We start from the raw sequence: 59,502 nt of genomic DNA on the forward strand, positions 1-59,502 counted from the left end.
GATGTCTCTTTAAACTAAGTCTGTTATAATTTTACCAATAATTTTCATTTCGAACATTACTAGATATAATAATATAATGCTTTCTAATCCTACCCTTTTATGTTTCCCTGCAATGTTATCGAACAATGCATTTACCACTTTTATGGTCCAGTATTAAATACATCCTTTCATACTAAACATCCTTTGTCCTCACCACTTTGCTCCTATTGGTTCATAGCCACCATTTGTATCTGAAATAAAAACTTTGATTGGCTGTAATTTTCCCGCTTCTTTCTGGATTTTTTCCTTCATCCTTTTCCCCTCTCTTTTTCTATAAAGGATATGTATTTGTTTGTTGAATTATGCCGCTGAAGAAGGTCCGGTTTGGATCGAAAACTAAGGTTATCTACCCTACTCATGATAATGAATAATAATATATAGAGGAGTATAGTATCTAACCTTGTCAGTCTCAACGAAGGATTTACCATGTCGTTCGGCACTTTTTAAGGAAGCAATGGCCATAATTTAGTTTTCAAGGGATTTATTAATTTCATTAGTCACATGTTTACGCCGGCGTAATGGGTTGGTTTTAAGAGCTGTGGCTGGAAGGGGTTGGAATTCTGTCGACGCGCGTGTGGTGTTGATGAACGTGATTCGTGCTCAACATGACATGTATAAATTGTGATCAGTACTGTACGATGTATAGGTATTCGTGATCGGAATATTAATGGCGCTACGGCTTGTAACTTTCTTCAAGAAGACGAGGAAGACAAATTGAAGAAAAATAGAATATGTGTATGATGCGTGGAAAAATTCCAAGTGTAAATAATATGGAGATGTTGATTGAGTGTGTTATGTTGACATAGTAAACTAATGCATTTGGAGCTCTGAGTTATAATGTAGTCATGACGAAGGTGTATGTTTAAAGACGTGATTGGCAATTAAAACGATAACGCTATTATATACATAGCAAGATTAGTTTAAATCTTAAGACTCAAGTACACACAAGAACATGAGATTCACATAAACAGTCTGGATTACACAGGCATGGCAATAACTTTCGAAATAGCCCACACTTTACAACATTGCTTTATAGTTGCCAAAATCGAAAGACTAAGCCTTTGTGTAAAAGTGGAAAGAAAACAACAAATCACTGACACCCAACCCCCTTGATTTGTTGTTGTTGTTTGCAACAGGCTCACCTATTTATTTCTTCTTTTTATTATTATTATTATTATTATTATTATTATTTTCCGTGTTTTCATTAACATTCGAGCTTGTTGCCAGAGGCAAAAATGCATCGAATTGTATATACAAAATTACATGTTCTTAAAATGGCGACCATGGCAAATCAAGGGAAACACAATAACAAATGTTTTACATACTTTATACAGGCTTGAATGCTTAGCAAAATGACTACCAAAGAGAAAACTTATTTCAGTTTTTCAGAAACTATGACGCTATAACTTCAAAAAGTAGTTTGTGGTAACACCGCAATAATGAAAATCTCTTTTCATGTGTAATTATGGTTGTAAAAATTCGAAGTTTACGGTCACAATTAATTTATGATCGTCATAAGGAGACTATAGTTCAAGGAACACGTTGCCTTGGATCGGTTGAGTTGGTCTTTGAAAAGCGTTTGTAACCGTTTGTTAAAATGCATACGGTTTGAAAGATGTTTTTAAAGTAGAATACAATGATCCATACACATTTGCCTCGAAGTTGCCTGGTTTTCCGTTTACTTTGGAACTAACAACCGTGTTTGTCGACGAGGTAAAAGGAAAACCACCCAATTTCGAGTGATACTTGTGTGGATCATTATATTCTACTTTTAAAATATATTTCAACCATATGCATTTTATATCAAACGGTTACAAACGCTTTTCAAAGACCAACTTGACCGATCCAAGGCAAAATGTTCCTTAAACCCGCGGTTGTGCATTCTGTTCACAGTAACCCAATCAAGACACACTCGTTTTGGGAGTCTTAGAAACATAGACATGGCCCAATTCCAAAGAGCTTGAACAGAAAAAAAGTAGCCAAACAAAAATGCGCTTGCAAGAACAAGCTTACCAGCCAAAATAGGATTCCAAAATGTACAATATTTGTAACTGGTTATATCCTGCTTATCTTTGCTTAGAAAATAAAATTGTAATCAATCTTTGCTGTAAATAAGTAGCTCAATGAAATTGTGCCCATGTTTTCACTTCGTATCAAGTCTCATAATAGATGCAGTAATGTCTTTAGCACTGTGTGTTGCGTTGAGCCTGAGCCTGGTGCCCGCTTAAGTCAACGTATATGCATTGCGCCTGGAGCCAATGACGGCTATCGTGTCGTGATTACGCGCTAGTTTATTTTCTGGGTCAAACTTGCTCGCCATTTAAAGGGAGATGGGGACAGGTGGAGAAAATGTCACAAAATTTATTTATTTAAATGAGGTTTCATTTAATTTAATTATGGTATATAAAGTAGTTTAATATAGATGTTAACTTTGCAACAGGGGGGTAAAGAATATTGATGTTGGTTTTCACCTTACACCGGTGTGTGTGTTTGCACTGTAACACTCGGTACTTTCACGAGTTCTGTGAACAAAATCACAAACATATTTATCGGGTGGGATTCAACCCCAAGACCTCTTGCAATTCTAGAGCAGTGTCTCGCCAACTAGACCACTGAGATTTCCCGGTAGCTATATAGAGGCAGTTTGAATCTGTATTGTAGCAGCGGGTTCCGCAGTTTTAGTCTACATTTGTCTTTAGTAAAAGCTTGTTCAACGTCCGATCTAAGTAATAAAACACCAACAACCAAACAAATGAAACACCACAACAAACAACCCAACTAACATACAAACAAACAAACCAACAAACGGGACGAGTTTGTCTAATTTGGGCTGTGTTGGGGGCCTTTCCGTGGCAAACTAGCCTAAATCGAAAAAAAAATGACATGTTGAGAAGAGCAAGTACAGAATTAAAATGAGCTGTTAATAAGCCTTACAAAATGCTTTCTCCAGAAGACGATCAGAGCATACTGAAAAGTCGAGTTTAAACCAATGGTTCTTTTCAGAACCGCCACAAATAATAATAGTCACTGCACAGTGTTACCGCAAACCGTATAACCACACACCATTGTAACAACAGTATAAAAAGAGGTTGAGATAGGAGATGCTATAATTCACATCCATTACAAGTATACTTGGTAAACAAACCCTTTGGAGACATCCGCAGCATACACAATTATCGAAAGTAAACAGACCACGAGATCCCTATGATTAGCGTTGGTTAGCTTCATATAGTTGGTTAAATCCCCGGCCAGTTGTGATTAAAAATGGAGAATCATCAATACTGGATTTAAGTTTGTCATTTGTATTAACCTAGAATGATTCCTATTGATTCCTTTTGATTGCTTGTTGGGCGGGTGCAATATTTTGCTATTTAGTAATTATAGTTATAATTGCCACCCTCAAAACAAAACAAATTTAATTTTTTTTTTAAGGACGGCCTTTCGTGAATCAAATTACAGGAAAAACACCCCCCCCCCTTGAAAAGCACTACGACAGTGACAATGTTGATATACAGAAGAACATCACTGCGGCTGCGGTGGGGGGGGGGGTCACCCAAACTCCTCGGAGTCACACACAGGACCCAATTTCATAGAGCTGCTTAAACACACAAAAGATGCTTAGAACAGAAACATTATTCTTACCAGAATAAGGTTACCAGCCAGTTCAAACTACCATGTTGTACGTGATTGGTATCCTGCTTATTTCTGCTTAGAAGAGAGTTGTTAGACAATATTTTCTGGTGAAGCAGCTTTAAGAAGTTAGGGCTCATGTATCAGCTATTAAAATCTCAGAGGATACGGTTTCTAATGGAGAAATATTACCAAGGTAATCAATGAATCAAATTGTTACTTCTTTTTTTACGTGGTCTGCATAACTGATGAGGGGACTTAATGAGTCAGTGAAAGTCAATAACTACGATCGATGCAAGCACTGGTTATTATGTAACCAAGTTCGATCAGTTTTTAATTAACATACTGAACCACATTTGCAGGAGTGACCAACAGTGCCCAATGTCATAAAGCCTGTAAGCACAAGTACTTGCTAAGCGCAGAATAGTATTGCTTAGCAGGGACAGGGCACCAGCCAATAATACATTGAGTTTGCACTGTTGTGGCTGGTGCCCCACTAAATGTTTTGCTTAGCAAAGGACTTTGTCCATTAGTAGTTTCTGCTTAACTGTTCTATGCGTGAAATTTGCCACATAGAGCAATGCCTATTTCATACTAAACTGTTGTTTTTATTGAGTACCAGCCAATAGGAGCCCATGAAAATACAGAGAGCGTTTTGACAATTTGCTCAAGAACCTGTGAAGTTTCTGGACTTGCCATTCACATGCTGTTCTGTAAACACTACAATTTTTTCTTTAAGTCTCTTTTAAAACTTCCCTTCATAAAAATCGTCTTTGAGGCGGTGGTTGACTGTGCAAGTCTCACGGGTATTTGAACATGGTCGGGACCACTTTTGTCCATACACATATAAGATAGTATAATATTGTTTCCCGATAAGCCTAAATTATTATGAGAGCTTGCATATTGATCGCATTTTCTAGTTAATTACAAAATCATGTAGGCCTACTCCGTCGTAAACATCACTTGTTCATGGATCACCAAACCATGTATTTAATTGAGGTGGTTTGTTTACGTTCACACGAGCATATATTCTCCACTATGTGAGGGAAACCATCACCTACATCCCTATTATGGCTATTGTTCATAAATCACCAAACCATGTCTTTAATTGGGGTTGTTTATTTACGTTCACACGGGCTTACGTTCTCCACTGTGTGAGTGAAATCATCGCCCACGTCACGTTTACGGTTATGAGTTGTTCATGAATCACCAAACCATGTTCTTAATTGAGGTGGGTTTGTTTACGTTCACACGGGCAGACATGTATCACTATGTGAGTGAAATTATCACCTACATCGCTATTATGGCTATGAGTTGCGTCGATAAAACATCCCCCAAGTGACACTATCTGTGACATCCCACTGTCATCTAAAACATGGGTCCCACTACAAAATCCAAATATTATTCTTTTTCTTGCAAACCCACCATCCCCGTCGAACACACTGTTTGTTTTTGAGTCCACCGCTAATACGCTGCATTAACAGCGACGTAGGTCAACATTGCGTGTTTTAATTCTGATTCAGTGATTATTTTGTAACAACAGAAGGCGCCGGGGTTCGAACGACGTTGGTTTAGCTTTACACTAACAAGTACTTGAAGGGATTGGGTTCCGAGCGCCGTGCTCGCATCCAGTGACATGGGGCGAGAGGAGCGCCGGGCCCCACTGTGCTTTGGACCTGTGCCATGGTCATGTCAAGTACTCTTCGGCGTTTCCGATGCATCATATGATTAGCATGCATATGTTGCAAATGAGGTTCACCTGTCATCAATACGAACTTTTACTGTACTGTGCATATCATTTGAAGAGATATGTTGATTGGGCTTGAGTTAAAGAGAAAAACCATTGGGGCTGTATTTTAAGAAGAGAAGACTTAATTGCAGCAAGTAAATTCCAATAAATACACAGTAAAACAAAACAAACATTTCCATCAAACTTGGTCAAACTCAGTTTTTTCTTTAATTGTGAGCCCGCTCATTTTGGGTTTATTTCGATAATAACGACAATCAAAATAAGAAACGGTATAGTCTGCCGCTGCTGTCCCATCGTCTTTGACAAACTTTCAGACGGAAGGAGGTTGGCTATACATACAAACAATTTTTTGGTAATGTTTTTGAAATAAATTCTTCCAACAGACCCCGTTTGTCAATCATAAAGTGATTTTTGTTCTTAACATTGATATTAGACTTATGCGTAAAGGTATCATAAATAAGGTCCACGGTGGACACTGTTGACTAGCGCCACCAACGGCCAAGTTGAGATGAATTTTGTTTTACAGAAAAGAATTGGCGAAAACTTCTACCAGAGGTGTTCGCGCCCATTCCTAAAACAAAAAATGGTGACCAGGGGTCGATTTTACAAAAAGCTAAGATTGATCTTAACTGCATATCAGTCGTGGTTGCATATTAAAGGTAATGTCATAATACAAATCACCGTGGTAATACTGACATTGTCTTGCGATGAATTTTATTGCTTTGTGAAATCGGCCCCTGATCTGTTGAAACAAAAAGTAGGCAACATTTTCGATTTATAAGAGTGTCATGAACTTCTAAAGTTATGGTGTTTCTCCCGGAACATCCCATGGAGAACATTCGCGCCCATTCCTAAAATGGGTGAACAGAACTGTGTCAAAAGTATGAAGGCCACATCCTCTAGTAAAAGTGTCATGAACTGCTGTTTATGGATTAAGCAATGATGTAATGGAGGTTAAATTCATCACCGTTAAGCTGACTAGCCTGAGGAACCATAGTCAACACAGCTGCCTGCATTTTGAACGTGAATTACTGGATAAGAAATCAATAGTTCGGTTCATGATGTAGATCAGTGTCAGACTAGTCTTCGTTTCAAAGACCTTTTTGTGTTTCTGTTAGACATTTGCGTGGGACTGGCAGAGGATCAATACACCACTGCACAACTAACGTCTGCGACTTAAGACTAGTATTGGTAATTTTGAAGGATGGAAAGATGAACAGTCTGTAATTTTATTTTGTTTTCGTTCGTCTTCTTTTTTTTTCGCAGGGGAGCATAATTCTGTGGACCCCGAAGGCACGGATGGGAGTACGAGCTTAGCAGGTGATTCGCCGCCGGTCACCGACGTCGAGAGCACGGCTGGATTCTCAGCCAGCGAGGTGTCGAGTGAGACAGACCCGAGCCAGGGGTCCGAACCGCCGTCTGACCAGCCCAGCTTCGGGCCTCCGGAGGGGGATAGGGTCGCCGAGGAGCCTTTAGGTGACGAGCCCCGTGAGGATCAGAGATTTCCGGTCATGGTCTTCATTCACGGCGACGGGTACCAGGATGGATCAGGGAACATGTATGATGGTAGTGTGCTGGCTAGTTATGGTGACGTCATCGTCGTCACATTCAACTACCGTTTAGGAATTCTAGGTAACGAACATTTCAATAAACACAATCTTATGAATGACTTTTTTTAAGTGCTTTGGGGTTAAACAACAACACAAATGACTAGAGTGGGATTTGAACCAACAGCATCCGGATTAACGGGCCGGTGGCTCCACCAACTTAGCTAGCTAGCACTATCTAGGTGATATTTAAGCGACAACTTTTACAGGCAAAATGCATTACTTTAAACCATATACCTCATTGGGAATATGCAGCACCTTTATGTTCAACATAGGCCTAATGGAAATGGATACCTGAGTTTATGATTTGCAGAAGATCAGAATACTGGAATTATTATATAGCCAATTAATTACGTCATCTGTAGTGTTATCAATACAAACAAATCTTAATCCACAATAATATTGTGAGGCTATTTCAAATTGTCACAGCGGATGCAATACACAGTTGGTAACAACATGCTCCAAATGTTAAAAGGTGCGCCAAAAGTTGCGCGACCAATATCTACCTGCAAAAATATTAACTCCACAAATACAACTTTCAAAGAGGTAAAAGGAATAAATCGCAGGTTTGCTGTTTGAGGAACACATACCAAGACATGAAACAAGTTTAGCCACTCTTAATTGCGAATGTCATTTTCTTGATCTCTCTAAGCTCCAATGAAATCAACGCTATATTGCGAAGACTTGTCACCCGAGTGGAAAGAAAAACGGATCAAAACAATAATTATGCGTATCTCCACATATTACTTGCTTGAAAAAAAAACAAGATATGTCTCAAGTTCACTTTTCATCCATCTACAAGTAATAATCTCTAATTTTGGTCGCCCCCTTTTTCGGGGTCCTAATGGGAAACAGATCCAGCCTTTTGCCGACGGACGGGAGGAGGGTGGGGAGCTAGCTTGTAAAACTAGACGAAATAAATACATATATTATTTGGCATTATGGAGCCGACACTGGCTGTAAATTATAGATAAGACATTTCTCCCAAGGGAATTGTCATATTACATCCTCTTTAAAATGTCATGCGAGTAACGTCAGGTGGAATTCCAGCTCGCTAGACTGACCTGTGCCTTACCAACAAGTGCTTATAGTTCGTTCAATCCAATAAGAGTCCCTCTGTATTGTTCATTAAAGGCAAAGTATAGTTTCTGGAACTGTTTGATTGTTTTAATCCTAATCTAAAATGTAGATGTAAACAAAACACGATCTTGTGGATTTTCGGCGTTATCTCAAAAATGCACCTTGCACCTTTTGAAATGAAATTCTCAGATGTCCGTTTTATTATTATACATCTACATTTAAATCAGATTAAACCATTTGAACGGTTCAAATAAACAATAGTTTAACGTTGCCTGCCTTTGAATGGAATGAAAACAATTGCTACAGGATAATTTCACGACTCGTAAGTGTGGTCATAACGCTTGGTGTAAGAAGACTAATACTGGAACCTATGAAACTAATAATTTTGAAGTTAATTTAAAAATAACGTAAAGAGACATAACAAATAATTATGCACATGATGTCATAAGTAGGGCGCCCTCACCTAGGTCTACAGCCTTATCCCGAGGTCCACACACGATTGATACATACTAACCACATGTCCACCACGGACATGTCTGAAAACCAGGAACTTCTGTAATAACAGAACTTCTCCCACAGACAAAATGTAAACCTTACGTGTTTCTTTGCCTCTAACTCAAGAATGTTGTGTCTTTATTTTACCAGGGTTTCTAAGTACAGATGACGGAGCAGCACGGGGAAACTACGGCCTCTTGGACCAGATCCTGGTCTTGAAATGGATTAATCAGAACATTGAGGTAAATTGCCAGGAAAGAGAAATATGAATTAAATTTGAGTGGGTGTGAATTAACGTGGATCAATGAACCTAATGGATGAGCAGTTCATCTGCCTGGGGCAGTCAGCAGCATTTACTGGTTTATACATGATCCAATTAAGTTCACTGTTTGGAAAAGAAATTACATAGACATAACAGGTGTGAGTTGACAGGAAAAAAATAATGTTCAATTCTGACCTCTTTATTGTGGAGCTTTCCCGTTATGCTTATTATTGTTATCTGTTTTGGTTTTTTTCGTCTTTAGAACTTTGGAGGCGACCCGGGCCGGGTAACAATATTCGGAGTTGGGTCAGGAGCTGCCAGTGCCGGATTGTTGATGCTATCAAACATGACTACAGGTAAAATCCAAGGCCCAATTCGTAATGGGGTTGGCTGGTTACACAAAATTGATTTCTTTATCTATAAGAAAATGAGGATTTGACAACCAAGCTCAAGGACCGTATCTCTTCCATGCTCCCTACAAAACATAGAGACATAATTAGGGTTTTTAACTTTACATGGTGGAAATACGATGTGGAAAGGTTTGCGGTAACACCATGTAATGACTATCTCTAAATTTGTTGGGGTGGTTCTGAAAAGAACCGTTGGTTTCAACTCGACGTTTCGATCAGTATGCTCTGATCGTCTTCTGGAGAAAGCTGTCTCCAGAGCATACTGATCGAAACGTCGAGTTGAAACCAACGGTTCTTTTCAGAACAACCCCAACTCATTAGAGATAGTCATTACATGGTGTTACCGCAAACCTTTCCATATAGAGAAATAATAACCAGAACACGAACGTGCTGCAGTCCTAGCTCTAATCCAAAGTGGTGAAAAAGAGATTCAGCCTATTAGGATCACGACTCTAAACCTAATGTTATATTGCAATAACACGCTTATTACAAAAGCTTACATTGCACAGTTGAACACTGAGGGCGCACCCTACATTTTGGGTGTCGACTTTTTTACTGAGCATGCAAAAGTTTCAATTAATATTCTCTGTATACTTTCCGTAATACAGGCTTAATGTCCGGCGTGATTGCCCACAGTGGCTCTGCAATTGCACCGTGGGCTATCAGCAGGGAACCAAGGAAGTTTGCCAAGATGGCGGCCACCGAGATCGGGTGTGAAGCGTCTACAACTTATAAGATGGTTGACTGTCTCAGAGAGGTACGTTTTAACTTAGTATCTTCCTTCTATGCTTGACAAGTGAGGTCGCTGTTCAAGACGATCGTAGAAGTTATCAAAACAGCATGCCGTCTGAACCTATACTCCAACACTACAATATTCTTGTCATCAAAATTTGATTGAGCACTCTTAAAAGTTACATCAGTCGTGAAAATCCAAAATCTCAGATAGGTGATTTTTTTAAGACAAACAGATAAAGAACCCCACCCACCATCAAAAGTGCTATAACACTAGTATGTCACATGTTGTTTCATGATGTTGGATATTTTAGATTAAACATAAAGTGGCCTTGTTATATTATTTAAATCATACACATTAAACAATTCTCACTGTACGGCTGTTTCATGTAAACGTGGTGTTGCTTTTGTCTGTCAGGTAAGAGCCGAAGAGTTCCAACTGTACGACATCGAAGCGCCTCTCTACTACAATGCCTTCGCCCCCGTCGTAGATGGCGCCCTAATTGAAGACGAGCCCAGCGTCCTGTTGGAGAAACTCGCAAACGGTGAGAGGAAACCCGGATGTGACGGATGTTCCTACATGAGCGGAGTCACCCGGAGCGAAGGGTTTCACTACGTAGGCGAAGATGCTGACGGAGTGGGAAGACTTGCACCGGAGGACTTCAATCACATACTGGATGGATTCGTGCAGAATAACTATGGCAGCAACATGCACGCCGGGTAACTAGACTTGAGTGTTCGTTTAATATGCCACTCTAAACATTTTCCGGGTCGGAAGTGATTCCGGATTTATCTTAATATTTCTTTTTCATTTATTCCGGTTGTGAAGCTTAAGAATTGAAAATTAATTACTTTACTAGCCAAGGACCCAAATGGCGAGAAGACAAGTAATGAAGTTTTAATTTTTAGAGGTGGGTAAAAAAAAACCAGATATTTGTTAAATGTAAAACCAACGCCATAGGGACTGAAAACCCAGTCAACAAACTGGGGGGCTAGAAATATATCACTGCACAACTAAAACCCGAAAACTGACCCAACTGTGTGGTCAGATTGGCCTGCAAACTTGTACAAAAAATAACAGGAAATTAACTTAGGTATCATTTTCAGGTTAAAACTTATTACTGGTCAAAATGACCCAGAAAAGGACCACCCCCCTGGGACATGGACCAGGAGACCTTTAAGTGCATCGGTGTCTTCGTAAATGTCAAAACCAATTACATACAAATATTTGGAACTGATGTAATACCAGTTTCCAAGGAGGCAATGGGCAAAACAGAAAGGGAAAACTGATGTTGAGGATATTAATAAAACACAAGATCAACTTGTTTCGCATTTTCATTAAAAATGGAACATCAAACAAGGATATACAAATGTTTTTGTTATTTGCTATTGTTTGCAGTAACGTCATCAAGAAGGCCATTTATTACGAGTACATTGACTGGGGAGGTGGTGAGGGCAACCCATACACGTTGATAGAGAGCGCCATTGAGATAATCAGCGATGACCTCTGGGCCACTCCGGCCATTAAGTCACTCAAACTGGCAGACAAGTCCGGCATTAATGCCTACTTCTTTACATTTGGTCATCGGTCAAAGATGGACGTACACCCAAGATGGGCCGGTATGTTTTTGTTAAAGACACTGGATACTAATGGTAATTGTCAAAGACCAGTCTTCTCACTTGGTGTATCTCAACATATATGCACAAAATAGCAAACCTGTGCAAATTTGAGCTCAATCGGTCGTCGAAGTTGCGAGATATTAATGAAAGAAAAAAACACCCTTGGCACACGGAGTTGTGTGCTTTCAGACGCTTGATTTCGAGACATCAAATTCTAAATCTGAGGTATCGAAATCGAATTCGTGGAAAATAACTTCTTTTCCGAAAAGTACTCCATCTCAGCGGGAGCCGTTTATCACATTGTTTTATACTATCAACCTATCCCCATTACTCGTTACTAGGTAAGGTTTTATGCTAAAAATTATTTTGGGTAATTACCAAGAGTGTCCACTGCCTTTGAATTAATATACTTTGTTTTATGAAAGACCGCCTAACATCACAAGGTCGGTGTTATTATGAACATCGGAGATTCTGTCCCCCGCATGAGAAATTCATATGTGCTGGAGGAGTTTGACTCAAAAGAGGGCGCTGTTTGCCGTAGAGGGGGACAGAATCTCCAGGGGACAAAATATTCTGCCATATGTGAGGGTTTTGGCTATTAACCTAAACCAACAGCCAACATAGTACGTTGTTTTGGGGCTGAGACAGGGTTACCCCTGCTATACAATCCATACGGATGTAGGCATGGGGATCAAGCACTTGAGCCTTGCTGGTAGATTGTACTCCCATCCCAACTTTGTACGAATCAATAGGTGCGTTCGATTAGCTTCCCCGGGTCGACCCCGGTGTGTGGCGTTTTCTTTTTCCAGGACGAACGTGTGCAGATAATTACCCACGTTCGTCCTGGGGAAAAAAACCGCCACACACCGGGGTCGACCCAGGGAAGCTAAACGAACGCACTCAGTGTGAAGTGCCTTGCTCAAAGGCCAATGTCAAAGGCACACGCGTCACGTCCGGGTATCAAACCCACGTACTGCTGCTGATAACACGATTTTAAAATAATGTTCAATGATCTTCGTGTTGTTATCCTTTCGCATAGGTGCCGTCCATCTCTCTGATATGCCTTTTGTATTCGGAGCGCCACTGGTACCTGGTCCTCTAGGGATCTTCAAGGAGAATTACACCAAGGGAGATGCTACGGTTAGCCTTGCGATCATGACGTACTGGAGTAACTTCGCCAAGACAGGGTAAAGTATTCACCTCTCCAATCAACTCCATCAACAACCTCTGGAACACAAACACTCTGCGACAAGTTACTACAATGACAAACTCAATGTGCATCCTTTTGAATCCCTCACATGTTTTCGTTTTGTGGCGTCCTGATAAGCCCTTTTCACACTACTCCATTTCATAGGGTTGGCCCCGGGGAATATAATAATAACGGCTAGTCTTTTCACATTATGACTGCTTTACTCCCAGTCTGTCCAAGCAAATGGGCATACCCCGGGGAATGCTCTAGAGTAGGATTATGCGGTAAAGGACCTTTTTTTTTTCTAAACGTGCAGCCAAAACCTCGTAAAATAGGTAAGTAGGTGGGGACCGTGTGGAAGTGCACCGGGATTACGTTGGGGTAAAACAAGTCACAGGCCTCCCCCCAAGGCCACATTCCACGGGATTAGTGGGTCCACTGTGATCTGCTTTTTGCGTGTAGATGTTTGGCAAGATAGTTCTTGATTGACAACGTGTTTTGAACTGAAACCTAATGATTTGACTTTTCATCTTCAAGTAAACCTTTGATAAATGCTTGTGTTGTCACAGGAACCCCAACATTCCCGAGCCGCAGACAGCCAGCAAGATCCACCGTCAATATCAGATCAACTTCCCGTACCAGGCTCTGGACGAGTGGCCAAAGTACGACGACGATACACAGCAGTTTCTTCACATCGGTGTCTCGCCCAGAATACGCGACTTCTACCGGCTACACAAGGTCTCCTTCTGGGAGGAGCTAGTACCGGAGATCAGCCGGGCCTTCCCCGCGGATCTCATTCCGGTACCCAGTGGGGATACGACCCGCGAGGACACACCGACTGCCGCCACAAGCTTCGAGATGCTTATAACATCAATCACACCGGCCGTGACGTCAGAGATGACGGAAGACAACGTCATCCGTGACGTCATACCGACCACACCAATTGGAACCCCGGCACCGATGGGTAATGAAATCCCAGTGGGTCCGGTCACGCAGAACGAACCCAACTTCAAAGTGGAACTGAGTGTTGTAATAGCCGTCGGGGGATTTCTCCTGCTGCTGAACATCCTTGTACTGGGTACGATCTACTACATGAGGGACAGACGCAAGCTGGAGAGTAAACTCGCTGCTAAATATCTAGCGCAGCAGGAAGAACGGAAGCGGCAGCAGAAGATGTCTGGCGGGGCCGGGAGTCGTCTTGCCTCGGCCAACAATCACGACACGGCCTCGCCTGCACATCATGGCATCAATCATAATGTGAACAGGAACAGTGTGACCTTCGGAAACGATGGGGTCATTGAATTCCAAGTTTAATCCAGGCTGCATCTGTAGATTCAATCAACCATAATCCCTTTTAAAACTCAAAGCAGATTAAAACATCCAGCCATTGTGTGACGTCTTCAGTTTGGGATCTGTATAGTTGCGATCAACCATCATCTCATGTTGAATCACTAAGCAGATTAATAGCCAGCCATCGTGTGGAGTCATCAATTTGGAATCTGCACAAGTTTTCAAGAGACAATGTAGCAACACCATAGCAACGGTAAGCCGTAGATTGGCTGGCTTCAGGACCACGTGATAAAGGGCAGACCCGAAGGGAAAACATGATCAAGTGACGGCCTATCAACCAGTAGGATTGCTTCAACTGTCTTGGTAGTTGGAAATAATAGGGTTGAAAAACAACAAATTGAGCGGGCTTAGAGTGGGATTATAAAACAACCTCTGGTTTAATGTCCTGCAGCCGATTTCACGAAACGCTAGGATTGATCCTATCTCGAGTTAGGACGAGTAACTAGTCCTAACTTAGGTTTAATCTTAAGGTGCTGCTACAATGCAGGGTTGGGACTAAGTCCTAAGATTAATCTTAAGTTAGGAAGAGTTTGGTGAAATCGACGGCCGGCTCTCTATACCAACTGAACTTAGCCATGTGCAAGCGGTCTCCTTATTTCGTCAATATCGTTATTCGAGGTGCCGGCAGAAGCCATATCGGTTAACGTTTTTCTGCTGTGTAGCCAGAGATAACACCAGTGGATTAACCGTACTATGACGCAACCCGGAAAGCGACAGTAGAGATATCAACTTAAGGGGCGCGGATGATTGGTTCTTCAAATCTCTGGTTTTAAACTGACAGGGTAAATTTGAAATAATTAAGAGTTGAACATAAACCAAATTAGCTTTTACATCTCCGGCATGTCAATTTAGACCCTGTTCTTGAAATATGTTTGGCGTTCGTATTTGCATTGATTCTGAAGGACAAAATATTCGCATGGATACAACTTAGCCAAATAAATTAGTTGACGATTATTGTTATTGACGACTATTTGTCTTGCCTCCGATGGGGAATTTATTATGACGATAAAATAATCTCTAAAACAGATTAAAGATATCCTAAATGATAACAATGTTCTCCCTTGCGAAAAAATGATTTGTTTGTTAAAAATAATGAACTTTCACCCGTGTGTATTGGAGTATCTCGATACATCTATACTAAAAAACAAACCAAAACAAAATAAATTTATACTTTGATTGTGGTGAAAAATGGCTATAACAAAACTTAGAATAAGTGAAAACTTGAACAAGTAAGTGTCTGGTGAAATGTCAGATGTGTTCAGAAATTATCTTGAAAGTCTGTTAAAAATAATGCAACGACCACAACATTTGGGGGCACATCTCCGATGAAAATATTCATTTTAAACTGGTCGTGAATTTACAGAATCAATTTACCCGAAACGAGGCTGAAGGGGGAACAAAATTTGCCAGAGCCCCATAAAGACATCAAAATGCGTATAAACGTCGGGGAACTAGGCGAACATTGTGACTGCATAGAAAAGTACACATCTAGTGTTAAACAGTTTTCTCCATACGGGAACGTTAATTGGCCATACTTACAGCAGGTAATATTTAATTTGGATTGGTAAATTGATTGTTATAATTTGTACATAATTTGTAAATAAGCTCAACACTTAATAGTTTATTGTGTCAATATTGTAAGACAAAGGTAATTGTTTGTTATGGTGTTTTTTATACCAATTGAAATATTATAAAAGTGAGTGTTGAGTGAAGTTGTATCTAATGAATAATTTTTATATTTCTTGATATTCGTTGTGGAATATTAAAGAGTAATAACTTTACCAATAAGGCATTCCGTATTGTCCCTATTCCTATAAAAAGTAGTATTTCTCTTTAGAAAACAAAATACCCAACTATAAGTGATTGTCATCCCTATATTATTATCACTGTTTTCTGTATACAAGTATAACTAATGCCGTAACGATATTTTAAGTATATATAACGGTGAGTCGTTTGGCAGTACGTAACGTTTACCGTAAATTTCAGTAAAAAATCTCTATCTGGACGTAAAGCAGTATTTAAAATATAAAAACCGTGTTCGTTCTCTAGTGGAACAATTATTTACGGCTGCACTAAAATACACATTTAAATAATAATAAACAACTGATTAAAGGCAGTGGACCCTATTGGTAACCACTCAAAATAATTATTAGCATAAAACCTTACTTGGTAATGAGTAATGGAGAGAGGTTGATAGTATAAAACATTGTGAGGAACGGCTCCCTCTGAAGTGACGTAGTTTTCAAGAAAGAGGTAATTTTCCACGAATTTGATTTCGAGACCTCAGATTTAGAATTTGAGATCTCGAAATAAAGCATCTGAAAGCACACAACTTCGTGTGACGAGGGTGTTATTTTTTCTTTCGTCAATATCTCAAAATTTCGACGACCAATGGAGCTCAAATTTTCACAGGTTTGTTATTTTATGTATATGTTGAGATACACCAAGTGCGAAGACTGGTCTTTGACAATCACCAATACTAGTGTCCATGTCTTTAACGGAAGTACTAAATAAACCCAAAGGTTTTACGGTTGCGTTTTTGCACAGTTGTTGCTTGGTAAACCACCACTGTTTCCATTTTTGTTCCCTTCATTTTATGATAAAGATTATCGTTGTTAGTTTTGATATCTTTTATGATTTTTGGAAACGGAAATTATTATCAGAAGGAGTAGTCCTAATTCTAACCTCATAATCAGCGAACTTTTAGATTGATAATAAACTTTCGATTCTCATAATTCCTGCACTTGGACCTCATTCCCCAACCCAAACGGTCTTGCCACATTTTGTACCACTGATTATTATAAATAATTGAAGAAAAATCTCCGGTTTATCAAGCTATGCAAAGTCATTAGTGTATGTAATCTGTACAATGAAATGCTTATGGTGTATTAAATACATTTTTTGCTAGTATGTAGTTATGTAAAAATGTAACGCGTTGATGGGAGTGTCGATTTGCTAAAAGGTGCCATAGGCCCATAGTAAAGCTGGTATCACGGACACGAGGGCCCAATTCCGTAAAAGCCTCCAAGCATAAAAAATTGCTAAGCCCCCCAATAATCTTATTTAACAGAAACTGGTCACCAGCCAAAATTCAATAAAGTTTACATTGTTGCCACTGGTGCGCACCCCACTCTTTGTTTTGTTTGCTCAGCAAATAAATTGCTAAGCGATATTTTCAGCTTCACAGCTTTATGAAATTGTGGTTGGTTAAGGGTGTCGATTTGCTTGCTTACAAGTTCCCACACAGACCCCTCGTAAAGCTGGTATCATAGACCCAAGGGCCCGATTTCATAAAGCCTCTAAGCATTAATGCTTGCTAAGCCCAAAACAATCTAGCTAGACAGGTCACCAACCAAAATTCCATAAAGTTTACGTTGTAACAACTGGTGCGCACCCCACTTATTTTGTGTTTGCTTGGCAAATAAAAATGCTTAGCAGTATTTTCAGCTTAATAGCTTTATGAAATTGGACCCTGCTAAGAACGGGTGGGATCATGCTAGGCAGAGAGAGGGACAGAGGGGTGAGCGGGAGGTGAACGAGGAAGGTAATCAGCTAAAATACTAATGTGATGAGTTAGTACTGGTACCCAGTTAATTTGTGCTAAGCGAGGTTTCTCTGTTTGAAAATACTAAACTTGTGCTTATTTCAATGAGCTTTCAAACACGTTAACTTGCTAAGCAGAAGAGGTTACTAGCCAAGGTATTTTTTATGAATGTTCATATGGCAGGCCCTACACAAATTGGTGTTTAACTGTGACGGGGTTATGCCCAGGTTGTCATGGTATTGGTATGGAGCCATTCCCTGACTCTTTATGCAGTAAAGAAAATAATATAGTCAAAGTCAATAAAGGCTTCGGAAGCCAGAAAGAAACACAGTCATTTGTATTTTGTATTTTGTAAATTAGGGACTGATAGCACGTCTAAATATAAAACAAATAACTTAGATGGAAAATCTTGGAATTTTTGAAGAAACATTCGGCATAATTTTGCGTATGGATGCACTTTTTTAAAATGAAGATCTGAGGTCACTCTTCGAGGCTCGTGAATAACGCAAGTTTTCGTTGGTCACGCGGTTAACGGACTCCGTTAGTACAACCCAATTTTCAGTCTTGTCTAACACCATGTGTGTGTCTGTGTGCTCATATGGTTTGTGGATGCCGAAAAATGGCTTACAATCGCCAGTTGCCGCAAAAGCTTCGGTCACAAAAAGCAATATAGCGCCCTCTACTGTTAACATTAGACTGGCAAATAAAGCACAACCAAATTTCAAGCCTCTGTGTGTGTGCATTATGTTTTGGGTTGCCGAAAAATGGCTTCCAATCGCAAGTTGCCACAAAAGCAATCTAGCGCCCTCTACTGTTGTTAAGATCACGATTTAATTAGACTGGCAAAACTGTTGCGCCTGAAATAATTAGCTCGCCTCCGACATTGCATTATTAATGGACATGTAGTGTTTGACGCCGATGCATCGGCACCGCGTATTTTAAAGCTCAATTATTATCAAAGCTGACAGCAACTCGTGTTATGTTTAACTCCCATGGGGTTCAAAGGTCGCTTAAGGTAATAATAGACTTGCTATAAATGCAACAACAGGCCTCCCTTTGCAGGGAAGAATACAAGACCTGATCTCGAGACGGGTTGAAGAGAAGAAAGGACTGGTTTTGATCGTCATTATGAGTAAGTCCTGTTTGAAGATTGCAATAATAGAAATAATCAGCAGACTAGAGATATTAAGTGGGGAATTGTCTCATCGGGCAGTCAGAACTGATGACAAAAGGAGCATACAGTGTCAAGTAAAACTGAAGTTTCAAAAACAAGGGACACAAAAGTACATCAACAAGTAGCCTTATCAAACACATAGCTGTGTTCTGAGTGTCTATAGTAACATTGGTAATTGCCAAAAACCAACACACCCACATCATGTGATCTAAAGGCATAACAAACCCGTTAAAAAATAAGTTCAATCGGTCATGGAGTCGGGTCACGTGTTCTTTTGATACATCCGGTTTTCACTCATTTCTTACAAACTAAAGCTATTTAACGAAGAAATATGGAAGTCTTCAACATTACAATATTTATATCATGTAAATTATGAGTCGGTGAACACCTTTATCATAGACGTTTGTTTTGTTTTGTGGACTCGATTCTTACTGAGTTGTATTGTTCAAACGTTCATTCATTCATTTTTTTTTTACTATTTAAAAGTGTGTTCTGGGATTGGAAGTGCTGAAGATAATGGTCGGAAACCGTGTTTATGCCTTGCGTAATGAACCTAAAACATGAATTACTAAACCTGTGGAAATTTGAGCTCAATTAATCGTCGAAGTTGCAAAATAATAATAATGAAAGAAAAAAACACCCTTGTCACACGAAGTTGTGTGCGTTCAGATGCTTGATTTCAATACCTCTAAATCTAATCAAATTCGTGGAAGTTACTTCTTTCTCGAAAACTACTTTACTTCAGAGGGAGCCGTTTCTCACAATGTTTTATACTATCAACAGCTCTCCATTACTCGTTACCAAGTAAGTTGTTATGCTAATAATTATTTTGAGTAATTACCAATATTGTCCACTGCCTTTAACCCGTTGTGTTTGTAAGGAGAGAACAGTGGAAACCTTTGTTAACTTTTTAGCATGTAAACACAATGTCCTTGATTTTGGGTGTTTACATACAGAATCAACTCACTGTTTCCCTTTTTTGTGATTTTCAGATACATTTTTTCCGAATAGTGGCTTAATTTCTGAGGGAAATAATCAACAGACAGTTAACATTTTGTCGGCTATCATCATAATCAAATTTGTGTTTAGATTAATACTAATTATGTTAATACCATACAGGAAAACTGACACCAATGTAATTTCCAATTGCAGTGTGGTGTGTTTGTTGAAAGAATCGGTCAGGCCCTCAATATTATACGCTCGAGTAAATGGATCCAAAGTAAATTCTGCACGCCGAGATTTAAATCAACAAAGCACAGTTTAATTTAGGTCGGCATGCAGGCGGTATTATTGCAAGAAGATTAAACCGAAACCCCTGATTTACAAACAGTTACCAGTCTAAGATTTTGCTTTCCAGCTTTAAATCGACGTCGTATTAAAGTTGATGCACGAATAGCAACATAACAACAAAACTATATTAAATGTAATGCACGAATCCACAAGGCATAATTAAATTCAGGTTGACACGCACGGTATTGCGAGAGATTAAAAAAAAATCATACAAAACAGTTTTTGAATCTTATGTTTTGCTTTAAATTCCAGCTTTTAATCTACGTTGTATTAAATTTGAAGTGCGAATAGCAACATAACAACAAAACTATATTAAATGTAATGCACGAATCAACAAGGCATAATTAAATTCATGTTGACAAGCACAGTATTGCGAGAGATTAAAAAACTTATTTAAAACAGTTTTTGAATATCATAATTTTGCTTTAAATTCCAGCTTTGAATCGACGTCGTATTAAATTTGACAACAAAACAATATCTTCATCTGAAGATTTGTTTAATCTAAACAAAACCCTTCATCTTCACCCTTCTTTACAACACCGTCTTGCCGCGCTGTTGATAAATCCCTCCATGCTAAAAACCGATTGCTCACGCCTAGCATCCGATTAGAAGCACGGGCTGACGATCTCAAGCATCACCAGACTGTCCCCTTGGCCAACTCGTGGTTAATATCCGATTTTTTTCCAATACTTAGCCTCATATATGACGACCGCCGACGGGAGTGAGAATTTCACCATAACAAGAACTTTCACAAGCAGTGCCCCTTCGCCTTGGAGGCCTTGGTATTACACAGCACACGAAGACGGCCGAACACGACTACTAGCCTGAACATCTGAAGTCACACTTCGAAGCTCGTTTATCCTTGCGGATAAAGACTGGGGCCCAGTCTATACCAAACTACTAGAACGGAGAGAAAGACCCTCTCTTGCCTCCCTGGGCAAGATTTTCCACTTGAGTTATTCTCAAGCGGTGCGTACGCTAATAAACTAGACGAATAAAAAAAACCTACTCTGTATAAACCATGCTGATGAAGTGGTTGACGTAGTGAATATGAATGTATGTATACAACGTGAGGATTGCCAGAGTTCGGTGAATGTACTGCTAACCTTCAGTGTTTGTTGTCAGATGGGTTTAACGTGTGGAGGAACAGAGCTGGGGTTTTCTTTTTGTTCAAAAGGCTGAGGAGGGACTTCACTGAGGGCCAGAGGAGGACCACCACCGGCACCTGTTTTGTTTACCTATTCTGAATAAGTGGAGCTCAATTTGGAGAAGGTGTTGATCCTGACGATCGAGCCATAAAAGGGGGCTGCGTCGCCACCAACAGTGCCTTCAAGTGCTATGACCGATTGGTAGTTGGTGGGAGAGCACACTTTGAGCACAACCGTCTGACTCGACCATGGAGAACGACAGGAAAACATCTCCACCACCAAGCTACATGGAGACACCACATGAACTCCGTGGGGGAAAGGAGCACCCGGACACGGGGATGCTTCTACCCCCGGACTCCGCTACTAAACCACCCATCAGCAGCCTCCATGAGGCGGGTAGCAGATGGACCAAGCCTTACACCTCGTGTAGCCTCTTCACTGTACTCGCCCTGATTGTCACCTTGTTTATCGCTCTGGTGGGAGGGATGTCCGTTCTGCGGATGAGGGAACTTGAGAGGAGACTAGCCTGGCAGGAGCAAGAGATAGAGAATCTTGACGACAGAGTCAAGCATCTGTCGAGGATAGGAGATAATGGAGATACTTATCTGCCGGGATTAGAGGTAGGTGTCGACGTCCCTCAAGACGTCTTATAAAGTTTTCAAAGGTGTTTTTAAACTTTTCATAAAATAGAACCTTGAAAATATTCGTGCGCGGAATTACGTTTAGATATTCAATTTTTGCGTTTTACCCTTTCACCGATTTGTGTAAGCATTGTGTACTGAATGCTCCCCGAGTTCTGTGGAGATAAACAAAACATTACTCATGTTTTGTTTTAAAGACAATGGACACTATTGGTAATTACTCAAAATATTTATTAGCATAAAACCTTACTTGGTAACAAGTAATTGAGAGAGGTTGGTAGAATAAAACATTGTGAGAAACGGCTCCCTCTGAAATGGAGAAGTTTTCGAGAGAGAAGTAATTTTCCACGAATTTGATTTTGAGACCTTTTTAGAATTTGAGGTCTCGAAATCAAGCATCTGAAAGCACAAAACTTCGTGTGACAAGTGTGGTGTTTCTTTCATCTCGCAACTTCAACGACCGATTGAGCTCAAATTTTCACAGGTTTGTTATTTTATGCATATGTTGAGATACACCAAGTGAGAAGACTGGTCTTTGACAATTACCAATAGTGTCCACTGCCCTTAAATATGCATTATAATAATATATTGTTTACATTAATTTAACAACATGGTTAATGGGTGTAATCTGTTCTGTTGTTATTGCATTGCAAGGCGGTGTTTTTATAGAATGAAACAGCACAAACAAGTGGTTAATATTAAACGAATAAAATATGGGTCAGGCAGGGGGAAGCCCCTCAGTTTATCATTACAAGATTCTTCACTGTCAACTTTAAATTCAGCAAAACCAAAACCTTGTGGAACCATAATTTGTTTCAATTAAATGTTTGCGGTTTAAATGGCTGAATTACAATTTCATTGTGGACATTAATTAATGTACTTAACTGAAACAACGCTACAAACACAATTGGGAGATCAAACTTGGCAGGGAAATATTTGTTTTTAAGATTTTGACTTTTTAGTAACGACATGACAGATCAAATTTGTGAAATTAATAAGCACTCGGCTTGGCCTTTAATACAAAATGTCCTTGGCACAAAAAAACAGGTTTTCAGAATATTGATGAATTCCACTGCTGCATCCAACCCAACGGTGATTTCCCAAGCGCTACCCTACAATGTTATTGTCATTCGTAGGTATAATTAAATCATTTTGTAAGACTTCTGCCCAACCTCAAAGAAATCCCACAAGAATGGTTTGAGTAGAATGAGTTTCTAACGATCATTATCAACCTATTGTATCGGCGAAAAAACTTGTCCCTTAGAGTTGGAAACAGCTTAAAGGGACTCGAGCGAGTTGGTCCATGAAACGCGTTTCAAACTGTTTGTTATGAAATGCATTGTGGTTAGAAAGATTTTTTTTAAGTAGATTAGAATGAGCCACACAATAATGCCTCAAATTGCGTAGTGTTCCTTATACGTCGCGAATAAAAACGGCAAGCCATTTTGAGGAGTAAAATTTTTGACTCTACAAAATGGCCGCCGTGTCAGTTCGCAAAATAAGAGGAAACACACGCCTTCGAGGCATAATTGGGTGGATTATTACATTCTTCCTGTAAAACACCTTTCCAACCATTGCATTTCATGACAGTTTTTATACTTTTTTTTTAACCTTGACAGCCCCTGTACAACTTGTAACTATTGTGTATGTCTAAAGATTTAAATTAAAATTAAAATAAATAAATAAATAACGTGTCCCTTTAAATGCATCAAGCGGAATCAACCGTTTTACGCATTGTGATGTGTCTCCCTCCACCAGAACAATTGGTAAACCCGTACCGTTAGATCGAAGGTCTATGCCCGTGTATTATCAATCTGAAGGATGTCTTAAGATTGACATTTTTCCTCATTGCGGTTCATGTGATCGTCGCAAAATCAATTTGTGTCAAGGACTGAATCAGAGAAATATCTGACTCAGTTGTCAAGTCCAAGATTGAAGAAACGAGTCAATTCTAGTCTTATACAAATTGTGATAATAAAATAGCTGAGATGGGTTTTACATTTCTCAAGGCTTACACTGCCTCTGATTTGAACACCATGATTGACACAAAATTCGTATGCGTCATTCCATTTTCCATTCCATAATTACAACCCCCAGCTCTTAATTATACGAATAAAATATGTCACGTAGTTTTATTTATATTTAATGTTAATGTTACGCATACCGTTCAAAGGGAACGACATAATCCAATATAAAATGTTATAAAATAAAACTGAGGAAATTTCATTTCAAAAGCTGGTAGCGTTTTTCATTTAACGCCGAAAATTCGAAGCGATAATGTCCAAGCAGGAAGAATGATCCGCAATTTAAATACACTATCTGAGAAACGTATCTGGCAGTAACGTTTCTCAAATTGAAATTATTCTTATTCTTATCATTATTATATTTTTTTATATATATTTATTTTATTTTTTATATATAAAAATATATATATAATATCAAATAATAAACCACAGGGTATATATTTTTTTTTTTTTTTTTGGGGGGGGGAATAGTACATGATATATTTTCCCATAACTTCATTACTAAGATGTGTTAACTTCTAACCAAATAAGTTGTCATTGACCCTAAGTGTAGGAGTGGTTATCAAACGTATTCTTCCGTTTAAATGAGAACCTTAATGATTACGGACAATTTCCAGCAAGAGGAATTACAACACCACCAGTATCAACTGGGGGAATTACGCGACAGAGCTAGTCCTAAGCTATGCTAAGAGATGGGACCAGTCCTAAGTTAGGACCAGTAACTCATCCTAACTTAGGACTGGTCCTATCTTTTAGCATTGCCTAGGACTAGTCCTAAGTTAGGACTACCTTTGTGAAATCCACCCCAGTACCTTTAAATCAAGCTTTGTTGAAAAGCATCCTCGTGTTTGAGGTTCCCCTTACAGCGATGTGTGATAAGTGACACTTTGCCTGGTGCTTTGCGAGTCGCATATTATCGGAACAAGAAAGCTAAAGTGAAAGTCATGTTTCTAAAAACCTACATTTCTGTTACAAATACGAGGATATGCATTACAGTGATTGCTGGAGAGTAGACGTGGTTTAGTTCTGTCAGCTCGAGTTAGCAGGTTATATGGCCATGTTACATAGTATACCGCTCTACCTGTCAATGGGGTAGCTTCGGGTGATCATTCAGCATCCACATTTACACATAACTATGTACTGAAGAGACTGGGAGCTGATACTGCGATTAAATACATTACACGGGCGTACTACAGGTATATACAATACGTGCATCATTGGTTTAGGGGAGAAGTATCTTCAGATTTGTGCAGACATGTCATGCAATAATTGTAACCAATCCTTGAGAAATACAAGCTAAATAGATCCGGTGTGTGAGTAACTATCCATGGAAAAAAATGGAAAAGGACAAACTGCACTGGGCAAGAAAAACAAGAGGGAAAAGGTCATAATTATTTTTATACTTGCGTACAGAAAAGAAAAGTAAAGAAAAAAAGAGAGAAATCAAATCCCCAAAAGAGGAAATCAGCTGAAAAGAGGAAGTCTCACATGCTGATAGATATACAGACGTTTTTTTAATCAAGATAAAACAGAGAGCTAATATACAATAACAGCCTTGTTTGTGTGTACTGTGAATCCATATTCCCATGAAGACGATGAGCGTATACTGATCGAAACGTCGAGACGTTAACCACCGGTTTTGTTTTCGTCAGAACCAACACTACAAACTCGCACACTCTGTGTTGCAGTCACTGTGTTGACATTCTGTTGGTCTGTACACTTATAATAGGGCAATTCGTATGATCCAAACACTGTAATTAGCACTGTGTGGACGTGTGTAAGTCCACATAGTGTTTCAAGTTCCAACATTGTGTGGACCTTTTATTTGTTATCCGGTCCACACTTCGGGTCTCGGCGTTCAGACTTGCACAGTCCAAACCAATAGGGCAGAGGAGCATTTATAATCATACTGGGCCCAATTTCATGGCCCTGCTTACCGCCGAATTCCGCGCTTACAATCACGATTGCCCGCTTACGTGCAAGCGCCGAATTTCTGCGCTAGCCTTGTAAGCGTAGAATGCCTAGTAACGTTGAGTACGCACGCGCAGAAACCCAAATTCGCCGCTAACCCGTGAAATACGCTTGCCGTAAGCACAAAATTCCCTGCTTCCGTAAGCGCCGATTCTGTGCTTACGGTAAGCAGAGCCATGAAATTGGGCCCTGATCATTATGTATGTCTGCGGATCATCTATAGGCATTTTCGCATCGTATCTATACAATCTAATGCAACCATTATTGTTCTTGCCGCAAGTCTACAAAGCGATCTAATAATAAACATAATATTTTAAAGGGAAGGTATACGCTTGGTACTCACTCTTTGTACTTTTAAGTACCAAGAGTAATGTAAAAAAAAACAGTACTAAATAGATACAGCTATGGTATAAAAGCCATCGAGAAAGCCTCTAGAGATTCATTTTGTTTGCATAAAAACATTAGGTTAGGAGCATTCAGCAGGATTCTATGGAAGGCCTACATAAACCATTTTGGGAAAGCATTTAACTTCGAAAAAATAAGGTTATGTACAAGTACATCAGGAACACCGAGGCGAACCATTTCCCATTTCGATAAATGCAGTGATTTATTGTACGTATATTACATAACACACTTGACCAACGGCTTTACGTCCCATCCGAAGGACGAAGCATCATGGATATGTGTCTTACTTTAAGGACACATATGTCATGACTGGAACTCGAACCCATACTCTACTGATAAGAAACACCAGAGCTTGAGGCCGGGGCTCTTAACCGCTAGGCCACGACACGCAAACAGCTCTTCGTTCTCTTCCTGAGATAAAGAAAACATCACTGGCTACTTTAGTGAAGCTGTTCCTGCTCTCATAAACCAGACAGTACCTCCGCTCGCCACCAGTCCCACAAGCCAGACGCACAGCCCATTATGGAGTTTCCTTGTAAAAATGAACAAGATAACTAACTTCTCATTCTTGATCAGGCATGGTTAGAGAATGGCTTGGGAAAAACCGCCAGTTCCAATTAATTTATATATCAAACCACTTCTGAAAGCATTTTCAGCGGCATGTGTCAATTAGGAAGCTAGTAATAAGGAAGAAAGAGATGCACGAAAGTAAAAAACCTGTCTGGATCGTTTAATCATGTTGGTATACCGTGAGATTACAACATAATCACAAACTCGTCTTTCTGAAGGTTTGATCTTAATGCTCTGTAGCTTGCATTTCTTCAAAGGGAATATTAAGCAAATCATTGGTATCGACTTGCGGGCATTGCATCCACCATGCCTTGTTTATAATTAAATGGTGTATAATTATGTCCAGTACAGCAACGTTTTGGGGCTTTTCCGAGGTGATGTATATGACCCCCATCTTAAAGGCAGTGGACACTATTGGTAATTACTCAAAATAATTATTGGCACAAAGCACTACTTGGTAAGGAGTAATGGGGAGAGGTTGATATGTAAAAAACATTGTGAGAAACGGCTCCCTATGCGATGAAGTAGTTTTCGAGAAAGAAGTCATTTTCATCGAATTTGATTTCGAGACCTCATAATTATTTAGAATTTGAGGTCTCGAAATCAAGCTTCCGAAAGCGCACCACTTCGTGTGACAAGGGTGTTTTTACTTCGATGACCGATTGAGTTTAAATTTTCACAGGTTTGTTATTTTATATTATGCATATGTTGAGATACACCAAGTGAGACGACTGGTCTTTGACAACTACTAATAGTTTTCAGTGTTTTTAAAAGAATCCTGTCAAAACATTGCAGACGCATACACAACACAAGTACATTTCCTACATCCACATCACTACGCAGCGCCTATCTTGTCTGTCATGTAAGACAACTGTTGTGCCTTAGATTGATTCAATAAAATTGTTCCGTTGCATGCAGTGCGGTTGATTGCCTGTACAAAAATGTCCCTGTTTGGTATGTTATTAAGATTTGCCAATGGAGGTGCCCTTTGCCAAATTAAAATGGCTTGACCCACTCATATAGTCCTATAAAAATGAACTTCTAGAGACCTGCCGTTAGTAGGCCTAACAGTCGCTCCACCTCAACTGTAAATAAGCGAATACTCGATCAGGAGATTATTCTGGTTACCTTTTCTCAAAAAGAAAAACCAAAACACAAAAACCAAACGTTATGGTCTGGGGACCGACAATAGGATTTCTTATTCCCTCAAATACCCGAGCATTAATTCCGAAGACCCATCAACTTAAAGGCACCGGACACCATTGGAAATTACTCAACATAATTGTTGGCATACAAACTTGCTTGGCAAAGAGCAATGGATAGCTGTTGAATAGTACAACACATTGTGAGAAACCACTCCCTCTGAAAACGTAGTTTACGAGAAAGAGGTAATTTCTCACTAAAAAAAATACAAGACTTCAGGCCTGAAGCCTTTATTAAGCATCTGAAAGCACAATATTATGTTCAACAAGGGTGTTTTTTCTGTAATTATTCTCTTACAACTTCGATGACTGATTGAGTTCAAATTTTCGCAGGTTTGTTATTTTAAATGCATATGTTGGAATACACCAAGTGAGAATACTGGTTTTTGACAATTACCAAAGGTGTCCGATGCCTTTAACAAGCCACAGGCGACGCATAGAGTTGGATGTAGCGCAGCGTACGTGTAATACGATTATATACGAGTGCTTACTGAGCAAAATGCAACTGTAGTTATGATGAGTTATTTTACAATAACAAGTTGCCATCATGTTAGGCCGAGGAGTAGGCGATTTATTTAAGGATTAGGGTTAACGTGGTGGATAGTTGATGCATGTTGACTCCCATGGCTGGATGGATAATGCTGTCTATGCATTGCAGAGGAATTGAACCAACATTTTAATGAAATTAAACTGAGTGGAGAATGAGGCTATACATACGGTTCTCTTATAAAAAACAGTAGAAAAGGATATAGCTTGACAAAACATTGTCAAAAATGTTTATTTATATGCCTCTGAAAAAGAAGGTACGGTTTGGATCGAAAGCTAAGGCCTTCTAACCTACTCATTGTTATTAAATGGTATTATATATTACAATTATCATAAATCTGTACAAAGGTAACATACGTTTAGTGATATTTGAATTAATGGTATGTTGATTGCTTTGACTTGTAGGCTTTGAGGTCGTTCTGGCAATTTGGCGCTTTATGCATATGTTTTTATCATTACATTATGTGTAATCAATTTGATTTGATTAAATATAAATCTTTCAAACAAAAACCATCGAAGACGTTATTTACAAACACCAATATAATGAAGTCACATTCAAAAGCCAGTTTCAACCTCCTTTTCTACAAACACAAAATAATGTTGCAATCTAAATATCATCCAGCCGAAACACTTATCTAAAACCCCGAGTGGTGTTTCCTTTAATGACGCGATGCAAACCCATTAACGAGAAAAAAAACAAGAAAAACAAAGAAAGACAAAAAAACTGTAATTACTTCTTGCAGCTACAACGTTTTATGTTTCCAAAAACATAATATTAATAATTATGAGATCTCTCGCGGGCATAAATGGAGTTTCAATATCAGTCCAAGTAATATTTAATCACTTTTATGATAATAAGGGGAATGCATAAATATTTTTTACCAAGCATCGCTGGGTAACCCTGGGGGAAATTAAGCTCACCAGACCGGCCAGGCAAAACCCTGACGATAGCTGTCATTAGTACAATTTAACAACAATAACGTAATGATTAATTATAGTTGGTTGTCATTATTATTTCACCTTGAACTAAAACAATGTTAAAATGCACCGAGGGAAATATAATATTTATGGAAAGTAGACTATGTTTTGCATTGTCTAGCATATATGCGTATGTTTTGTGTCATCCAAATTCCTTACACAGAAATTTCGCTTGTCTTTATTATCACGGTGTTATAGGCGAAGTTTGCTCCCAAGACATAGGCAACACGACTATCGTAAAATTCTGATAAATGTATCAATACGTTAGCCACCCATATTTTGTTTCCGGACATTTTCGAGACCGCATAAGTCCTACAAACAAATTTTCCCTTTCCTGAAGACAAGTACAACAAGCTGATCAAAACGTCGGGTAAAATGCCCTTGTTCCTTTCAAAACAATCGAAAATATATAAGGCTACCACCAAAATTGCGTTTCTATATTGTTCCCCGACCCTGTAAACTTCAAAAGCCTACCAACTTTTGTATGACTCCCCGACTTATAAGCACCAAAAACATGCCGGTTTACGAAGAGGGGATCAGACTAAGTTGTTCTTGGTTTTAGTGTCAATGATTTGAATAATAGAGCGTGAAACCAGACTGTCTGCTTCTTCTCACCCAAACAGTCTTGCTTTGCTGAGATCTAGAGCAAGGAGCAATTCAAACAGCTTTATTCCACGTACTACATCTCTTTGGAACTCCTTGCCTTGGTGCATGTTTCCTATAACTAATGTAGCTCCCCTATCATGTGTTACATAAGTGGTTAAAGGAACACGTTGCCTGTGATCAGTCGAGTTGGTCTTTGAAAAGCGTCTGTAACCGTTTGTTATAAAATGCATACATGGTTAGAAAGATGATTTAAAAGTAGAATACAATGATCCACACAAATAATATGCCTCAACATTGCGTGGTTTTCCTTTTACTTTGCGAACAAACACGGTCGGCCATTTATGGGAGTCCAAAATTTGACTCCATAAAATGGCCGACAGTGTTAGTCGACAAGGTAAAAGGAAAACCACACAATTTCGAGTGATACTTGTGTGGATCATTATATTGTACTTTTAAAATATCTTTCTAATCATGCATTATATATAAAAAAAAAAAAACCGGTTGCAAACGCTTTTCAAAGACCAACTCAACCGATTCAAGGCAACGTGTTCCTTTAATCTTCTTGTAGCCTCTTTCCAGGAGTGGTTTTCAGCATTGTTTAGGCGAATTTGCTTAAAATAAAATTTAAAAAACGAAACAAGGTGTCCGCGCCATGATCAAGTCCCACTGCCTCTGATCAGTGAGGGCTACACATTATGCACCGCATGTTTAAACAGAGTGAGGCATCTATAATGCGATACCCGAACCGAAATGAATTGACATTTTCTTGATGTTGCTTTCATGTTATACACAATCCCCCCCATCTCATTCTAGCAGACATTGATTAAACACTCGTGTCCGTTCCCCCTTCCTTTCCCGTTCGAAATAGACATATTGATTCAATGCCTCGACTCATTTAACCCGCAACTGCTACAATTTACAGACCATGCTAATCATAATGCCAACCCGATGTTGGAGTATCCTACACAGACCTTGCTTTGTAAAACTATTCTGTAGTTAGTGTCTATTTTATTTATATTTCCAACCCCGGCCTTCTTTTTCTAGTTTGTTTTTTTGTGTCTTTCTCTCTGCTGCAATTTACAAATCAATCATAATGCCAACCCGATGTTAAAGTATTCAACAGAGACCTTGCTTTACGAAACAATTCCGTAGTTAGTGTCTATTTTATTTATATTCCCCCCCCCGCCTTCTTTTTCTATTTTTTTTTCTTTCTTGTTTATGTGTTTCTTTCTGCACAAATCATGCTAATAATGCCAACCCGATGTTGGAGTTTCCTACAGAGACCTTGCTTTGTGAAACTATTCTGTAGCTAGTGTCTATTTTATTTGACTTACCCCCTTCTTTTTCTATTGTTGTCTTTCTTTCTGCTGCAATTTACAAATCATGCTAGTCATAATGCCAATCCGATTTGGAGTATTTTGCAGAGATCTTGCTTTGTAAAACTATCCTGTAGTTAGTGTCTATTTTATTTATCATTTCCCCTTCTTCTTCCTAGTTAATTTATTACCTTTCTGAATCTCTATAAATTATTGCGGTTGTGTATCTTTCTCCTTGAAACCCCAGTTGATGCAATAAAAACAGAAAATAGAACAAAGCCTAGGCATGATCCGGCCGCAATTTTTTTCTGTTGTATAAAATGCCATCCTCAAAAAAGATTCCGGATTTTTTTTTCAAGGATTCCCTTATTTAAATCGATTCAGAAGAAGCACAAATTTCCGTTTGAAAAACACTATGATAGTGGAAATTCCGATGTACAGAAAACAAAATATGCGATCCGGTCTCTTTTTTACGGTCTCAAGGGCCGGCCTCGAACTGGGTCGGTCGGTGGGTGTAAACAATCGATCCGACGGGCTAAAAGAGTCGAACCGATCCCGCTCTCTGAATTCGTTGAGGGGAAAAGGCGAGATTTGACGGGCATAGCAATACTTATCGTCTGCCATTCATACAACCTTAAAGGGAAGGTTTACGTTTAGTACATACAGTGTTCACAAGATTATGTCTTGAAATATGAACACAATACAATTGTACAATTTCTAAATTGTGAAGTTAAATTCTGTTCATCAGGTTAGTTAAAAGTTGCCTTAACCATTTAGCCACTGTACCGCCCAGCCGCATATAGCGATACACTGTATGCGGTACGAGGAAACCTCGCTAGCTTGTGTTTGTAGAAAAAAAGGAACATCAAAAGAAAACTCGATAGTCATTAGTAGGTCTACGCATTTGTTAATATATCTAGTTGTTATAGATCGTTATTAATTCTCCCTTCACAGTTGACTTGTCGAAGCTAATGATGATGAAATAATTTAGCTCTTACGAAAAATAAAACGCTCATTAGTTAACAGGAAACTGTTCATAATTTATGATGATATTGTCGAAAATTAACGCCTTCGCATTTAATCAGTATGAGCATTGAGCCATACAAAAGCCTTGAAAAGCTATTGTGTTCATTTTATCCGTGCACAAAAATATTTGCCATAAAAATTACCGTAGCCGTTTAACGAGAGGCATTTATTGTTCCCATGAGAACTTGTACTTTTAGACAAATATTACCGAAAGGGTAAAAAATTGTGCATACACATTAAGCCATGGCTATCTTTTAAAATTTGAACTACGATTCCAGTAATTTACTGCAAGAATCTTGAGAAATTGGATTTCAGCAAACTCGGGCAGTGCAGGGACTAAAGGGTTAAAGATACTGGACACTATTGGTAATTGTCATAGACCAGTCTTCTCACTTTGTGCACAAAATAACAAACCTGTGAAAATTTGTGCTCAATTGGTCGTCGAAGTATCGAGAGAATAATGGAAGAAGAAAAAAAACGCTCTTGTTGCGCAAGTTGTGTGCTTTCAGATGCTTGGTTTCGAGACATCAAAATCTCATTCTGAGGTCTTGAAATCAAATTCAAATAGTGTAGTGAGATATTATTTCTTTCTCAAAAACAACGTTACTTTAGAGGGAGCCTTTTTCTACAATGTTTTATTCTACCAACAGCTCTATAATTATTTTGAGTAAATTGCCTCTGCCTTTAAAGGGAAGGTATACGTTTGGCAATCAGTCTTGAAATTGTTGGCGTATAAACCTTAAACTTTTCTATGTCTTAATTGGTTAGAAGCCTTAGGCATCTTTAGATGATATTTAGCGTTTTGAGAAACATTTCACTTCGAAGTTAATGTGGTTATGTTAATGTTTTTATGCCCAACTGAGAAGCGTTACTGTCTGTAATGTTTCTCAGACTGTGTATTTCTCATGCGTGCATATTATTCGCTCCGGATTTTCGGCGGTATTTTAAAAATGCGACCTTTATTTGAAAAGACATTTGCACACGTCGTATTATTTACATCGACATTTATGGACTATAACACAATCGAAGTGTTAAAGCAAAACAAAAGGTATACTCATTTGCCTTTAATTGCAGATTACATAATATATTATTGAAGAGCAAATCTGTTTTTCACTCTCATCCAAAATGTTATCAAATTATTAAGAATTATAGGACCTTTTAGTGGAAAATTATGGGAACGGATTAAGCCAAATTTGCACAGGTTTGTTATTTCATAATGGTAAGCTCAAACAAAACATGAACATATGCCTGCGTCTATTTTGTCAGCTCAACCAGTTCCGTGTAATACCTTAAATTTATCGTACCTTCCAAATTGTCTTTAAAATGCACTCCCTAGCAAACTCGCAGCTTTCATGCAGCGCTCTTCCTCTGTACACAAACTCAATTCGTGTCGCACTTACCCGGTTTTTTTTTTATTGCAAAGGATCGTGTTACAGGCCCTTGCCATGTACACCCCGTTTTTAATTTTGGAGAAAACAAAATCGATGAAGCTAACACGTGACAAGCCTGAACGGGAGAGGTTTGAGAAGCCTAGACCCGCAAACAGAGCTGATGATTCGGGAGGGGGCGCTGGAATGATTGAGTGCACGAATAGTAAGTAAAAAAAAAAATGGAAATCAAAAGTGAATGATAAAAAACTCGACCTCATCGAAGAGTAACCGGCGAACTCATTTTCAGAGAGGGGTTAATCGCTCGAATGAAGGGGAGAAAATCCATGAATAACAGACGAGGATATGATATATAACATGGGAGCATCGGGGTTATTGGTGGGATAGCTGTATATTTTTGAAAGAGTTTCCCCCCCCCCGGTATTTTCATCACCAACTGGCGAGGCTGGTATGTGTTACCTTGCCTTCCGTGTAGCAGTTGCCTGATTAGTTAGGAATCGTGTATCTATACATGGTTTTTCTTGTTGACTTTAATATCCACGTGTGATGGGTCTGTGATTAAAACCTAATTTGACGGGTGTTGGATTTGACGACCCCAGAGCTAAGCAAAAAAAAAAAAAAAAAAAAAAAAAGGAAAACAAGAAGAAGAAATAGGAAAATCGTTTCATAAATCTCCAGGTACTCGAGGTGCGTATGTTGACTCGTGAAATGAAAACTTTTCCTCGGCAACGAATACAACTCGAAACGCTTGATGTTATGAATTCAGAGGGACTTGGACGGGATATTGAGTGTTGCAATTTGAGATATTAGTAAACAAAATATGAGATGTATTTCGTACTCTAACAAGATTTCAGTGAGTAATCGACTGTAAACAAGTAGTCGATAGTTCGAGTTTTAAGGTAAAATTAATCATCACAATTATTTTTTTCAATTCAATTCAAATTCAAAAATGGTTTATTAAAACATGACTCGCAGTTAAAAAAAAACTGAATTGCACATGTCACCATCCTTGAGGATGTTATTGTTTTGTTATAAGAGGTCAGCTTACACCACAAGGACACGGAAGGCCACTTTAAGATGAGGGCAACACTTAAGTTAATTAACTTGTTTGGGCTATCGACCCAATCAACAGCCACGAGGGGCACGTTGCCGTATATAGGGCTGAAACGGGGTTACCCCCTTCACAGTCCATATGCATGTAGGCTTGGGTATCATCCACTAGGAGCCTGACCGGTAGAGAAGGATGCACTACCTTCCCAATATTAAAGGAACATTACAGAATTGGTTATGCTAGCCAAAATGTTGCTGGCGGTGTAAGCACTTTATGTAGTCCACCATAAACATCAACTGACGAACCTGTAGAAGTTCGAGATCGATCGGCCATCTGGGTCATGAGAGAATAGTGAGAAAAAAAACGATTACAAATTTTGCATTGCATCGATGCCAAAACAAAAATGATTAAAATGCTCACTGAGCGATAAACTCCAATATTTCTCATAAAATTTGAAATATCAGACAGAAATATTTCAAGGCATGTTTTCTACTATCATCATCATTAGATCGTGTAAGTTTTATGTAAAACAGTGATCTTCACGATTTTTCTTTCCTACCAATTCTGTAACTTTCCTTTAAGTGTTCCCAATAATATTCAATATATAAACGGAGTGAAAATGTCCCACAACCTTACATCATCTCGGTATTATGCATTAGGGACGAAATTGGCGCCCAAAGCAAGAACACCGAGAAGTGCATTCGGGGTCGGGATGGGGGGGGGGGTATAACATTGATTCAGAATTTACATTCGCTTTATAAATCGACAACGAGGTTAGAATGAGTTGAAATTTCTCACACATTCTGAAAAATCTATGCTCCGCGGCAGTATAGAATGAACAGCAAGACAAGTTCTCGAAAGAACATATTACTGCACAAGCAAAAGTACACATGGTGTTACGGCAAATCAACATTGTTACATCAATCACCATACATTACGACATTCTAATGCTTTAGAGTGTAATAATTAACAACATGATTGTCGCTGATGGAGAGTTTTTTGCTATTTTGAAAGTTCAAGTTCAAGTTTGGCATGAGGTGAATGTTTCAAGCACGCGCAGGATAGGCCTATCTTGCAAACTCGTGTTAATACTTTGGGTTATGAATTCCAAGCTAGAAATAATGTTGAATTCCTTCGAAATGATATTTTGTACCCACGAAATAATTCAAGACATTACTTTGTTCCCTTGAGATCATGTTGTTCCCTCACAGTATTCTATTGTTTCCTCGAGAGAGAAAAAATGTATCGATCGTGAAAAACCAATAATTTTGAGGGAACGGAATGAACTATTTCGTTGGCACGTTGGTGTATTGTTTCGTTTGAATGGCATATATTTTTTTGAAACTATTCCGTTCTCACAATATAAAGTAGTTTTACTCATGCAAATTTATGTCATTCAAACCGAGGCCGGGAGGGAATAATAGTCTGGTTCCTTACTTATTTATGAGAATCCTTGTATATTTTCTTCATGCTCTCATCGGGGACACTGCAATGTTTTTTTTTTTAGTGGCAACACAATGAAGGTATAAACTGCCACTATACAACGAGATGTGTCACATCGCGATATCGCCTGCACTTTATAAAGTGGCATTTTCGAGAGACCCTTACTGAATGAAGTTGGTTTGTTTGGAGTTCAAATCTGACAGCCGGTGCATAGACGATCCTAAATATGCCACGAGCAGTGAGTTGTCCACTGCAGTAGAATACACAATCCAAGGTTTCATTGTCATCGAATCCATTGAATAGAGGGATAGGGATGGGCGGGGCCTGGTGTGAGAAGGGGTATGGGTTGGGGGTAGTGACCAGAGTGTTCACGTCAGACGAAGTACGCGCCCAAGAGCACTTGATGTGTATCTCCATCAAGAAAACCAAACATGACACTTACGTGGGAAACAGCCACAATGGACTGTATACTATTTAATTTCATACAGGTCCAATAATATTAATTTAGGTTTTACCTTTATTAAACACCGATGTGTGTGTTTAGCACTGTATACTTGGTACTTTCCCGAATTCTGTGAAACAATCAAAGGCTTGTTACTCACATAGCTCAGGAAAGTACTGAGTAACACACATCGGTGTAATGGGTAAAACCTAAATGAGTATTCTAAGTGCATACTCTTTAACGTACAAATTTAACATGAGGTCCTATAATAGTCACAATATTTACAGCTTCCGCTAGGTAGAATATTGGAGTTGATGACATTTTCAAAAGTCGTTAAAACGTTGATATCATTGTATGTATGATTTGGAGTGGAACAATGGAAATTGACTGGAGCGGGATTTGAATCAACGACCTCTGGACTAACTGAGCTATCTAGCCCTATGTTGACGGCCTTTCTATTGTGTCGTGTCCACATCTTTGTTCGGTGCCAGTCAGAAGCCATGTAACCAACTCATTCGAGCCCGTGATCACACCAAAGTTAACGATACGAGCTGGAAAGTGACGTCAGTCATGGGGATCACCTTATAGGGAAGCGGTTTACATTACTTTGTATTAATATGTAAATTTGTTGTGAGCTTTGGTGATTTAAAAAGAGAACCTGTATTATAAAGGTATACTTTGCAATTAATTTTATATAACGCATGATGGATTTTCTCAGAACGCCCTTTCTGCTTTAAGATCAACGCAACAAATTTCTCATGGAATTTAATCCCTGAAGTCAATCGAGAGAAACGAAAAGTACCACCTAAATCGAAAACCGAAAGCCCAACAATTTTACCAATTGTTGCCGGCGATTTGATTATGATTCACATTATTAGTACAGGCGATTATCCCATCAGGCCCCTTCGTCAAGTCAACCATGAAATTATAATGATATTTTGACAACTTTGTTTTTATATCTGGCATCATTTTTGGTAAATAAACCACTGGCAACACTTATAAAACAGGAGGAAACAGTAACCGACAAAACGTCCGTGCATTCTCGCCCCATTATTATCAAAGAAAGTTTGTATAAATTTATTGTGTACAACCTGGTGTGACCTAGGGCGTTGTTCTTATATACAGGTGGCTAGCCCATGGGTTCAATTATATCATGATTAAGGTTGTAATCACGTAGTACGAAGCCGAACAAAACCCCGGCTTGCAACTGTTCAATGTGCCTCTCGTTTTGTCACCTCTTAACTGGAGATCAAACAGCCGTAGGGGGCTTTGACTTTTTCCGAAGAACGCCCCCAAGCTGCACTGGGGTGAAAGTTAAGATTATTATTAAGGCTGGCCCGAAGTGCCGTCAAGTTGGGTTTCTTTATCGTGTGGGATTAGCATTAAGGAAACTTGGGTCTTACGGGGAAAAACCTTGAGTCAAGTTTTTAAATCCGTCTGGGAAATAAACTAAAGCTTGGACTTACGGATGCTGATTACTTTGGATAGCTGGAGAGGTCTTCGTTTGGGGGGTTGTGTACCTCGGTTCAACCTAACATAAACTCCCCATGGGTTGCACTCGGCCATTTGTTATTGTTTTCACTCAAAGCAGAGGCCCACAAAGGTCCGGGCCCACAGTTTTTTTTTACCAGCAAAATGAACAATAAGTTACATTGTGGAATTGCATATTTATACTTTCCCTTCCAGTTCCTGTATACTAATTTCATTCGGCAAAAGGGACCTAAGTATGGTTTCATTGCAAAAAAGGGGGTTAGTGACCTGACGTGTCGACCCTAACAGAGTCTTTCTCAGTGGCCAAGTGACACCACAACAAATATAAACAGTATGGAAATTGGTTTGCGGTAACACCATGCAATGACTATCTCTAATGAGTTGGGGTGGTTCTGAAAAGAACCGTTGGTTTCAACTCTAGGTTTGTTATGTTCAAACATATAATGCCGGGCCACTTGTAATGCGGACACTGGTGCGAGTTGAAACCAACGATTCTTTTCAGAACCACCCCAACTCATTAGAGATAGTCATTACATGGTGTTACCGCAAACCTTTCCATATCGTATTTCCACCATGCAAAGTTTCAAATCCTACTTAAATATAAACATGTACAACCATACTGGTGCCACAAAATCAGTCAGAAAGAAATAGATGATAGAGATAAAATCATACAGAGAAAGCATGGGATGAACGAAGAGGAGGGGTAAAGGGGGATAGGGAGAAGGGGGCTTGTTTAGACTTGATTCAAGTCTCGTTCTCGTGCGAGAGGTCCGCGGCACGGCACTGGTTGGGAGAGTTTTCTGATGTTTAGACGGGGAGACTGAACATAAAAGGACTCTCACACGGGATTGGGACTTGGGTTAAGTCTAGGGCTTGTTCGACAGCAAAACTGGTTACATGTTACAAACATCTAATGTTCGCGGTAACTTCTAATGCGGATATTGTAGCGAACAATATAGTCAACGTTTTCCACGTGCTGTAACACAAGCCGTAGTTTGTAACATTTATTTTATTTTGAGTGTCACCCAAAGCATAGTTTACCATTTTGAAAGCCCCGTTTCTGGTTCGAAAATTACACTAGACCTAGATAGTTTCAAAATGTACACACATAAACCTTTCGCAAATACCGGGGCGCGCGCGTAAAGCTTGGAATTAGGTGCATTGTGGTCTTGCTGGTATCCAAATTTGATCCATATCTATCCCACAATGCACCTCAGTCAACAGTCTGCGCTTGCGCATTGGTATTTGCGATAAGGTCTATGCACTGCACTCTCCTTTTTCTCATATATCACATGACATGATTGGAGAGAGAGAGAGATATCGAATTGTCCTGTCATCTTCCGTACGGATTTCATTTGATTCACTGGTCCATTGTAGGTAATGAACCCACTGATTGCATTTGGCGACACCGCCGGGGATATGCCGCCGGGGCTTCCGCCGTTTCCTAAAGCTTATATTGAGGAGGGATTTTCGCATTGACTTGGGCATAAGACCACCTTATAACAGATAGGCCGTATAAGAGAGGAGATGTGTGTTGTAAATAAACCCGTGACTAGTTTACATCTCTTGCGACGGCAAAACGTCTTTACATTGCTTGTCCAATGAAGTAATGTCAAATCTGAGTATAAGTTCAATGTTTGGGTTTTAAAGGTACTGTGCATTATGACTTTATGAAGGTTTTTAAGTTTCAAAATAATGTTGTGTTAGGCCTATATCTTTCTGTCAATGAAACACTAAGAGACCCTCAAAAGTGGCAAACACTGTGACTAGTATAATGATGTGAATCGCCAGTTTTAGATTTTTTGGGGAAAAAGGGGCAAAAGGGGAAACCACACACAATCAGCTGAAATACCCAATCCACTTACAATGCTTTCGTAAGTTGAGGGGTTCAAACCAGGGCACACATAGGTGAAATGAAGGAAAAACGAAATAAAAATTTGCCAATCTGTCTGTTGAACTTGCCACCGGATTTTTTCTTCTTATCTTCACGTCTAAACGTGTATCGTCAACCCCCCTCCCCCCCTCCCTCATATACGCGTTTGCCAAGTACCATTAAGCACAACAACGAACGGGCAGCAAATTCCTTCCACAGAATATTCAGATCTTTAGGAGCTTTGTTCGCTTTCCTGCTGGCTTATAAGATCAGTACTGACATTTGTAATTGCCTGTGAGCAATTGTATATGGAATACCTATGTCGTTTTTGAAAGAAAACAAACAGTTCTTTCGCATTTTGTAAAGGCGGAAAAACTAGAGAACGATTGAAGAAATAATTATTCAAAATCATTGCTGAAAAATAATTATGACAGCATTTTCAACCTTAAATCACTTTGACTCTTAGTGCGTTGCACTTGTAACTGGATAATTAACCTTTTTTGTTTTAATTACTCACAGACTTCTAAAAGAATACGCTGTAAAACATAAGTGAAATGTTGAGTTGCCATGGCAAGGTCGTTTACCCACTGGATTTGTGTACAACATGGACTGGTCCGCTGTTTTATTGAGTTTTCAAATGGCAGGGTTTAATTAAAACGTGCCAAAATGACTCTTCTTTTAAACAAATAAAAAAAACTTGCGAAGTTTTGAGCCAAAGGGAAATCAAAAGAGCCCGTGGGACACCGCTCTATTCAGAGTCAACACGCCACCAAAACGAAAATTACAAATCATTGAAGTGTATACACATTGTTTACCATTGGTTACTTTTAATATTCAAACCATGCAACTCGAAGCTGCCATGCTAGAAATGGTATGCAATAACCTGTTTTAAAATTCTTTGCAAACTAACACGGTCGGCTATTTATTGGAGTCAAAAATTTGACTCCCATAAATGGCCGACCGTAGTCAACGAGGTAAAAAGAAAACAGTGCAATTTCGAGTGATACTTGTGTGGATCATTGTATTCTACTCTTAAAACATCTTTTTAACCATATGCATTTTATAACAAACGGTTAAAAACTCTTTTCAAAGACCACCTCGACCGATCCAGGGCAACGTGTTCCTTTAAGCTAGTCAAACCGTAAATGCAATTTCTCGATTTTGTTTTAAAATTATGATACAATACAACTTGTATTATACAAGCTACAAGGTTGGATTTGTATTGTTCTGTGTTTGTTATTTAATAACTCACCAACTATTGCATTTATACAAGGTTCCGTCCTTTAGACAGGATGAAAGCTACTTGTTTGGTTCGCAGTAGGATAATAATAATATACACAATGTTTAATGCCAGTTGTGATTTGTCTTTCTTTGTATAACGTCCGCTAGAGTAGTGTCCGCGGCTCTACACCGCCACAGGGTCGTTCAAATACAATCTGATTACAGTAAAGCTAAACCAGCCAGAAGATAATACCTCGCCTCACTGCTATGCGTCCATTAATCTAATGACTTTTTTTTTTACCAGGGAAATACATACAAATAAACGAAAGACTTTAAATAAACTGAGACAAATAAACGAAAGACTTTAAGTAAACTGAGACGATACTAGCTAGACAAGCAGATTTTATTTTCAAGGAATTACATGCAATATCTGGTCGGATATTTAAGCCATGGAGGTTGATTTTCTTCTTCAATGGGTTTATAACCATTGCGCAGTATAGATTATTACGTCAGCTGGCTATGCTGCTGAATGGGGACATGTGGTGCGTTTTCGCGGTCGTAACCATTAACTGTTTTGGTTGAACTTGCAATTGGTCGATCACTGGCCACTGACAGAAACAGTTCTTGGTTATCGACCGCGCAAACGCACCCACGGCAAACTTGATAAAGTGTTCGGTACTTCGGTGCGGGTTTTTTCTCTAAATAAAAACAAATCGACATACAGGGAAGGCCTCAGTTTCACAAAAAGACACGATTGATTGTAGCGAATCCATCTTAGTTGCTAAGCGAGATGTCACAATACAAATTACTATAACAGTAATAATGACAACTAATCTGTTCAAGATAAATCTCAATGCAGATGAAACGGGAGAGGAAAAACATACACTTTGAGAAAACCCAAGCTAGGGTAGAAATGTCAGGCAATTGTTTAACTATTTTACCTCGTCGACTAGCACGGTCGGCCATTACGGGAGTCAAACTTTTTTACTCCCATACTGGCCGACCGTGTTAACTCTATGGTTAGTTCGAAAAAAGTAAAAGGAAAACCACGCAATTTCGAGGCAAATTTGTGTGGATCACTGTATTCTACTTTTAAAATATCTTTCTAATCATTTGCATTTTTCAACTAACGGTTACAAACGCTTTTCAAAGACCATCTCGACCGATCCAAGGCAACGTGTTCCTTTAACATGCATGCAGCAGGGTGTGTATAGCAGTTTCTTAAGAAACTGTGTTCCAATATAAACAATTAGTTCATTGTTCACTGTAATCCGGAGCCCTAGTTCCTCAAGCTCTTTTTTTTTTTTCGAGCAAACACAATTTATTATTTTCTTTTTGTTCAGTTCTGCCCTATTTTTGTTTCCTTGGCTGCGGATGTTTCATTAACGAATGTATCCGCTGTGTGATTGATATTGGAGAGTGAAGGAACATTTTCCTTCCGGATGCTCTTATAAGAATATTACATTTTGAAAGTAATCATTTTGAGACATGTCCAACTGTCGAACAGAAAACATAATAATATGTTCTGCCAACTTTTTAATGTATCTAATTCTTAAATCTAAATTATTATCATTGCCGTCACAATCATTACTTTTAAAATAGTTTATGTTTATAAAGCACACATATCCAGGTCAACGAGATTTTTTGTAGTTATGTAGAAAGCTCATTGATTTAATATTATGTGTGCTTCGTAGACAGTTCTACTGTATCAACTACCTGTGTGAGCTTTTTGTACACCTAAACCATTAAATAAAAATCAAATAAAAGGACCAACCATTCCTTTAGTTTTTAGAAGCCGTTCGATTAGTTTAATCCTATCTAAATGTAGACTGATGGATGCAACAAAAAAATAAAAAAACAAATGTTTGCATCTCTTTTCTCTGATTACAGGCAAAGCCGTCTCGTCATCTGCTCACGTTTGACGGAGGAGAGTGCGATTGTCCACCAGGTAAGTTCAAACCACGACGTCACTTCCGGTTTCATAATACATACAATTTAAAGGCACTGGACTTTATTGGTAATCACTCAAAATAATTGTTAGCATAAAACCTTACTTGGTAACAAGTAATGGGGAGCTGTTGATAGTATAAAACATTCTGAGAAACGGCTCCCTCTGAAGTAACGTATAGTTTTCGAGAAAGGAGTAATTTTCCACGAATTTGATTTCGAGACCTCAGATTTAGAACTTGAGGTCTCGAAATCAACCATCTAAACACACACAACTTCGTGTGACAAGGGTGTTTTTTCTTTCGTTATTATCTCGCAACTTCGACGACCAATCAAGTGAGAAGACTGGTCTTTGACATTTACCAATAGTGTCCACTGGCTTTAACATGAGTTTGTACATGTGTACACGGTTGTGAGTGAAATAACATACTGTACTTATATGTATACTAGGTGTTTTGGGCAATGTGGTTGATTTATATTACCGCATAGGAGCATAATTAATATTTGCATTTATGGAAAGTCTGTAAAGTTACGGCGCAATTACGGAATATTTCACTTTACGGAGTCCGTAAATTTATGGACTATTTTTAGCAGTGTAAATTCTTTCCACGAATGCACACTTTCTCGTCCATTTTCCTCAACGGAATCTCTGGAAATCTGAAGATGATTTTTTTTTTCGTTGGGAGTTAATTCTAAACAAGAGGGAAAACTGATATTAAATTAAGGAAAAATGAGGAGACGGATATCTGTGTCCCATATCGGGCATTTTATAGGGGTCTTTGAATTTTAAATACTCGACTCAGACAGTGTTAGAGACGAGATTATCATCGGGGGATTGGTACTCGATATGGATTGAATAATCAGCGAGCTCTTATATTTCAATAAATAATTAATGTTTATCTTTGATGATTACTTCAGAAGTCCCTTCTTTGAAATCAAAATATATGTTTTCTTTTTGACGACTGGAGACTCTCTACCTTATTATTTCAAAAAAAAAATTTAATTACAATAATATTTGTTTTTACCCTAACACGGATCTGTATTAAGCACTGTACACGCATTCCTTTCCATGTTCATGTGAACAAAAAGCACTTTGTTAATGATTTTGATGTGGGATTCGAACCCATTACCTTTTTGTCGAAGTCAGGAAAATAATGGGCCTGCAGTGCGAACACACATCGGTGCGAGGGTAAAAACAAATGACAGGCCTACTCTTTTGTCCTGATGCAAAACTGACATCTGTTACATAAATACGGCATTAAATAATTCCAAAAGGAAGAAAACAAATTCCCCAAACCCTCTTAGAAAATCTCAGAACAGTTTAGTTTCAATCAAAGACAAAACATGAAAAAGCAGTCTATTTTTGGAAGCAATTTGTACTTAACCTGAAACCGTAAAAATCAAAGGATTTACTCCTAATACCGACTCGATATTCATCAGCTTTTAAGGGCAATCATATAGTACGAATCCAAAGTGTAAGTGCAGCGGCACAATTCATTTCTACATGAGTCCCTTTTGTATTGAGTTTTAAATGACTAATTGTGTCTTGTGAAGCATTAAATTTACTAAGATGTGATGTTTGGACTGCATGGCAGTGACGTTACGAAGTGGGGGCACGAAATTAAAATAAAATACAAAATACAAAAAAAATCTCATGCAAAGGTGGCACCCTCCTAAAGAAAAAAATATATATGGGCGTTTGACGTTAAACCACAAAATATTGTATTTTGTTATTACCCCCACTTTATCTTGTAGATATTATTAGTATTTAAACAAGAGCTTCGAACAGGGATTGTTTCAGAACAACGCAAAAGGAACATGCATTTTAATTGTGTGGTTGCTTCCGATCACATTTTACGGTCACTAAGCTGTGGGAAGGTTGGGCGGCTTAATGCACTCAATTTTTATTTTATTTTTTATATTTTTTAAGGGCTTTCGGCTAGTCATTACACAATACAAGAGCGATAACCTTCAGAGAATGGTGATGGCGAGTTAACCTTTCTTGTATGTCATCGTCTTCATTTATTCATCGTAATATGATACCCCCGTGACCGCCGTTATTAAAGGGTGTGCCTTAAATTAGTGAGATCGGAGAATAATACAAAGGTTCACCGGTTTTGTTTAAGTTGGAAGAAAATTACCCTTGCACAAATTTTCAAGGCTATCGAAATAAGCCATTCTGCGAGGTAGTTTAAAAATGTTTTACACGGAAATATTTTTCACGAGGATTGTTTGTTACTGGAACCAAAACGTACAATCAAAGAGCTTTCAGATCAAAGATTATGATTTGCCGGTTACAAAACGGAGTAGCACACCCTTTGGTGATAGTGTTTTATTTCACTATTGTTTTCTCCTTAGGCAGGCCAGCTTTTTTGTTTTGTCTGTTGCTTCTCGGTTTGTTGTCTAGTTTTTGGTTTTCATGTTTTACAAGACCTGTATTATACTTTTAAAAAAAATGTGTTCTATCTATGTATTGTGATATCGGAATAAAGTACCATTATTAAGGTTATAATGGTAGGCTTTGGTATTTGCCCATTGAAAATAATGGAAACATTTTAAAAGTACAGAGACAGTTGACCTACACAATGGTTTTGTCCATAACTTAGGCTGAAGGCTGATTAAGGCATAACTTAGGGAGGGAAGAAAACACCCTTGTTGCACAACTTCGTGTTCTTTCAGATGCATAATAAAAGGCTTCAGCTTAAAGTCTTTAATATGCCTTAATATCCTTTCAGATGCTTGATTTCGAGACCTCAAAATCTAATTCTGAGGTCTCAAACTCAAACTCGCGGAGAATTACTTCTTTCTCTTAAACTACCTTCTTTCAGAGGGAGCCGTTTCTCACAATGTTTGATACTATCAACAGCTCCCCCAGTTCTCGTTTACCAAGTAAGGTTTTATGCTAATAATTCTTTTGAGTAATTACCAATAGTGTCCACTGCCTCTAAGATCATTGACCAAACGAGTACTTGCAATCTGCCGCAACAAATCTAATAAATAGAGAGTGCAGTGTATTTTTTTTTTATGGAGAAGAAGGTATGGAAGTTCATTGTGATATAATATTGATGATGGGGGCTAGCGGCATTCACTGAAGCCGTAATGCCGTTATAATTTACCAATGAATGCATGCAGTTAATGGACCCGAGGGGCGGAGCGATCAAATTAAGCGCTCCAATATGATTTCATTAAAGGCCCTGGCTACGTCTGGTAATAGTGAAAGACCAGTATTCTCACGTGGAGTATCCCAACATTATGCTTAAAATAACACAACCTGTGGACATTTTGGCTAAATTGGTCATCAAAGTTGCAAGAGAATAATGACATAAAAACACCCTTGTTGCACAACTTTGTGTGCTTTCAGATGCATAATAAAAGGCTTCAGGCCTGAAGCCTTCTTATAAATCCTCTTTCTCAAACACTACGCTACTTCAGAGGGAGCCGTTTCTCACAATAGTTTATACTATCTACATTGCTCGTTACCGAGTAAGTTATGATGATTACAATTATTTCGAGTGATTAACAATAGTGTACAGTGTCTTTAAAGGCTGATTCAATCTCGCCTCCAAGACGTGACGTCATGCGTTTATAACTTTATCATGTTGATCTTGTTTTGTTATTTTATTGTAGGTCCCAAAGGAGAGATAGGACCGCGTGGGGAACGAGGTAGATCCGGACGAGATGGCCGACCAGGTATGACGTCATCGTGATGTAATTATTGATAGCCGCTGGGGAATTAAGATTCGGGGCACTGACTTGTAATTTTCAGATATTTCTAATAGATGGAAATTTGCTTTTTAGAAACAATGTGGGGAAAACCAAAATAACATAGTTTTGCGAGTAGATTTTTGTGTTCAATTTTGACCCAAACCGAGTCAATGCATGATACCCAATTGAGTCATTTTGCAGTAGGCCTTCTATTTTTTATCAAACTGTGAATAAACTCTACTGGGTCAAATCATACAAACTAAGTACACTCCGGGGTCAAATTTACCACAGGAAGAGTTCGAGAGTAGACACATTCATAAGGGTCACAATGACCTGTTTGTTCGGGTCATGCTGGCCCGGTCTCAGAGTCAAAAAGTTCTCAAAACTTATCCGGATTTGTGGTCAGGGCAAACCTAAACATGGGTCGAGCTGACCCGAAAAGAGGATCGGTATACTCATCCTTGTGGGTCAAGAGTGGGTCACTGTATAGTTTATTTCTTCTACTGTAATTTTGACCCAAACCGAGTCACTGCATAAAAGCTCGAGGAGTCTCTGGTAGTACCTACTTTTTTTGTCAATATTTAAGTAGATTCGACTTACTATAGTATTTACACTCAAACAATAACGGGTCAAACTGACCACTAATGTCTAAAAGTAATATACAATCTCAGAAACGTTGCTGACAGTAACGCTTCTGAGATTCAAGTTTTAGGGAAATAAGAACTTAATATCTTTTTACATAACAACATTAATACTTCAAAGTGAAATGTTTCTCGAAATGCTTTAGACTAACAAAAGCTGCTGTAGGCCTCTAACCAAAAGTGTATACACACAATATACAATGGGAGACTTTCTGGGACGATAGAGGGCAGCAGACTTACCGGGTAAATCCATTGTTCTCAGAATTATGCGCATGTTCAGAACTACGTAAACAATGGAAATTTACCCGGTATGTCTGCTGCCGCCTAGCGTTGGAAAGTCTCCTATTGTTCCACGCTGTGACGGGGTCCATGGGGGTCATTTCCCCTCGAGGGTGTACAAAACCCATGGACCCCTGTCACAGCGTGGAACAATTGTTTTGTTATACCTTTGTAAAATTGTTATTCCTCTTCTCGAAGTTCTGTTGTCATCTTAAAACATTTTAACAGTTTTTATGTTACACGGCCCGTCGAGCCGTGTAACATGCGTTTTTGATGCGCGTCACATGATTGGTTCTCGACCAATCAAACTTCACAAATACCGATGTATAACAAGTTTGTTTGTTATTAATTTAAGAAAGATTACCAAACGCTCTCCTTCTCTCAGAGGAAACACAAATATTCGTTTAAAATTACTGTGCAGATAAAATTATTAATTAAAGTCTACAAGTGGAACAATGTTTGAACTATTAGGCGTAACTGTTGGGCGATTATGTTTACACTGCAGGAAAGGATGGTGTGCCTGGCCCATCAGGTCCGCCGGGGTTGAACGGACGGACGGGCTCGCATGGACAGAAAGGGACGCGCGGTGACATCGGCCTTCCTGGAGAACGAGGTATAAGGGCCAGTTTTATTGTTGAGACTTTGTCTTACAAGATATCGGCAAAGTCATTAATTATTAAGTTAATAAAACACACCTTGTTATGGTTTTAAAACTGTACCACACCGACAGAAAGACTTCTGTGCCAAAAGCAACGATCTACTCGACCCGACATTTTTTAAAGCGGTAATGAAGAGTCGCAAGCATTAAAATAACTATAAATACAAGTTAAAACCAGTTAAAAAAGGCCTAAAGAAATGAATATAAAAAACAAGTTGAGATGTTAGTTTTCAAACATTTTTTTTCATAATTACATTTCATTAATTTGTGTGTATTTTGTCATCAAAATGTCATCAAACAGCACAGCTGATGATGTCATCTTGTAACATGTTTAACCTCGAGAGGCGGACAAGTAATAGATTTGTTTCGGCTCAACGTCATCAATCCTAAATTATTATCTCACGATCTCAATTCGTCGGATTGTACCCCAAGAGCCCCGTGCATTTACAGCAATTGTAGTTAACATATTGTTTCCCCTTCTTTCTCTGACCCAAAACTTGTTTGAATGATTGAAGGTTCACCGGGAATCAGAGGTTTGAAAGGCGACCAGGGTGCGCCTGGAGTGGCGGGTCCACCCGGACCTAGAGGGCCCACAGGTAGGTCGACATCGTAATGTATTTCAGTAATAGCAAACAGCTATTCCGTCTGTAACCACATTTTTAGCAAGGTTTTTGATAAGAACCAGAGGGGTTTTGTTTAGGAATTTGAGTATATTTTGAAAAGAAATTTGAACGAGTTTGGAAAACTTCAAGAACCCAAAGGAAATTTTATAAGAACTAGAAAGTATTTTTTTTAATATTCAAAGGAATCCTGATCAAAATTTGAATACATTTTGAAAAGAACCAAAATGAATTTTGATAAAAATTTGAAAACATTCTGTTGAATGTATTTTTTGAAGAAATTGAAGGAACTTTTTACAAATTAACGAGAAAAAATCAGGTTTTTTTGCACCAAGCTGGTTTCTGGCAAAAATGCAATTTCCAAATAATGTTATGTGCGACTAATTTACCGACTGATTCTCCCTCAGTAAAATAGTAGATTTTTATTTGATGTTATATTGCTTGCACTACACATAAAATGCATAATATTAGGTTCGCAAGGCCTTTTCCACAAGTCCCCCAACCCCACAAGCTAAAAAAGCCACATTCATAAAATATCAATTTACCAACGACAGGTGAATCGGAAAAGCCTTTCAAGCTACGCAGTTTAGCGGATGGAGTGCTGTCACATGCACGGATATTCTAATGTGCCCCAGTAGTGCAACTTCACAGTAAAACAAACGAGATATGTAACTAAATCGACTCACTAAAAATTCGACTTGTCACGATTTTGTTTCCTAACAAGATGACTAATTACCGAAACTTGACAATACAACTTACTGAAACTAAGAAGATTAGTCTACTTCTTAGTCTCATTAAACCGTCTTGCATTAAGATAACAAATCACGATAAGGCGACGTATTCCTACGATGCTTCGGAAGTGCCATGAACTCTATTGCGATCGTGAACAAAAGTAACTTCAGAATGATGACATCATAAACGTCAGATGTCGACCTTCCGATATAATTTATCTCAGAATGACGACATCCCGAAAGTAGTTTGTTGTCTTCAACATATATTTTATCGTGGAAATTGTCAGGATCTTTACCATCCCGAGATATTTTATCTCGGATTGTAGACAATTACCGATGTCGTCATCTTTGGGTAAAATAAATCGGGGAAGAGGACATCTTATAACTTTTGGATATCGTCATCCAGAGATAAAAACAATCCTATGGAGGTCCTCATATTAAGTTTATGACGTCATCATCTTGCAGTAAAACATTCCAGGATATTGGCAAGTCGGATGATATTTCTAGAGCTCCGTATATTCCATACGGTCGACCCTCGTTATTAAGAGCCAGCTCAATTCAATTCAATTCACTTAAACTTATTTATTTCATCACAGTTAACAAGCAAAATGTGAAGAAAAAAATGTCTGTGTGCACTACACAGAGGTTATACAGAGGTTCTGCTTATAAAGAGTATACTCTGAAGTTCCTGGTCTAATTTATTCGTTTAGCTTTCCTCTTATAACAAAGTTCCTGTTTAAAGGGGTTATTTGTGGCCAGTCCCAGCGAGCATGCAATAGCGAGAGATACTGTATATGCCAACTACGCGAGATAAATTATCCCATTATCTAGATATAGGTGAAGTGGCACTTCTGGATCTCCGTACGATTCTCGCATTACTGTGCCCAATAACTGTTTTCCATTTTATTTGAGTTCCGCCTTGCGCCAGTTGGGTTTCCTGTTGGCGGTTGCCATGACAATAATATTCATCCTTGCCGCCAATAATTTCAACAGAGATCCGCTCCAGAATGGAGTACGGTATATGCCGCCTTGTGCCCGAGGCAGTCGGGTCGTGGTTTTCACGAAAAAACACCGAAGGAAACATGAATGAAAATGGCGAGGATGTGAATCGGTTCCATCCGTCAAGTTATATTGGGAGACTCCCCCGCAGTTGGTTATTATTAATCGGCCATGGTGTCGCTACACAGCTAATTCCAAAAATGTCGCTACACAGCTAATTCCAAAAATGTCGCTACACAGCTAATTCCAAAAATGTATTTAAACTTTTATTACATTTTTGGAATTAGCTGTGTAGCGACACCATTTAAAAGTACAGTAATGACACCGGTTCGTCTCAGAACCAACACTCATCCAAATGAGTGTTATACAAGGTAATACCCTCAAGTTTACTATTTAAAGGCAGTGGACACTATTGGTAATTGTTAAAGACCAGTCTTCTCTCTTGGTGTATCTTAACATAAAAATATGCACAAAATAACAAAGCTGTGAAAATTTGAGCTCAATTGGTCGTCGAAGTTGCGAGATGATAATGAAAGAAGAAAACACCTTTGTCACACGAAGTTGTGTGCTTTCCAATGCTTGATTTCGAGACCTCAAATTCTAAACTTGAGGTCTCGAAATCAAATTCGTGGAAAATTAGTTCTTTCTCGAAAAATACTCACCTTCAGAGGGAGCTGTTTCTCACAATGTTTTATACTACCAACCTCTCCCCATTACTCGTTACCAAGAAAGGTTTTATGATAACAGTTACTTTGAGTGATTACCGATAGTGTCCACTGCCTTTAGTTCAGCTTATTGTTTACACAATGCAAAGGTTCAGACATCAATTAAAACTGCTGCAGAATCGGTTCTATCAAGGAGAAGAAATGCGTTTTTGAGTATGATAACAATTTCCTTTAGGAAATGATCGTTTACAATGTGCTGCGGTGGCACAACATGCTGTCGATCAAACCAGGAACACCGGGATGAACCCATTATCACATACGTGCATTACACAACAGATGAGACCAACGGCATTACGTCCCATCCGAAGGACGAGGCAAAGAAACTTGTGACAAGACCGTGACTCGAACCCACACTCTATTTACCAGACACACCAGCAGAGCTTGAATCCGGTGTTCTTAACCGTTCGGCCACGACACGCCACACCAATAAGTTCTCTCTCCCGTCCAACCATTAACATTTCTTTTTGTTATGCTTTCAGGTAACGTGGAAGGTATGGATTCAGTAGAGGTAATTTTAATTACGAAAACTTGTACTTATTTACAGATTTAACTATCAGCTTGTCTACGGATATTATTCACGAATTTAATGATGTATAAATGTAGCTGAAATACACAATTTTTCATCACACACAGAAATACACTGAATATATATTAGACTTATTAACAACATCTTGGCTAAAAGTATGGGCTGATTATTGAGGAGATGGACAGCGTACGGTTTTAAGTGTTGAGATGTCCCATTTGGGTGTTGCATAGAAGTGACTGCCATCTTTTATCATACCCTTGCTTCTTTGATGATAAAAATGTTAAGTCAAATGATTACAACTTATCCCGACCTAACATTGACCAGAACAAAGCAAGCTTATTAAATGAAAGACATGTACATCTAAGGATGTTCATGTACTTCAACAGCCAGTACTCAATACTCAACTCCGGGGCTGACGTATAGTTCTAGATCGATGATTGTACACCCGAAATCTAATTCAACAAAAACAGTCCTTCTCGAATCACGGTAATAAATTACAGTCAACTGATGATAAAACAACAATAATTACCCCCAGAGAGACACGCGATTAAAACCATCTGCATTATTATTACCACATGACGATGTCATCATTTATCATTATTATTCAACACAGATCAATCGTCATGTAGTCTTCGCTCGAGCCATTCACTTGCAGGGTATCCCGGCCGATCAGGTATCAGGAATTAGACGGCTTGGTAAGTATTAAATTCCTATATGATGGGTGAGTTGACAGATGAATACAAAAATATCAATGAGAAATGGATTGCTTTGACATAAACCTGGACTTCTATAAACTTGATCATGCTGGTGACCGAGTTGTGTGACCTGTAGCCAATTTCACGAAAAGCTAATATCTCGAGTGGACGAGTAACCCGTCCTGACTTAGGATGGGTTTAATGCGTCCAACAAACGTATTTGGATACGGAACTTAAACATTCATCATAAGTCCTAAGGTTAATCCTAAGTAAGAAAGAGTTCGGTGAAATCGACGGCACGTGCTTGAGATTGAACAAGAAGAAGAGGAACAACAAAAGAAGAGTCATAACTAGACATTTGGTGTGCCGAATTATTGTCAAAGGTTCTGAAGAAAAAAAGAAGGAAAAAAACGAAGTTTCCCCCACATTCTGGACAAAGTAATCAACCGGTTCTTCCGGGCCACTTTATGTTCGCCAACAACCCCATGAGTCAACTTGACAAAAGAACACGACACCCAGACGCTGATCCTTTACACATAAAACACATTTTCAGTGCTGCGAATGAATTGGACAACACCATTCATTTATCAATCAGTTTCAAAACAGAAGTCAATTATACAAAAAAAACTTTCTAAATTCTGTTTTAGAATGTCACCTTCTATTATGTCAGTCATGTTGTTGTCATATCAAACATACAATTTTCTTTAACATTACTAGTGTTGGAGTAGGGGTGAATATCGACAAACAAAAACAAAAAGAAAATACACATAATAAATGAAAATTCATAAAAACAGGGGGAATAAGGCAGAATAAAAGCCTAAAGCGATAACAAAAAATAATTAGAAATCTTTCGTTTGGTTCGTGCACTACATGATTTCTATTAAATTAATTTCAAATTTAATTTAATACTCGCATGCAAAAAGGGCTAAGGGCAACTTTTAAAAACAAATCGCCCAAAATTAGCTCACATTTTCATACCTAAAATGTGCGTCATCAAAACAAAATAAATCAGAATGTTTTTCCTCCGGAATTTCGCCAAAAAATTCATACCCCAAATGTGCCTCGTTCATAAAAAATAAATCAGAATGGTTCTCCTCCGGAAATACATTTTCGTTAAAAGCCAACACCGATCCGGCCGGCAGCAAGAAATCTGATATTATTTTACCTGTCCAGAAGCATTCATGCAAATAAATACACGATATGCATAAGTTCTACATTTCACCTTCAAGCGCAGTCAATAATCTGACACCACGGGATGTCGCTGATTGCTTTTAACACCGTCTCGGTACGTGTGGGGAAAGGCCGCAGCTGTCGCTGTCCTATAGAACCACGACTAAAGCAACGCCATAAAGTACATAATATACTCTTAAAGCTTCGGTATCTAGTAACTTAAAAAGAGAGGACCATAACTTCAAGGCCACAACGTACCCATGTCTACTCGGCTTTGGTTTCCAGCATTTTAAAAGGGAAACCATGACTACATCGCTATAAAGTACTCATGTCTACTCTTAAATCATTGGTATCCAGTAACTCAAAATAAGAAAGAACCATAACAACAACGCCACAAAGTACCCATGTCTATTCTCAAAGCGTTGGTTTTCAATATCTTAAAAAAGAGAGAACAATAACAACAACGCCACAAAGTACCAATGGCTACTTTTAACGCGTTGGTTTTCAGTATAACACTTCAAAAGAGGGAACCGTAACTATAACGCCACAAATTTCCCATTACTACTCTTAAAGCGTGGATATCAAGTAGCTTAAAAGAGGGAACCAATGTCCAGTAACTTACACACAAAAAAGACCAATACTGATGTATGCCAGGCCTATCATTAAACTATAAAAAGAAAGTATATTCGGCCAGAATTTGACCCGAGACTAGTCAAAGGATCCAGAACATTTCCAAAAACTCCCTAGGTCAAAGTGAGAAGACTGGTCTTTGACAATTACCAATAGTGTCCACTGCCTTTAAGTCAAACCAATATAAAAAAAATTAAAATTAAAAATTAAAAATAATAAAAAAAATTACCAATGTCATTATTCGAGGCTGTTTATTGGGAAGATTGACACAAGGTAAATACACAGTTTTCTTAAAGATAAAGCCGTATCTCTGAAAAAGGGATTAAGATTATACAAAAAGTAAAATACGTCCCAAACTTGATGCATGTTGCATAACGCAAGGTACTTGCATCAAATTCAAAATTGCACCCATCAAAGCTACGGCTTTCGTTTTGCCCTTAAATAATAAGCAATGCGGTTTAAAGACGATTATGCATTGCTCGATACCAAGGTGTGTGCATATAATTATGTTCCTGTAACTCAAACCGAAATAGGTCCCGCGATAATTTAAACCGATTCAAGGTCAACGAATTTTTACCGTCTGGTAAAAAATGATATCGGGCAAAAAAGGACCTTGGACATGATTTAATGAAGTGAAGAGAATGTCACGAATTCGCCGGAAATGAATCCATGCACATGAAGCAATAAAATAAAATCAAACAAAATGGTCGAGGACACTTTCATTATTTCATTACGGAATACAAAATATGCGTTAAAGGGAAAGTGTATTTATTATGTGAATGCCTCGCATTCGTAAACATTGTATAGACCTAAATCACGCTGTCACCATCTTGGTCATGTCCCCTGTTTCCATAACAGTAATGAATGCTATCATTGAGCAAACGTGGCACCAGACTATTATTTCGTCCAGCCTCAGTTTGGTATACAACGAGTCTGAATGGAGTAAAATCAAGATGGCCACACCATGAAAAAGGTCTATCGTACAGGATTTGTAGAGCTGAACAAATTGAGTCGCAGACATTAAAATGTTTTGTGTGATCGACCCTATTTCACACGAAATACCAAACGTTTGACCAAATCCGTAGTGTGGGTCATGAGCAAATATTTGAAAAACCATGCTCCATGTTCAGCAAACACATTTTGGTAGTAACAACAAAACAAGCAGTTTCTCGAAAAATGAATGAAATATATTTCAGAAGCACTTTTCTCGAATATGACTTCACTTGAAAGATAAATATTTCAATTTGTGAGCGATTTCAATTTATGGGTGCCTCTAGCGTGGTTACATCAGTACGTTTTTGTTCACAAACTTGCAATCCTCAACAACAAGACTAGAAACCTCTATAAATCGCGACCAAGATTACGTCATAATTACGTCCGGGCCAGCTGGGTTGCTTCACGTTCCATTGATAGAAAAGGTCAAAATTACAACTCACGTTACATTTACGTCACAGTTTGTTCTGCATCACACAATAGATTGATGACGCCATAGTCTGGTGAACAACTTCACATGCAATGTATATAAAAACAGCTAAGGCCTGACGTTTCGACCCAAGCAGAGTCTTTCTCTAAGGTTAAACGTCAGGCTATTAACTTCTGCTTTGCATTATACCTTAGGCCGTGTCCGATGCTACGGCTACGGCTACGGCTACGGCTACGGCTGGATCGCCGCGTCGTCATGCATTGAAGTATAGGACGCCCTTAGCAACACCCTTAGCAACGGTCGTAGCCGCAGCCGTAGCCACCAATTCGGACACGGCCTAAGTTCCTTATGGTTGGTAAGAAGTTTGCAGGGGAGGAACCGGGTACCAGGACGGACGAACTAAAGCAAACAAGTTGACCAATCAGTTAATGGTCCGGAGGTTTCTGTTAACGAGCTGCACGTTGTACAGAAGTTGAAAAAAAAATCTGAATGATGTAGGAAATGTTGACGGCATAACGCCGACGAAATCAAATTGTTCTGAACAAAAGCAGAAAGCTATAGGTTTATAAAGCGAGTTGGTTAAGTAACCCGTAAACGAGTTAGAGTACAGCTTTAAAAATGTGTAGTCCTTTGTAAAATGCAACACGACACAATTAACAAGTAAAAACAGTTTATATTTGCTTTAAAACTCAAACCTGTGTGACATTTAAAGAACGTTGTTCATCACGTACACGATTACGTCACTCAATACCCCTACCGATACAAATCCAGGGTTATGCATTAAAGCAGTTCCTTCAACCACACACACGTTGGCATCGGCACGCTTGTGTTTGCTATGAAATCCATTGTCAAGTATACGCAAATTAATGCCCGCATGTACAACGACAAACGAGTGCACCCGGTTGGCATTTTGCATTTCTACTCATTTTAATGCCACGCCATTGTCTGTGGCATTCAAAAACCAATCTTGGCATTGAGTCTCGAGTCCGTAAGTTGCTGCAGGGAGACAGCGGTTCCTTTTAGCTCTCAACACACTCAAGCTACGCCGTCATATTGCGGAGGGTAAAAAGACATACGTTGTAATATATAAATGTAAGTGGGATGTGAAAACATAGCATTATTTGCATATCAACTTAAAGGTTGGAAGAGTAAATTCATTATTGCTCTGAAAGAGTTTGGAAGAGTAAATTATTTTCCCTCGTTCTACTCAAACAACTTCTGAGTCAGATATTACTCGAATAACAAATATTCTGCCTTTTCATTGGTTTAGAGCGCGTCACATTATTGTCTTAGTTTTGCTAGACGGCGGCCGTGTGATAGTGCTTCGTTTTTCGTGTGACAGTGCATCGTTTGCCGTGTGATAGAACCCAGACGTCTTTTTACCCACCTCGAACACAATCAGTTGTGCATCTGTGTATCTGAAACGCGCGTACGAACGTTACGTGTACGAAGATAGATGTGTTTATAAAACAAATATTGACTACTTTAACTTGTGCTATGGTAACAACTACGACTCCCTGGGTGATCCCCAGACCGTTCCACGATCCGGGGATCACCTCGGGAGTCGTAGTTTTAACCATAGCACTCGAAGGAGTCAATATTTGTATAATACGACTATGCAATACGATTATGCAACATTTTATGATTTGTACAAACAGGTTTTCATGGACTCCTTCGTGATTGGTCAATCTCGACAAACTCAGGCGGCTTTGCGTTGGAAACAGACGGCAATGTAACGGTGACCGAGAGGGGCCAATATTACATATACAGTAGTGTGAGTATAACATGGATCGATTAAGGGCCTTATCGATACCACGGTTGGGCTAGGGTTCAGGCTTCATTCGCCAGGTAGAAGTCTAATAAGGAGTGCATGGGTTTTATAAATAATTATTGACGGCATCTATATTAGCCCAAGCCTAATTTGTTTCGAAAAGGGCCGAACAAGACTTCATCTTAAAGTGATGGTTTACTGACTATTAAAACTGACTAGGTGAAAAATACTACAACTGTTGATAATAGAAAAGAGAACAAAAACAGTTCCCTTTAAAGGAATACGGTTTTTGAAAGAGGGACTTCAAAACATTTTAGTCTGGGAAAGGTTTCTGCAAAAACGTTTCTCAATACGGATTATTTTTTCCTGCGCAGACAAAAGGTTACCACCTGTCAAAGTGACAAACATTGTTAAACAATGAAAGCAACAACCTATACACAATTTTAAGACTTTTGAGCAATTTTATCCACTCTGAAGTTTAACGACAGCGGCAGTTTTTACATGTTTATCGTTCTCTCTACAAAAGGTCCTCTTTTACGACGGCGGTGCCTTCTACGGGGCGCACACCAACATCAACGGCAAAACATTCCTCAAGTGTACGGGTGCGAGGGCCTCCTCAGCGGCCAAGTTTGGGCCGTGCCTTGCCAGCGGAGTCACGGTGCTACACGAGGGTGACAAGGTGGGAGTCGCTTCGGTGTATCCCATGAAAGAAGTGGAAATGCGCCCAGAGTCAACTTACTTTGGAATGATCAAACTGAACTAAACTTTGGCCCTTATTACAACACACAAGACCCCAATTTCATAAAGCTGTTAAAGGCACTACTTTAGACCTAATTGTTTCAACAAAACAAGTCACTCAATTTAACCAATGACGTATGAACAAGAGTCCACCAATCCGAGAACGCATAATTATTCACTCTCCGCCATCTTGTCTTGTTCCATATACGTAGTGATGATTTAAGCAATGGTATATAAAAGGTCCGGCCCGTTACATCGGTGTTGTAGACAAAAACCTCTTAGAAAATTAAATTATAAACAGGAGCACCATGAGGTCTGCAAATCTGTTAATTAAGTTACGTTGCGTTTACCGGTATACATTACCTTCAATTAATCAATGCCAATATCAACCACCGAAGTGTGGCTGGAAGAATACGGAAGAAATGATTGTGAGAAATGGCTCCCTCTGAAGTGCCATAGTTTTCGAGAGAGAAGTAATTTTCCACGAATTTGATTTCGAGACCTCAAGTTTAGAACTTGAAATCAACTATCTAAACGCACACAACTTCGTGTGCCAAGGGTATTTTTTCTTGCATTATTATCTCGGAAGTTCGATGACCGATTGAGTTAAAATTTTCACAGGTTTGTTATTTTATGCATTTGTTGAGATACAACAAGTGAGAAGACTGGTCTTTGACAATTACCAATAGTGTCCACTGCCTTTAAAAGCCATTGGACACTTTCGGAACAG

General features: G+C 38.9%; 2 protein-coding genes across 2 annotated transcripts; both read left to right on the plus strand.

Annotated features, from left to right (window-relative positions):
• Positions 1 to 6,275: 6,275 nt before the first annotated feature.
• Positions 6,276 to 16,319, plus strand: LOC117298635 (neuroligin-3-like). The gene is made up of 9 exons (XM_033781954.1): positions 6,276 to 6,300; positions 6,686 to 7,051; positions 8,752 to 8,843; positions 9,126 to 9,219; positions 9,882 to 10,030; positions 10,424 to 10,725; positions 11,405 to 11,625; positions 12,665 to 12,812; positions 13,384 to 16,319. Exons 1-9 carry the CDS (start codon positions 6,276 to 6,278, stop codon positions 14,126 to 14,128), a joined length of 2,142 nt encoding a protein of 713 aa, XP_033637845.1. The 3' UTR covers positions 14,129 to 16,319.
• Positions 16,320 to 20,963: 4,644 nt separating this feature from the next.
• Positions 20,964 to 58,882, plus strand: LOC117298270 (ectodysplasin-A-like). Its single transcript, XM_033781418.1, has 9 exons — positions 20,964 to 21,940; positions 43,405 to 43,462; positions 47,089 to 47,151; positions 48,592 to 48,699; positions 49,260 to 49,340; positions 52,299 to 52,327; positions 52,959 to 53,040; positions 57,922 to 58,037; positions 58,561 to 58,882. The coding sequence occupies exons 1-9, from the start codon at positions 21,569 to 21,571 to the stop codon at positions 58,795 to 58,797; spliced, it is 1,146 nt and encodes a 381-aa protein (XP_033637309.1). The 5' UTR covers positions 20,964 to 21,568; the 3' UTR covers positions 58,798 to 58,882.
• Positions 58,883 to 59,502: the final 620 nt, after the last annotated feature.

The sequence above is a fragment of the Asterias rubens genome, chromosome 13 (genome assembly GCF_902459465.1).
Source record: "Asterias rubens chromosome 13, eAstRub1.3, whole genome shotgun sequence".
Classification (NCBI taxonomy): Eukaryota; Metazoa; Echinodermata; class Asteroidea; order Forcipulatida; family Asteriidae; genus Asterias; species Asterias rubens.

Bases quoted from the DNA above. Each gene is read 5' to 3' on its own strand.
- LOC117298270 (XM_033781418.1), top strand. From the start codon at position 21,569: ATGGAGAACGACAGGAAAACATCTCCACCACCAAGCTACATGGAGACA. The intron at 21,941-43,404 runs GTAGGTGTCGAC...CTCTGATTACAG, and splicing joins CTTATCTGCCGGGATTAGAG to GCAAAGCCGTCTCGTCATCT. The intron at 53,041-57,921 runs GTAAGTATTAAA...TTGTACAAACAG, and splicing joins ATCAGGAATTAGACGGCTTG to GTTTTCATGGACTCCTTCGT.
- LOC117298635 (XM_033781954.1), top strand. From the start codon at position 6,276: ATGGGTGAACAGAACTGTGTCAAAA. The intron at 7,052-8,751 runs GTAACGAACATT...TTATTTTACCAG, and splicing joins CTACCGTTTAGGAATTCTAG to GGTTTCTAAGTACAGATGAC. The intron at 10,031-10,423 runs GTACGTTTTAAC...TTTGTCTGTCAG, and splicing joins TGGTTGACTGTCTCAGAGAG to GTAAGAGCCGAAGAGTTCCA.